Consider the following 72,089-nt stretch of genomic DNA (forward strand, 5'->3'; position numbering starts at 1 on the left):
ATGCATGGAATTAGTGCATTCAATGAGAATCAATTGCACCACACTGCAGGAAATCCACTGACTCAATCGGGATGTTTTGGGCCATGCTGCATAAAATCCACTGCATTCAACGGGATGCATTGGGCCTCGCTGAATGGACTCCAGTGCATACAATCGGGATCCATTGCGCCAAAATGCAAGGAATCCTCTGCATTCAATGGCGCTGCATGGAATCCACTGCATTCAATCGGGATGCATTTTACCACGCTGCATGGATTACACTGCATTCAATCACAATGCATGGACTCCACCGCATAAAATCGGGATCCATTGCGCCACAATGCATGGAATCCTCTGCATTCAATGACGCTGCATGGAATCCACTGCATTCAAAAGGGATGGTTTGGGCCATGCTGCATAAAATCCACTGCATTCCATCGGGATGCATTGGGCCTCTCTGCATGGACTCCACAGCATTACATCTGGCTGCATGGACTCCACTGCATTATATCTCGCTGCATGGAATCCTCTGCATTCAATGACGCTGCATGGAATCCACTGCATTCAATCGGGATGCATTTTACCAGGCTGCATGGTATCCACTGCATTCAATCAGGATGCATTGGGCCTCACTGCATGGACTCCACTGCATTCAATCGGGATCCATTGCACCACAATGAATGGAATCCTCTGCATTCAATGACGCTACATGTAATCCACTGCTACCAATCGGGATGCATTTTACCAGGCTTCATGGAATGCACTGCATTCAATCACGCTGCATGGAATCCACTGCTTTCAATCGGAATTCATTTTACCACGCTGCATGGATTACACTGCATTCAATCACAATGCATGGAATCCACTGCATTCAATGAAGCTGCATGGAATCCACTGCATTCAATCGGGATGCTTTGGGCCAGGCTGAATAAAATCCACTGCATTCACTCGGGATGCATGGGCCTCGCTGCATGGACTCCACTGCATTAAATCTCGCTGCATGGAATCCTCTGCATTCAATAACGCTACATGGAATCCACTGCGCTCAATCAGGATGCATTTTACAACGCTGCATGTATTACAATGCATTCAATCACAATGCATGGAATCCACTGCATTCAATGACGCTACATGGAATCCACTGCGCTCAATCAGGATGCATTTTACAACGCTGCATGTATTACAATGCATTCAATCACAATGCATGGAATCCACTGCATTCAATCGGGATGCTTTCAGCCATGCTGCATAAAATCCACTACATTCAATTGGGATGCATTGGGTCTCACTGCATGGACTCCACCACATAAAATCGGGATCCATTGCGCAACAATGCATGGAATCCTCTGCATTCAATGACGCTGCATTGAATCCACTGCATTCAATCGGGATGCTTTGGGCCATTCTGCATAAACTACACTGCAATCAATAGGGTTCCCTTTCTTCATGCTGCATGGAATCCACTGCATTTAATCACGCTGCATGGAATCCACTGCATTCAATCAGGATGAATTTTTCCAGGGTGCATGGAATCCACTGCATTCAATAATGCTGCAGGAAACCACTGCATTCTATCATGCTGCATGGAATCCACTGCATTAAATAGGGTTCCATTTCTTCACCCTGCATGGAATCCACTGCATTCAATCACGCTGCATGTAAACCACTGCATTCAATCTGGATGCATTTAACCAGGCTGCATGGAATCCATGCATTCATCACGCTGCATGGACTCCACTGCATACAATCGGGATCCATTGCGCCACAAGGCATGGAATACTCTGCATTCAATCGGGATGCTTTGGGCCATGCTGCATAAAATCTACTGCATTCAATCATGCTGCATGAAATCCACTGCATTGAATGACGCTGCATAAAATCCACTGCATTCAATAGGGTTCCATTTCTTCACACTTCATGGAATACTGCATTCAATCACGCTTCATGGAATCCACTGCATTCAATCGGGATGAATTTTACAACCCTGAATGGAGTACACTGTATTCAATCACAATGCATGGAATCCACTGCATTCCATCGGGATGCTTTGGGCCATGCCTCATAAAATCCACTGAATTCAATCGGGATGCCTTGGGCCTCGCTGCATGGACTCCACTGCATACAATCAGGATCCATTGCGCCACAATGCATGGAATCCTCGCATTCATTGACGCTGCATGTAATCCAATGTATTCAATTGGGATGCTTTGGGCCATGCTGCATAAAATCCACTACATTCAATCATGCTTCATGGAATCCACTGCACTCAATCATGCTGCATAAAATCCACTGCATACAATAGGGTTCCATAACTTCACACTGTATGGAATACACTTCATTCCATCACGCTGCATGGAATCCACTGCATTTAATCGGGATGCATTTTACCACGCTGCATGGATTACACTGCATTCAATCATGCTGCAGGGAATCCACTGTATTCAATCGGGATGTTTTGAGCCATGCTGCTTAAAATCCACTGCATTCAATCAGGATGCATTTGGCCTCGCTGCATGGACTCCACTGCATAAAATCTGGATCCATTGCGCAACAATGCATGGAATCCTCTGCATTCAATGACGCTGCATGGAATCCACTGCATTCAATCGGGATGTTTTGGGCCATGCTGCATATAATCCACTGCATTCAATCGGGATGCCTTGGGCCTCACTGCATGGACTCCACTGCATGCAATCGGGATCCATTGCGCCACAATGCATGGAATCCTCTGCATTCAATGACGCTGCATGGAATCCACTGCATTCAATCGGGATGCTTTGGGCCATGCTGTATAAAATCCACTGCATCAATCATGCTGCATGGAATCCACTGCATTCAATCATGCTGCATAATATTCACTGCATTCAATAGTGTACCTTTTCTTCACACTGCATGAAATACACTGCATTCAATCACGCTGTATGGAATAAACTGCATTCAATCGGGATGCATTTAACCACGCTGCATGGATTACACTGCATTCAATGACGCTGCATGGAATCCACTGCATTCAATCGGGATGCTTTGGGGCATGCTTCATGAAATCCACTGCATTCAATCATGCTGCATGGAATCCACTGCATTCAATAGGGTTCCATTTCTTCACGCTGAATGGAATACAGTGCATGCAATCACGCTGCATTGACTCCACTTGATAAAATCGGGATCCATTGCGCCACAATGCATGGAATCCTCTGAATTCAATGACGCTGCATGGAATCCACTGCAATCAATCGGGATGCTTTGGGCCATGGTGCATAAAATCCACTGCATGCAATCATGCTGCATGGAATCCACTGCATTCAATAGGGTTCCATTGCTTCACGCTGCATGGAATCCACTGCATTCAATCACGCTGCATGGAATCCACTGCATTCAATCGGGATGCATTTTACCACGCTGCATGGAGTACACTGCATTCAATCACAATGCATGTAATCCACTGCATTCAATCTGGATGCATTGGGCCATGCTGCATAAAATCCACTGCATTCAATCGTGCTGCATAAAATCCACTGCATTCAATTGGGTTCCATTTCGTAACACTACATGGAATACACTGCATTCAATCACGCTGTATGGAATAAACTGCATTCAATCGGGATGCATTTAACCACGCTGCATGGATTACACTTCATTCAATCACAATGCATGGAATCCACTGCATTCTATCAGGATGCTTTGGGCCATGCTGCATAAAATCCACTGCATTCAATAGGGTTCCATTTCTTCACGCTGCATGGAATCCACTGCATTCAATAGGGTTCCATTCCTTCACGCTGCATGGAATCCACCTCATTCAATCGGGATGCATTTTACCACGCTGCATGGATTACACTGCATTCAATCGCAATGCATAGAATCCACTGCATTCAATCGGGGTGCATTTTACACCGCTGAATGAAATCCACTGCATTTAATCACGCTGCATGTAATCCATGGAATTTAATCGGGATTCATTTTACTAAGCTGTATGGAATCGACTGTATTTAATCACGCTGCATGGAATCAACTGCATTCAATCGGGATTCATTTTACAAGGCTGCATGGAGTTCACTGCATTCAATCACAATGCATGGAATCCACTGCATTCAATCGGGATAATTTGGGCCATGCTGCATAAAATCCACTGCATTCAATCATGCTGCATGGAATCCACTGCATTCGACCATGCTGAATAAAATCCCATGCATTAAATATAGTTCAATTTCTTCACGCTGCATGGAATCCACTGCATTCAATCAGAATCCATTTTACAACGCTGCATGTATTACACTGTTTCAATCACGCTGCATGGAATCCACTGCATTCAATCGGGATGCTTTCGGCCATGCTACATAAAATACACTGCATTCAATCATGCTGCATAATATCCGCTCCATAGTATCCCCTGCATTCATTCATGCTGTAAAAAAACCACTGCATTCAATAAGGTTCCATTTCTTCACGATGCATGTTATACACTGCATTCAATCATGCTGCATTTAATTCACTGCATTCAATCGGGATGCATTTTACCACGCTGCATGGATTAAACCGCATTCAATCACAATGCATGGAATCCACTGCATTCAATCGGGGTGATTTTGGCCATGCTGCATAAAATCCACTGCATTAGTTCGGGATGCATTGGGCCTCACTGCATGGACTCCACTGCATACAATCGGGATCCATTGCGCCAAAATGCATTGAATCTTCTGCATTCAATGACGCTGCATGGAATCCACTGCATTCAATCGGGATGCTTTGGGCCATGCTGCATAAAATCCACTGCATTCAATCATGCTGCATGGAATCCACTGCATTCAATCATGCTGCATAAAATTCACTGCATTCAATAGGGTTTCATTTTTTCATGCTGCATGGAATCCACTGCATTCAATCATGCTGCATGGAATCCAATGCATTCCATCGGGATGCATTTTACCAGGCTGCATGGAATTCACTGCATTCAATCAACATGCACGGAATCCACTGCATTCAATCGGGATGCATTTTACTAGGCTGCATGGAATCCTCTGCATTCAATGATGCTGCATGGAATCCACTGCATTCAATCGGGATGTATTTTAACACGCTGCGTGGTATCCACCGCAATGAATAACGCTGCATGGAATCCAATGCATTCAATCGGGATGAATTTTAAAAGGCCGCATGGAATCCAGTGCATTCAATCAGGAACCATTGCGCCTTGATGCATGGAATTAGTGCATTCAATGAGAATCAATTGCACCACACTGCAGGAAATCCACTGACTCAATCGGGATGTTTTGGGCCATGCTGCATAAAATCCACTGCATTCAACGGGATGCATTGGGCCTCGCTGAATGGACTCCACTGCATACAATCGGGATCCATTGCGCCAAAATGCAAGGAATCCTCTGCATTCAATGGCGCTGCATGGAATCCACTGCATTCCATCGGGATGCATTTTACCACGCTGCATGGATTACACTGCATTCAATCACAATGCATGGACTCCACCGCATAAAATCGGGATCCATTGCGCCACAATGCATGGAATCCTCTGCATTCAATGACGCTGCATGGAATCCACTGCATTCAAAAGGGATGGTTTGGGCCATGCTGCATAAAATCCACTGCATTCAATCGGGATGCATTGGGCCTCTCTGCATGGACTCCACAGCATTACATCTGGCTGCATGGACTCCACTGCATTATATCTCGCTGCATGGAATCCTCTGCATTCAATGACGCTGCATGGAATCCACTGCATTCAATCGGGATGCATTTTACCAGGCTGCATGGTATCCACTGCATTCAATCAGGATGCATTGGGCCTCACTGCATGGACTCCACTGCATTCAATCGGGATCCATTGCACCACAATGAATGGAATCCTCTGCATTCAATGACGCTACATGTAATCCACTGCTACCAATCGGGATGCATTTTACCAGGCTTCATGGAATGCACTGCATTCAATCACGCTGCATGGAATCCACTGCTTTCAATCGGAATTCATTTTACCACGCTGCATGGATTACACTGCATTCAATCACAATGCATGGAATCCACTGCATTCAATGAAGCTGCATGGAATCCACTGCATTCAATCGGGATGCTTTGGGCCAGGCTGAATAAAATCCACTGCATTCACTCGGGATGCATGGGCCTCGCTGCATGGACTCCACTGCATTAAATCTCGCTGCATGGAATCCTCTGCATTCAATAACGCTACATGGAATCCACTGCGCTCAATCAGGATGCATTTTACAACGCTGCATGTATTACAATGCATTCAATCACAATGCATGGAATCCACTGCATTCAATGACGCTACATGGAATCCACTGCGCTCAATCAGGATGCATTTTACAACGCTGCATGTATTACAATGCATTCAATCACAATGCATGGAATCCACTGCATTCAATCGGGATGCTTTCAGCCATGCTGCATAAAATCCACTACATTCAATTGGGATGCATTTGGTCTCACTGCATGGACTCCACCACATAAAATCGGGATCCATTGCGCAACAATGCATGGAATCCTCTGCATTCAATGACGCTGCATTGAATCCACTGCATTCAATCGGGATGCTTTGGGCCATTCTGCATAAACTACACTGCAATCAATAGGGTTCCCTTTCTTCATGCTGCATGGAATACACTGATATCAATCACGCTGCATGGAATCCACTGCATTCAAACAGGATGCATTTTTCCAGGGTGCATGGAATCCACTGCATTCAATAATGCTGCAGGAAACCACTGCATTCTATCATGCTGCATGGAATCCACTGCATTAAATAGGGTTCCATTTCTTCACCCTGCATGGAATCCACTGCATTCAATCACGCTGCATGTAAACCACTGCATTCAATCTGGATGCATTTAACCAGGCTGCATGGAATCCATGCATTCATCACGCTGCATGGACTCCACTGCATACAATCGGGATCCATTGCGCCACAAGGCATGGAATACTCTGCATTCAATCGGGATGCTTTGGGCCATGCTGCATAAAATCTACTGCATTCAATCATGCTGCATGAAATCCACTGCATTGAATGACGCTGCATAAAATCCACTGCATTCAATAGGGTTCCATTTCTTCACACTTCATGGAATACTGCATTCAATCACGCTTCATGGAATCCACTGCATTCAATCGGGATGAATTTTACAACCCTGAATGGAGTACACTGCATTCAATCACAATGCATGGAATCCACTGCATTCCATCGGGATGCTTTGGGCCATGCCTCATAAAATCCACTGAATTCAATCGGGATGCCTTGGGCCTCGCTGCATGGACTCCACTGCATACAATCAGGATCCATTGCGCCACAATGCATGGAATCCTCGCATTCATTGACGCTGCATGTAATCCAATGTATTCAATCGGGATGCTTTGGGCCATGCTGCATAAAATCCACTACATTCAATCATGCTTCATGGAATCCACTGCACTCAATCATGCTGCATAAAATCCACTGCATACAATAGGGTTCCATAACTTCACACTGTATGGAATACACTTCATTCCATCACGCTGCATGGAATCCACTGCATTTAATCGGGATGCATTTTACCACGCTGCATGGATTACACTGCATTCAATCATGCTGCAGGGAATCCACTGTATTCAATCGGGATGTTTTGAGCCATGCTGCTTAAAATCCACTGCATTCAATCAGGATGCATTTGGCCTCGCTGCATGGACTCCACTGCATAAAATCTGGATCCATTGCGCAACAATGCATGGAATCCTCTGCATTCAATGACGCTGCATGGAATCCACTGCATTCAATCGGGATGTTTTGGGCCATGCTGCATATAATCCACTGCATTCAATCGGGATGCCTTGGGCCTCACTGCATGGACTCCACTGCATGCAATCGGGATCCATTGCGCCACAATGCATGGAATCCTCTGCATTCAATGACGCTGCATGGAATCCACTGCATTCAATCGGGATGCTTTGGGCCATGCTGTATAAAATCCACTGCATCAATCATGCTGCATGGAATCCACTGCATTCAATCATGCTGCATAATATTCACTGCATTCAATAGTGTACCTTTTCTTCACACTGCATGAAATACACTGCATTCAATCACGCTGTATGGAATAAACTGCATTCAATCGGGATGCATTTAACCACGCTGCATGGATTACACTGCATTCAATGACGCTGCATGGAATCCACTGCATTCAATCGGGATGCTTTGGGGCATGCTTCATGAAATCCACTGCATTCAATCATGCTGCATGGAATCCACTGCATTCAATACGGTTCCATTTCTTCACGCTGAATGGAATACAGTGCATGCAATCACGCTGCATTGACTCCACTTGATAAAATCGGGATCCATTGCGCCACAATGCATGGAATCCTCTGAATTCAATGACGCTGCATGGAATCCACTGCAATCAATCGGGATGCTTTGGGCCATGGTGCATAAAATCCACTGCATGCAATCATGCTGCATGGAATCCACTGCATTCAATAGGGTTCCATTGCTTCACGCTGCATGGAATCCACTGCATTCAATCACGCTGCATGGAATCCACTGCATTCAATCGGGATGCATTTTACCACGCTGCATGGAGTACACTGCATTCAATCACAATGCATGTAATCCACTGCATTCAATCTGGATGCATTGGGCCATGCTGCATAAAATCCACTGCATTCAATCGTGCTGCATAAAATCCACTGCATTCAATTGGGTTCCATTTCGTAACACTACATGGAATACACTGCATTCAATCACGCTGTATGGAATAAACTGCATTCAATCGGGATGCATTTAACCACGCTGCATGGATTACACTTCATTCAATCACAATGCATGGAATCCACTGCATTCTATCAGGATGCTTTGGGCCATGCTGCATAAAATCCACTGCATTCAATAGGGTTCCATTTCTTCACGCTGCATGGAATCCACTGCATTCAATAGGGTTCCATTCCTTCACGCTGCATGGAATCCACCTCATTCAATCGGGATGCATTTTACCATGCTGCATGGATTACACTGCATTCAATCGCAATGCATAGAATCCACTGCATTCAATCGGGGTGCATTTTACACCGCTGAATGAAATCCACTGCATTTAATCACGCTGCATGTAATCCATGGAATTTAATCGGGATTCATTTTACTAAGCTGTATGGAATCGACTGTATTTAATCACGCTGCATGGAATCAACTGCATTCAATCGGGATTCATTTTACAAGGCTGCATGGAGTTCACTGCATTCAATCACAATGCATGGAATCCACTGCATTCAATCGGGATAATTTGGGCCATGCTGCATAAAATCCACTGCATTCAATCATGCTGCATGGAATCCACTGCATTCGACCATGCTGAATAAAATCCCATGCATTAAATATAGTTCAATTTCTTCACGCTGCATGGAATCCACTGCATTCAATCAGAATCCATTTTACAACGCTGCATGTATTACACTGTTTCAATCACGCTGCATGGAATCCACTGCATTCAATCGGGATGCTTTCGGCCATGCTACATAAAATACACTGCATTCAATCATGCTGCATAATATCCGCTCCATAGTATCCCCTGCATTCATTCATGCTGTAAAAAAACCACTGCATTCAATAAGGTTCCATTTCTTCACGATGCATGTTATACACTGCATTCAATCATGCTGCATTTAATTCACTGCATTCAATCGGGATGCATTTTACCACGCTGCATGGATTAAACCGCATTCAATCACAATGCATGGAATCCACTGCATTCAATCGGGGTGATTTTGGCCATGCTGCATAAAATCCACTGCATTAGTTCGGGATGCATTGGGCCTCACTGCATGGACTCCACTGCATACAATCGGGATCCATTGCGCCAAAATGCATTGAATCTTCTGCATTCAATGACGCTGCATGGAATCCACTGCATTCAATCGGGATGCTTTGGGCCATGCTGCATAAAATCCACTGCATTCAATCATGCTGCATGGAATCCACTGCATTCAATCATGCTGCATAAAATTCACTGCATTCAATAGGGTTTCATTTTTTCATGCTGCATGGAATCCACTGCATTCAATCATGCTGCATGGAATCCAATGCATTCCATCGGGATGCATTTTACCAGGCTGCATGGAATTCACTGCATTCAATCAACATGCACGGAATCCACTTCATTCAATCGGGATGCATTTTACTAGGCTGCATGGAATCCTCTGCATTCAATGATGCTGCATGGAATCCACTGCATTCAATCGGGATGTATTTTAACACGCTGCGTGGTATCCACCGCAATGAATAACGCTGCATGGAATCCAATGCATTCAATCGGGATGAATTTTAAAAGGCCGCATGGAATCCAGTGCATTCAATCAGGAACCATTGCGCCTTGATGCATGGAATTAGTGCATTCAATGAGAATCAATTGCACCACACTGCAGGAAATCCACTGACTCAATCGGGATGTTTTGGGCCATGCTGCATAAAATCCACTGCATTCAACGGGATGCATTGGGCCTCGCTGAATGGACTCCACTGCATACAATCGGGATCCATTGCGCCAAAATGCAAGGAATCCTCTGCATTCAATGGCGCTGCATGGAATCCACTGCATTCCATCGGGATGCATTTTACCACGCTGCATGGATTACACTGCATTCAATCACAATGCATGGACTCCACCGCATAAAATCGGGATCCATTGCGCCACAATGCATGGAATCCTCTGCATTCAATGACGCTGCATGGAATCCACTGCATTCAAAAGGGATGGTTTGGGCCATGCTGCATAAAATCCACTGCATTCAATCGGGATGCATTGGGCCTCTCTGCATGGACTCCACAGCATTACATCTGGCTGCATGGACTCCACTGCATTATATCTCGCTGCATGGAATCCTCTGCATTCAATGACGCTGCATGGAATCCACTGCATTCAATCGGGATGCATTTTACCAGGCTGCATGGTATCCACTGCATTCAATCAGGATGCATTGGGCCTCACTGCATGGACTCCACTGCATTCAATCGGGATCCATTGCACCACAATGAATGGAATCCTCTGCATTCAATGACGCTACATGTAATCCACTGCTACCAATCGGGATGCATTTTACCAGGCTTCATGGAATGCACTGCATTCAATCACGCTGCAGGGAATCCACTGCTTTCAATCGGAATTCATTTTACCACGCTGCATGGATTACACTGCATTCAATCACAATGCATGGAATCCACTGCATTCAATGAAGCTGCATGGAATCCACTGCATTCAATCGGGATGCTTTGGGCCAGGCTGAATAAAATCCACTGCATTCACTCGGGATGCATGGGCCTCGCTGCATGGACTCCACTGCATTAAATCTCGCTGCATGGAATCCTCTGCATTCAATAACGCTACATGGAATCCACTGCGCTCAATCAGGATGCATTTTACAACGCTGCATGTATTACAATGCATTCAATCACAATGCATGGAATCCACTGCATTCAATGACGCTACATGGAATCCACTGCGCTCAATCAGGATGCATTTTACAACGCTGCATGTATTACAATGCATTCAATCACAATGCATGGAATCCACTGCATTCAATCGGGATGCTTTCAGCCATGCTGCATAAAATCCACTACATTCAATTGGGATGCATTTGGTCTCACTGCATGGACTCCACCACATAAAATCGGGATCCATTGTGCAACAATGCATGGAATCCTCTGCATTCAATGACGCTGCATTGAATCCACTGCATTCAATCGGGATGCTTTGGGCCATTCTGCATAAACTACACTGCAATCAATAGGGTTCCCTTTCTTCATGCTGCATGGAATACACTGATATCAATCACGCTGCATGGAATCCACTGCATTCAAACAGGATGCATTTTTCCAGGGTGCATGGAATCCACTGCATTCAATAATGCTGCAGGAAACCACTGCATTCTATCATGCTGCATGGAATCCACTGCATTAAATAGGGTTCCATTTCTTCACCCTGCATGGAATCCACTGCATTCAATCACGCTGCATGTAAACCACTGCATTCAATCGGGATGCATTTAACCAGGCTGCATGGAATCCATGCATTCATCACGCTGCATGGACTCCACTGCATACAATCGGGATCCATTGCGCCACAAGGCATGGAATACTCTGCATTCAATCGGGATGCTTTGGGCCATGCTGCATAAAATCTACTGCATTCAATCATGCTGCATGAAATCCACTGCATTGAATGACGCTGCATAAAATCCACTGCATTCAATAGGGTTCCATTTCTTCACACTTCATGGAATACTGCATTCAATCACGCTTCATGGAATCCACTGCATTCAATCGGGATGAATTTTACAACCCTGAATTGAGTACACTGCATTCAATCACAATGCATGGAATCCACTGCATTCCATCGGGATGCTTTGGGCCATGCCTCATAAAATCCACTGAATTCAATCGGGATGCCTTGGGCCTCGCTGCATGGACTCCACTGCATACAATCAGGATCCATTGCGCCACAATGCATGGAATCCTCGCATTCATTGACGCTGCATGTAATCCAATGTATTCAATCGGGATGCTTTGGGCCATGCTGCATAAAATCCACTACATTCAATCATGCTTCATGGAATCCACTGCACTCAATCATGCTGCATAAAATCCACTGCATACAATAGGGTTCCATAACTTCACACTGTATGGAATACACTTCATTCCATCACGCTGCATGGAATCCACTGCATTTAATCGGGATGCATTTTACCACGCTGCATGGATTACACTGCATTCAATCATGCTGCAGGGAATCCACTGTATTCAATCGGGATGTTTTGAGCCATGCTGCTTAAAATCCACTGCATTCAATCAGGATGCATTTGGCCTCGCTGCATGGACTCCACTGCATAAAATCTGGATCCATTGCGCAACAATGCATGGAATCCTCTGCATTCAATGACGCTGCATGGAATCCACTGCATTCAATCGGGATGTTTTGGGCCATGCTGCATATAATCCACTGCATTCAATCGGGATGCCTTGGGCCTCACTGCATGGACTCCACTGCATGCAATCGGGATCCATTGCGCCACAATGCATGGAATCCTCTGCATTCAATGACGCTGCATGGAATCCACTGCATTCAATCGGGATGCTTTGGGCCATGCTGTATAAAATCCACTGCATCAATCATGCTGCATGGAATCCACTGCATTCAATCATGCTGCATAATATTCACTGCATTCAATAGTGTACCTTTTCTTCACACTGCATGAAATACACTGCATTCAATCACGCTGTATGGAATAAACTGCATTCAATCGGGATGCATTTAACCACGCTGCATGGATTACACTGCATTCAATGACGCTGCATGGAATCCACTGCATTCAATCGGGATGCTTTGGGGCATGCTTCATGAAATCCACTGCATTCAATCATGCTGCATGGAATCCACTGCATTCAATAGGGTTCCATTTCTTCACGCTGAATGGAATACAGTGCATGCAATCACGCTGCATTGACTCCACTTGATAAAATCGGGATCCATTGCGCCACAATGCATGGAATCCTCTGAATTCAATGACGCTGCATGGAATCCACTGCAATCAATCGGGATGCTTTGGGCCATGGTGCATAAAATCCACTGCATGCAATCATGCTGCATGGAATCCACTGCATTCAATAGGGTTCCATTGCTTCACGCTGCATGGAATCCACTGCATTCAATCACGCTGCATGGAATCCACTGCATTCAATCGGGATGCATTTTACCACGCTGCATGGAGTACACTGCATTCAATCACAATGCATGTAATCCACTGCATTCAATCTGGATGCATTGGGCCATGCTGCATAAAATCCACTGCATTCAATCGTGCTGCATAAAATCCACTGCATTCAATTGGGTTCCATTTCGTAACACTACATGGAATACACTGCATTCAATCACGCTGTATGGAATAAACTGCATTCAATCGGGATGCATTTAACCACGCTGCATGGATTACACTTCATTCAATCACAATGCATGGAATCCACTGCATTCTATCAGGATGCTTTGGGCCATGCTGCATAAAATCCACTGCATTCAATAGGGTTCCATTTCTTCACGCTGCATGGAATCCACTGCATTCAATAGGGTTCCATTCCTTCACGCTGCATGGAATCCACCTCATTCAATAGGGATGCATTTTACCATGCTGCATGGATTACACTGCATTCAATCGCAATGCATAGAATCCACTGCATTCAATCGGGGTGCATTTTACACCGCTGAATGAAATCCACTGCATTTAATCACGCTGCATGTAATCCATGGAATTTAATCGGGATTCATTTTACTAAGCTGTATGGAATCGACTGTATTTAATCACGCTGCATGGAATCAACTGCATTCAATCGGGATTCATTTTACAAGGCTGCATGGAGTTCACTGCATTCAATCACAATGCATGGAATCCACTGCATTCAATCGGGATAATTTGGGCCATGCTGCATAAAATCCACTGCATTCAATCATGCTGCATGGAATCCACTGCATTCGACCATGCTGAATAAAATCCCATGCATTAAATATAGTTCAATTTCTTCACGCTGCATGGAATCCACTGCATTCAATCAGAATCCATTTTACAACGCTGCATGTATTACACTGTTTCAATCACGCTGCATGGAATCCACTGCATTCAATCGGGATGCTTTCGGCCATGCTACATAAAATACACTGCATTCAATCATGCTGCATAATATCCGCTCCATAGTATCACCTGCATTCATTCATGCTGTAAAAAAACCACTGCATTCAATAAGGTTCCATTTCTTCACGATGCATGTTATACACTGCATTCAATCATGCTGCATTTAATTCACTGCATTCAATCGGGATGCATTTTACCACGCTGCATGGATTAAACCGCATTCAATCACAATGCATGGAATCCACTGCATTCAATCATGCTGCATAAAATTCACTGCATTCAATAGGGTTTCAGTTTTTCATGCTGCATGGAATCCACTGCATTCAATCATGCTGCATGGAATCCAATGCATTCCATCGGGATGCATTTTACCAGGCTGCATGGAATTCACTGCATTCAATCAACATGCACGGAATCCACTGCATTCAATCGGGATGCATTTTACTAGGCTGCATGGAATCCTCTGCATTCAATGATGCTGCATGGAATCCACTGCATTCAATCGGGATGTATTTTAACACGCTGCGTGGTATCCACCGCAATGAATAACGCTGCATGGAATCCAATGCATTCAATCGGGATGAATTTTAAAAGGCCGCATGGAATCCAGTGCATTCAATCAGGAACCATTGCGCCTTGATGCATGGAATTAGTGCATTCAATGAGAATCAATTGCACCACACTGCAGGAAATCCACTGACTCAATCGGGATGTTTTGGGCCATGCTGCATAAAATCCACTGCATTCAACGGGATGCATTGGGCCTCGCTGAATGGACTCCAGTGCATACAATCGGGATCCATTGCGCCAAAATGCAAGGAATCCTCTGCATTCAATGGCGCTGCCTGGAATCCACTGCATTCAATCGGGATGCATTTTACCACGCTGCATGGATTACACTGCATTCAATCACAATGCATGGACTCCACCGCATAAAATCGGGATCCATTGCGCCACAATGCATGGAATCCTCTGCATTCAATGACGCTGCATGGAATCCACTGCATTCAAAAGGGATGGTTTGGGCCATGCTGCATAAAATCCACTGCATTCAATCGGGATGCATTGGGCCTCTCTGCATGGACTCCACAGCATTACATCTGGCTGCATGGACTCCACTGCATTATATCTCGCTGCATGGAATCCTCTGCATTCAATGACGCTGCATGGAATCCACTGCATTCAATCGGGATGCATTTTACCAGGCTGCATGGAATCCACTGCATTCAATCGGGATGCATTGGGCCTCACTGCATGGACTCCACTGCATTCAATCGGGATCCATTGCACCACAATGAATGGAATCCTCTGCATTCAATGACGCTACATGTAATCCACTGCTACCAATCGGGATGCATTTTACCAGGCTTCATGGAATGCACTGCATTCAATCACGCTGCATGGAATCCACTGCTTTCAATCGGAATTCATTTTACCACGCTGCATGGATTACACTGCATTCAATCACAATGCATGGAATCCACTGCATTCAATGAAGCTGCATGGAATCCACTGCATTCAATCGGGATGCTTTGGGCCAGGCTGAATAAAATCCACTGCATTCACTCGGGATGCATGGGCCTCGCTGCATGGACTCCACTGCATTAAATCTCGCTGCATGGAATCCTCTGCATTCAATGACGCTACATGGAATCCACTGCGCTCAATCAGGATGCATTTTACAACGCTGCATGTATTACAATGCATTCAATCACAATGCATGGAATCCACTGCATTCAATCGGGATGCTTTCAGCCATGCTGCATAAAATCCACTACATTCAATTGGGATGCATTGGGTCTCACTGCATGGACTCCACCGCATAAAATCGGGATCCATTGCACAACAATGCATGGAATCCTCTGCATTCAATGACGCTGCATTGAATCCACTGCATTCAATCGGGATGCTTTGGGCCATTCTGCATAAACTCCACTGCATTCAATAGGGTTCCCTTTCTTCATGCTGCATGGAATACACTGATATCAATCACGCTGCATGGAATCCACTGCATTCAAACAGGAGGCATTTTACCAAGCTGCATGGAATCCACTGCATTTAATCACGCTGCATGGAATCCACTGCATTCAATCAGGATGCATTTTTCCAGGGTGCATGGAATCCACTGCATTCAATAATGCTGCAGGAAACCACTGCATTCTATCATGCTGCATGGAATCCACTGCATTAAATAGGGTTCCATTACTTCACCCTGCATGGAATCCACTGCATTCAATCACGCTGCATGTAAACCACTGCATTCAATCTGGATGCATTTAACCAGGCTGCATGGAATCCATGCATTCATCACGCTGCATGGACTCCACTGCATACAATCGGGATCCATTGCGCCACAAGGCATGGAATACTCTGCATTCAATCGGGATGCTTTGGGCCATGCTGCATAAAATCTACTGCATTCAATCATGCTGCATGAAATCCACTGCATTGAATGACGCTGCATAAAATCCACTGCATTCAATAGGGTTCCATTTCTTCACACTTCATGGAATACTGCATTCAATCACGCTTCATGGAATCCACTGCATTCAATCGGGATGAATTTTACAACCCTGAATGGAGTACACTGCATTCAATCACAATGCATGGAATCCACTGCATTCCATCGGGATGCTTTGGGCCATGCCTCATAAAATCCACTGAATTCAATCGGGATGCCTTGGGCCTCGCTGCATGGACTCCACTGCATACAATCAGGATCCATTGCGCCACAATGCATGGAATCCTCGCATTCATTGACGCTGCATGTAATCCAATGTATTCAATCGGGATGCTTTGGGCCATGCTGCATAAAATGAACTACATTCAATCATGCTTCATGGAATCCACTGCACTCAATCATGCTGCATAAAATCCACTGCATACAATAGGGTTCCATAACTTCACACTGTATGGAATACACTTCATTCCATCACGCTGCATGGAATCCACTGCATTTAATCGGGATGCATTTTACCATGCTGCATGGATTACACTGCATTCAATCATGCTGCAGGGAATCCACTGTATTCAATCGGGATGTTTTGAGCCATGCTGCTTAAAATCCACTGCATTCAATCAGGATGCATTTGGCCTCGCTGCATGGACTCCACTGCATAAAATCTGGATCCATTGCGCAACAATGCATGGAATCCTCTGCATTCAATGACGCTGCATGGAATCCACTGCATTCAATCGGGATGTTTTGGGCCATGCTGCATATAATCCACTGCATTCAATCGGGATGCCTTGGGCCTCACTGCATGGACTCCACTGCATACAATCGGGATCCATTGCGCCACAATGCATGGAATCCTCTGCATTCAATGACGCTGCATGGAATCCACTGCATTCAATCGGGATGCTTTGGGCCATGCTGTATAAAATCCACTGCATCAATCATGCTGCATGGAATCCACTGCATTCAATCATGCTGCATAATATTCACTGCATTCAATAGTGTACCTTTTCTTCACACTGCATGAAATACACTGCATTCAATCACGCTGTATGGAATAAACTGCATTCAATCGGGATGCATTTAACCACGCTGCATGGATTACACTGCATTCAATGACGCTGCATGGAATCCACTGCATTCAATCGGGATGCTTTGGGGCATGCTTCATGAAATCCACTGCATTCAATCATGCTGCATGGAATCCACTGCATTCAATAGGGTTCCATTTCTTCACGCTGAATGGAATACAGTGCATGCAATCACGCTGCATTGACTCCACTTGATAAAATCGGGATCCATTGCGCCACAATGCATGGAATCCTCTGAATTCAATGACGCTGCATGGAATCCACTGCAATCAATCGGGATGCTTTGGGCCATGGTGCATAAAATCCACTGCATGCAATCATGCTGCATGGAATCCACTGCATTCAATAGGGTTCCATTGCTTCACGCTGCATGGAATCCACTGCATTCAATCACGCTGCATGGAATCCACTGCATTCAATCGGGATGCATTTTACCACGCTGCATGGAGTACACTGCATTCAATCACAATGCATGTAATCCACTGCATTCAATCTGGATGCATTGGGCCATGCTGCATAAAATCCACTGCATTCAATCGTGCTGCATAAAATCCACTGCATTCAATTGGGTTCCATTTCGTAACACTACATGGAATACACTGCATTCAATCACGCTGTATGGAATAAACTGCATTCAATCGGGATGCATTTAACCACGCTGCATGGATTACACTTCATTCAATCACAATGCATGGAATCCACTGCATTCTATCAGGATGCTTTGGGCCATGCTGCATAAAATCCACTGCATTCAATAGGGTTCCATTTCTTCACGCTGCATGGAATCCACTGCATTCAATAGGGTTCCATTCCTTCACGCTGCATGGAATCCACCTCATTCAATAGGGATGCATTTTACCACGCTGCATGGATTACACTGCATTCAATCGCAATGCATAGAATCCACTGCATTCAATCGGGGTGCATTTTACACCGCTGAATGAAATCCACTGCATTTAATCACGCTGCATGTAATCCATGGAATTTAATCGGGATTCATTTTACTAAGCTGTATGGAATCGACTGTATTTAATCACGCTGCATGGAATCAACTGCATTCAATCGGGATTCATTTTACAAGGCTGCATGGAGTTCACTGCATTCAATCACAATGCATGGAATCCACTGCATTCAATCGGGATAATTTGGGCCATGCTGCATAAAATCCACTGCATTCAATCATGCTGCATGGAATCCACTGCATTCGACCATGCTGAATAAAATCCCATGCATTAAATATAGTTCAATTTCTTCACGCTGCATGGAATCCACTGCATTCAATCAGAATCCATTTTACAACGCTGCATGTATTACACTGTTTCAATCACGCTGCATGGAATCCACTGCATTCAATCGGGATGCTTTCGGCCATGCTACATAAAATACACTGCATTCAATCATGCTGCATAATATCCGCTCCATAGTATCCCCTGCATTCATTCATGCTGTAAAAAAACCACTGCATTCAATAAGGTTCCATTTCTTCACGATGCATGTTATACACTGCATTCAATCATGCTGCATTTAATTCACTGCATTCAATCGGGATGCATTTTACCACCCTGCATGGATTAAACCGCATTCAATGACAATGCATGGAATCCACTGCATTCAATCGGGGTGATTTTGGCCATGCTGCATAAAATCCACTGCATTAGTTCGGGATGCATTGGGCCTCACTGCATGGACTCCACTGCATACAATCGGGATCCATTGCGCCAAAATGCATTGAATCTTCTGCATTCAATGACGCTGCATGGAATCCACTGCATTCAATAGGGTTCCATTTCTTCACGCTGAATGGAATACAGTGCATGCAATCACGCTGCATTGACTCCACTTGATAAAATCGGGATCCATTGCGCCACAATGCATGGAATCCTCTGAATTCAATGACGCTGCATGGAATCCACTGCAATCAATCGGGATGCTTTGGGCCATGGTGCATAAAATCCACTGCATGCAATCATGCTGCATGGAATCCACTGCATTCAATAGGGTTCCATTGCTTCACGCTGCATGGAATCCACTGCATTCAATCACGCTGCATGGAATCCACTGCATTCAATCGGGATGCATTTTACCACGCTGCATGGAGTACACTGCATTCAATCACAATGCATGTAATCCACTGCATTCAATCTGGATGCATTGGGCCATGCTGCATAAAATCCACTGCATTCAATCGTGCTGCATAAAATCCACTGCATTCAATTGGGTTCCATTTCGTAACACTACATGGAATACACTGCATTCAATCACGCTGTATGGAATAAACTGCATTCAATCGGGATGCATTTAACCACGCTGCATGGATTACACTTCATTCAATCACAATGCATGGAATCCACTGCATTCTATCAGGATGCTTTGGGCCATGCTGCATAAAATCCACTGCATTCAATAGGGTTCCATTTCTTCACGCTGCATGGAATCCACTGCATTCAATAGGGTTCCATTCCTTCACGCTGCATGGAATCCACCTCATTCAATAGGGATGCATTTTACCACGCTGCATGGATTACACTGCATTCAATCGCAATGCATAGAATCCACTGCATTCAATCGGGGTGCATTTTACACCGCTGAATGAAATCCACTGCATTTAATCACGCTGCATGTAATCCATGGAATTTAATCGGGATTCATTTTACTAAGCTGTATGGAATCGACTGTATTTAATCACGCTGCATGGAATCAACTGCATTCAATCGGGATTCATTTTACAAGGCTGCATGGAGTTCACTGCATTCAATCACAATGCATGGAATCCACTGCATTCAATCGGGATAATTTGGGCCATGCTGCATAAAATCCACTGCATTCAATCATGCTGCATGGAATCCACTGCATTCGACCATGCTGAATAAAATCCCATGCATTAAATATAGTTCAATTTCTTCACGCTGCATGGAATCCACTGCATTCAATCAGAATCCATTTTACAACGCTGCATGTATTACACTGTTTCAATCACGCTGCATGGAATCCACTGCATTCAATCGGGATGCTTTCGGCCATGCTACATAAAATACACTGCATTCAATCATGCTGCATAATATCCGCTCCATAGTATCCCCTGCATTCATTCATGCTGTAAAAAAACCACTGCATTCAATAAGGTTCCATTTCTTCACGATGCATGTTATACACTGCATTCAATCATGCTGCATTTAATTCACTGCATTCAATCGGGATGCATTTTACCACGCTGCATGGATTAAACCGCATTCAATGACAATGCATGGAATCCACTGCATTCAATCGGGGTGATTTTGGCCATGCTGCATAAAATCCACTGCATTAGTTCGGGATGCATTGGGCCTCACTGCATGGACTCCACTGCATACAATCGGGATCCATTGCGCCAAAATGCATTGAATCTTCTGCATTCAATGACGCTGCATGGAATCCACTGCATTCAATCGGGATGCTTTGGGCCATGCTGCATAAAATCCACTGCATTCAATCATGCTGCATGGAATCCACTGCATTCAATCATGCTGCATAAAATTCACTGCATTCAATAGGGTTTCATTTTTTCATGCTGCATGGAATCCACTGCATTCAATCATGCTGCATGGAATCCAATGCATTCCATCGGGATGCATTTTACCAGGCTGCATGGAATTCACTGCATTCAATCAACATGCACGGAATCCACTGCATTCAATCGGGATGCATTTTACTAGGCTGCATGGAATCCTCTGCATTCAATGATGCTGCATGGAATCCACTGCATTCAATCGGGATGTATTTTAACACGCTGCGTGGTATCCACCGCAATGAATAACGCTGCATGGAATCCAATGCATTCAATCGGGATGAATTTTAAAAGGCCGCATGGAATCCAGTGCATTCAATCAGGAACCATTGCGCCTTGATGCATGGAATTAGTGCATTCAATGAGAATCAATTGCACCACACTGCATGAAATCCACTGACTCAATCGGGATGTTTTGGGCCATGCTGCATAAAATCCACTGCATTCAACGGGATGCATTGGGCCTCGCTGAATGGACTCCAGTGCATACAATCGGGATCCATTGCGCCAAAATGCAAGGAATCCTCTGCATTCAATGGCGCTGCATGGAATCCACTGCATTCAATCGGGATGCATTTTACCACGCTGCATGGATTACACTGCATTCAATCACAATGCATGGACTCCACCGCATAAAATCGGGATCCATTGCGCCACAATGCATGGAATCCTCTGCATTCAATGACGCTGCATGGAATCCACTGCATTCAAAAGGGATGGTTTGGGCCATGCTGCATAAAATCCACTGCATTCAATCGGGATGCATTGGGCCTCTCTGCATGGACTCCACAGCATTACATCTGGCTGCATGGACTCCACTGCATTATATCTCGCTGCATGGAATCCTCTGCATTCAATGACGCTGCATGGAATCCACTGCATTCAATCGGGATGCATTTTACCAGGCTGCATGGAATCCACTGCATTCAATCGGGATGCATTGGGCCTCACTGCATGGACTCCACTGCATTCAATCGGGATCCATTGCACCACAATGAATGGAATCCTCTGCATTCAATGACGCTACATGTAATCCACTGCTACCAATCGGGATGCATTTTACCAGGCTTCATGGAATGCACTGCATTCAATCACGCTGCATGGAATCCACTGCTTTCAATCGGAATTCATTTTACCACGCTGCATGGATTACACTGCATTCAATCACAATGCATGGAATCCACTGCATTCAATGAAGCTGCATGGAATCCACTGCATTCAATCGGGATGCTTTGGGCCAGGCTGAATAAAATCCACTGCATTCACTCGGGATGCATGGGCCTCGCTGCATGGACTCCACTGCATTAAATCTCGCTGCATGGAATCCTCTGCATTCAATGACGCTACATGGAATCCACTGCGCTCAATCAGGATGCATTTTACAACGCTGCATGTATTACAATGCATTCAATCACAATGCATGGAATCCACTGCATTCAATCGGGATGCTTTCAGCCATGCTGCATAAAATCCACTACATTCAATTGGGATGCATTGGGTCTCACTGCATGGACTCCACCGCATAAAATCGGGATCCATTGCACAACAATGCATGGAATCCTCTGCATTCAATGACGCTGCATTGAATCCACTGCATTCAATCGGGATGCTTTGGGCCATTCTGCATAAACTCCACTGCATTCAATAGGGTTCCCTTTCTTCATGCTGCATGGAATACACTGATATCAATCACGCTGCATGGAATCCACTGCATTCAAACAGGAGGCATTTTACCAAGCTGCATGGAATCCACTGCATTTAATCACGCTGCATGGAATCCACTGCATTCAATCAGGATGCATTTTTCCAGGGTGCATGGAATCCACTGCATTCAATAATGCTGCAGGAAACCACTGCATTCTATCATGCTGCATGGAATCCACTGCATTAAATAGGGTTCCATTACTTCACCCTGCATGGAATCCACTGCATTCAATCACGCTGCATGTAAACCACTGCATTCAATCTGGATGCATTTAACCAGGCTGCATGGAATCCATGCATTCATCACGCTGCATGGACTCCACTGCATACAATCGGGATCCATTGCGCCACAAGGCATGGAATACTCTGCATTCAATCGGGATGCTTTGGGCCATGCTGCATAAAATCTACTGCATTCAATCATGCTGCATGAAATCCACTGCATTGAATGACGCTGCATAAAATCCACTGCATTCAATAGGGTTCCATTTCTTCACACTTCATGGAATACTGCATTCAATCACGCTTCATGGAATCCACTGCATTCAATCGGGATGAATTTTACAACCCTGAATGGAGTACACTGCATTCAATCACAATGCATGGAATCCACTGCATTCCATCGGGATGCTTTGGGCCATGCCTCATAAAATCCACTGAATTCAATCGGGATGCCTTGGGCCTCGCTGCATGGACTCCACTGCATACAATCAGGATCCATTGCGCCACAATGCATGGAATCCTCGCATTCATTGACGCTGCATGTAATCCAATGTATTCAATCGGGATGCTTTGGGCCATGCTGCATAAAATGAACTACATTCAATCATGCTTCATGGAATCCACTGCACTCAATCATGCTGCATAAAATCCACTGCATACAATAGGGTTCCATAACTTCACACTGTATGGAATACACTTCATTCCATCACGCTGCATGGAATCCACTGCATTTAATCGGGATGCATTTTACCACGCTGCATGGATTACACTGCATTCAATCATGCTGCAGGGAATCCACTGTATTCAATCGGGATGTTTTGAGCCATGCTGCTTAAAATCCACTGCATTCAATCAGGATGCATTTGGCCTCGCTGCATGGACTCCACTGCATAAAATCTGGATCCATTGCACAACAATGCATGGAATCCTCTGCATTCAATGACGCTGCATGGAATCCACTGCATTCAATCGGGATGTTTTGGGCCATGCTGCATATAATCCACTGCATTCAATCGGGATGCCTTGGGCCTCACTGCATGGACTCCACTGCATACAATCGGGATCCATTGCGCCACAATGCATGGAATCCTCTGCATTCAATGACGCTGCATGGAATCCACTGCATTCAATCGGGATGCTTTGGGCCATGCTGTATAAAATCCACTGCATCAATCATGCTGCATGGAATCCACTGCATTCAATCATGCTGCATAATATTCACTGCATTCAATAGTGTACCTTTTCTTCACACTGCATGAAATACACTGCATTCAATCACGCTGTATGGAATAAACTGCATTCAATCGGGATGCATTTAACCATGCTGCATGGATTACACTGCATTCAATGACGCTGCATGGAATCCACTGCATTCAATCGGGATGCTTTGGGGCATGCTTCATGAAATCCACTGCATTCAATCATGCTGCATGGAATCCACTGCATTCAATAGGGTTCCATTTCTTCACGCTGAATGGAATACAGTGCATGCAATCACGCTGCATTGACTCCACTTGATAAAATCGGGATCCATTGCGCCACAATGCATGGAATCCTCTGAATTCAATGACGCTGCATGGAATCCACTGCAATCAATCGGGATGCTTTGGGCCATGGTGCATAAAATCCACTGCATGCAATCATGCTGCATGGAATCCACTGCATTCAATAGGGTTCCATTGCTTCACGCTGCATGGAATCCACTGCATTCAATCACGCTGCATGGAATCCACTGCATTCAATCGGGATGCATTTTACCACGCTGCATGGAGTACACTGCATTCAATCACAATGCATGTAATCCACTGCATTCAATCTGGATGCATTGGGCCATGCTGCATAAAATCCACTGCATTCAATCGTGCTGCATAAAATCCACTGCATTCAATTGGGTTCCATTTCGTAACACTACATGGAATACACTGCATTCAATCACGCTGTATGGAATAAACTGCATTCAATCGGGATGCATTTAACCACGCTGCATGGATTACACTTCATTCAATCACAATGCATGGAATCCACTGCATTCTATCAGGATGCTTTGGGCCATGCTGCATAAAATCCACTGCATTCAATAGGGTTCCATTTCTTCACGCTGCATGGAATCCACTGCATTCAATAGGGTTCCATTCCTTCACGCTGCATGGAATCCACCTCATTCAATAGGGATGCATTTTACCACGCTGCATGGATTACACTGCATTCAATCGCAATGCATAGAATCCACTGCATTCAATCGGGGTGCATTTTACACCGCTGAATGAAATCCACTGCATTTAATCACGCTGCATGTAATCCATGGAATTTAATCGGGATTCATTTTACTAAGCTGTATGGAATCGACTGTATTTAATCACGCTGCATGGAATCAACTGCATTCAATCGGGATTCATTTTACAAGGCTGCATGGAGTTCACTGCATTCAATCACAATGCATGGAATCCACTGCATTCAATCGGGATAATTTGGGCCATGCTGCATAAAATCCACTGCATTCAATCATGCTGCATGGAATCCACTGCATTCGACCATGCTGAATAAAATCCCATGCATTAAATATAGTTCAATTTCTTCACGCTGCATGGAATCCACTGCATTCAATCAGAATCCATTTTACAACGCTGCATGTATTACACTGTTTCAATCACGCTGCATGGAATCCACTGCATTCAATCGGGATGCTTTCGGCCATGCTACATAAAATACACTGCATTCAATCATGCTGCATAATATCCGCTCCATAGTATCCCCTGCATTCATTCATGCTGTAAAAAAACCACTGCATTCAATAAGGTTCCATTTCTTCACGATGCATGTTATACACTGCATTCAATCATGCTGCATTTAATTCACTGCATTCAATCGGGATGCATTTTACCACCCTGCATGGATTAAACCGCATTCAATGACAATGCATGGAATCCACTGCATTCAATCGGGGTGATTTTGGCCATGCTGCATAAAATCCACTGCATTAGTTCGGGATGCATTGGGCCTCACTGCATGGACTCCACTGCATACAATCGGGATCCATTGCGCCAAAATGCATTGAATCTTCTGCATTCAATGACGCTGCATGGAATCCACTGCATTCAATCGGGATGCTTTGGGCCATGCTGCATAAAATCCACTGCATTCAATCATGCTGCATGGAATCCACTGCATTCAATCATGCTGCATAAAATTCACTGCATTCAATAGGGTTTCATTTTTTCATGCTGCATGGAATCCACTGCATTCAATCATGCTGCATGGAATCCAATGCATTCCATCGGGATGCATTTTACCAGGCTGCATGGAATTCACTGCATTCAATCAACATGCACGGAATCCACTTCATTCAATCGGGATGCATTTTACTAGGCTGCATGGAATCCTCTGCATTCAATGATGCTGCATGGAATCCACTGCATTCAATCGGGATGTATTTTAACACGCTGCGTGGTATCCACCGCAATGAATAACGCTGCATGGAATCCAATGCATTCAATCGGGATGAATTTTAAAAGGCCGCATGGAATCCAGTGCATTCAATCAGGAACCATTGCGCCTTGATGCATGGAATTAGTGCATTCAATGAGAATCAATTGCACCACACTGCATGAAATCCACTGACTCAATCGGGATGTTTTGGGCCATGCTGCATAAAATCCACTGCATTCAACGGGATGCATTGGGCCTCGCTGAATGGACTCCACTGCATACAATCGGGATCCATTGCGCCAAAATGCAAGGAATCCTCTGCATTCAATGACGCTGCATGGAATCCACTGCATTCAATCGGGATGCATTTTACCACGCTGCATGGATTACACTGCATTCAATCACAATGCATGGACTCCACCGCATAAAATCGGGATCCATTGCGCCACAATGCATGGAATCCTCTGCATTCAATGACGCTGCATGGAATCCACTGCATTCAAAAGGGATGGTTTGGGCCATGCTGCATAAAATCCACTGCATTCAATCGGGATGCATTGGGCCTCTCTGCATGGACTCCACAGCATTACATCTGGCTGCATGGACTCCACTACATTATATCTCGCTGCATGGAATCCTCTGCATTCAATGACGCTGCATGGAATCCACTGCATTCAATCGGGATGCATTGGGCCTCTCTGCATGGACTCCACAGCATTACATCTGGCTGCATGGACTCCACTGCATTATATCTCGCTGCATGGAATCCTCTGCATTCAATGACGCTGCATGGAATCCACTGCATTCAATCGGGATGCATTTTACCAGGCTGCATGGAATCCACTGCATTCAATCGGGATGCATTGGGCCTCACTGCATGGACTCCACTGCATTCAATCGGGATCCATTGCACCACAATGAATGGAATCCTCTGCATTCAATGACGCTACATGTAATCCACTGCTACCAATCGGGATGCATTTTACCAGGCTTCATGGAATGCACTGCATTCAATCACGCTGCATGGAATCCACTGCTTTCAATCGGAATTCATTTTACCACGCTGCATGGATTACACTGCATTCAATCACAATGCATGGAATCCACTGCATTCAATGAAGCTGCATGGAATCCACTGCATTCAATCGGGATGCTTTGGGCCAGGCTGAATAAAATCCACTGCATTCACTCGGGATGCATGGGCCTCGCTGCATGGACTCCACTGCATTAAATCTCGCTGCATGGAATCCTCTGCATTCAATGACGCTACATGGAATCCACTGCGCTCAATCAGGATGCATTTTACAACGCTGCATGTATTACAATGCATTCAATCACAATGCATGGAATCCACTGCATTCAATCGGGATGCTTTCAGCCATGCTGCATAAAATCCACTACATTCAATTGGGATGCATTGGGTCTCACTGCATGGACTCCACCGCATAAAATCGGGATCCATTGCGCAACAATGCATGGAATCCTCTGCATTCAATGACGCTGCATTGAATCCACTGCATTCAATCGGGATGCTTTGGGCCATTCTGCATAAACTCCACTGCATTCAATAGGGTTCCCTTTCTTCATGCTGCATGGAATACACTGATATCAATCACGCTGCATGGAATCCACTGCATTCAAACAGGAGGCATTTTACCAAGCTGCATGGAATCCACTGCATTTAATCACGCTGCATGGAATCCACTGCATTCAATCAGGATGCATTTTTCCAGGGTGCATGGAATCCACTGCATTCAATCATGCTGCATGGAATCCACTGCATTAAATAGGGTTCCATTTCTTCACCCTGCATGGAATCCACTGCATTCAATCACGCTGCATGTAAACCACTGCATTCAATCTGGATGCATTTAACCAGGCTGCATGGAATCAATGCATTCATCACGCTGCATGGACTCCACTGCATACAATCGGGATCCATTGCGCCACAAGGCATGGAATACTCTGCATTCAATCGGGATGCTTTGGGCCATGCTGCATAAAATCTACTGCATTCAATCATGCTGCATGAAATCCACTGCATTGAATGACGCTGCATAAAATCCACTGCATTCAATAGGGTTCCATTTCTTCACACTTCATGGAATACTGCATTCAATCACGCTTCATGGAATCCACTGCATTCAATCGGGATGAATTTTACAACCCTGAATGGAGTACACTGCATTCAATCACAATGCATGGAATCCACTGCATTCCATCGGGATGCTTTGGGCCATGCCTCATAAAATCCACTGAATTCAATCGGGATGCCTTGGGCCTCGCTGCATGGACTCCACTGCATACAATCAGGATCCATTGCGCCACAATGCATGGAATCCTCGCATTCATTGACGCTGCATGTAATCCAATGTATTCAATCGGGATGCTTTGGGCCATGCTGCATAAAATCCACTACATTCAATCATGCTTCATGGAATCCACTGCACTCAATCATGCTGCATAAAATCCACTGCATACAATAGGGTTCCATAACTTCACACTGTATGGAATACACTTCATTCCATCACGCTGCATGGAATCCACTGCATTTAATCGGGATGCATTTTACCACGCTGCATGGATTACACTGCATTCAATCATGCTGCAGGGAATCCACTGTATTCAATCGGGATGTTTTGAGCCATGCTGCTTAAAATCCACTGCATTCAATCAGGATGCATTAGGCCTCGCTGCATGGACTCCACTGCATAAAATCTGGATCCATTGCGCAACAATGCATGGAATCCTCTGCATTCAATGACGCTGCATGGAATCCAGTGCATTCAATCGGGATGTTTTGGGCCATGCTGCATATAATCCACTGCATTCAATCGGGATGCCTTGGGCCTCACTGCATGGACTCCACTGCATACAATCGGGATCCATTGCGCCACAATGCATGGAATCCTCTGCATTCAATGACGCTGCATGGAATCCACTGCATTCAATCGGGATGCTTTGGGCCATGCTGTATAAAATCCACTGCATCAATCATGCTGCATGGAATCCACTGCATTCAATCATGCTGCATAATATTCACTGCATTCAATAGTGTACCTTTTCTTCACACTGCATGAAATACACTGCATTCAATCACGCTGTATGGAATAAACTGCATTCAATCGGGATGCATTTAACCACGCTGCATGGATTACACTGCATTCAATGACGCTGCATGGAATCCACTGCATTCAATCGGGATGCTTTGGGGCATGCTTCATGAAATCCACTGCATTCAATCATGCTGCATGGAATCCACTGCATTCAATAGGGTTCCATTGCTTCACGCTGCATGGAATCCACTGCATTCAATCGGGATTCATTTTACCACGCTGCATGGAGTACACTGCATTCAATCACAATGCATGTAATCCACTGCATTCAATCTGGATGCATTGGGCCATGCTGCATAAAATCCACTGCATTCAATCGTGCTGCATAAAATCCACTGCATTCAATTGGGTTCCATTTCGTAACACTACATGGAATACACTGCATTCAATCACGCTGTATGGAATAAACTGCATTCAATCGGGATTCATTTAACCACGCTGCATGGATTACACTTCATTCAATCACAATGCATGGAATCCACTGCATTCTATCAGGATGCTTTGGGCCATGCTGCATAAAATCCACTGCATTCAATAGGGTTCCATTTCTTCACGCTGCATGGAATCCACTGCATTCAATAGGGTTCCATTCCTTCACGCTGCATGGAATCCACCTCATTCAATCGGGATGCATTTTACCACGCTGCATGGATTACACTGCATTCAATCGCAATGCATAGAATCCACTGCATTCAATCGGGGTGCATTTTACACCGCTGAATGAAATCCACTGCATTTAATCACGCTGCATGTAATCCATGGAATTTAATCGGGATTCATTTTACTAAGCTGTATGGAATCGACTGTATTTAATCACGCTGCATGGAATCAACTGCATTCAATCGGGATTCATTTTACAAGGCTGCATGGAGTTCACTGCATTCAATCACAATGCATGGAATCCACTGCATTCAATCGGGATAATTTGGGCCATGCTGCATAAAATCCACTGCATTCAATCACGCTGCATGGAATCCACTGCATTCAATCGGGATTCATTTTACCACGCTGCATGGAGTACACTGCATTCAATCACAATGCATGTAATCCACTGCATTCAATCTGGATGCATTGGGCCATGCTGCATAAAATCCACTGCATTCAATCGTGCTGCATAAAATCCACTGCATTCAATTGGGTTCCATTTCGTAACACTACATGGAATACACTGCATTCAATCACGCTGTATGGAATAAACTGCATTCAATCGGGATGCATTTAACCACGCTGCATGGATTACACTTCATTCAATCACAATGCATGGAATCCACTGCATTCTATCAGGATGCTTTGGGCCATGCTGCATAAAATCCACTGCATTCAATAGGGTTCCATTTCTTCACGCTGCATGGAATCCACTGCATTCAATAGGGTTCCATTCCTTCACGCTGCATGGAATCCACCTCATTCAATCGGGATGCATTTTACCACGCTGCATGGATTACACTGCATTCAATCGCAATGCATAGAATCCACTGCATTCAATCGGGGTGCATTTTACACCGCTGAATGAAATCCACTGCATTTAATCACGCTGCATGTAATCCATGGAATTTAATCGGGATTCATTTTACTAAGCTGTATGGAATCGACTGTATTTAATCACGCTGCATGGAATCAACTGCATTCAATCGGGATTCATTTTACAAGGCTGCATGGAGTTCACTGCATTCAATCACAATGCATGGAATCCACTGCATTCAATCGGGATAATTTGGGCCATGCTGCATAAAATCCACTGCATTCAATCATGCTGCATGGAATCCACTGCATTCGACCATGCTGAATAAAATCCCATGCATTAAATATAGTTCAATTTCTTCACGCTGCATGGAATCCACTGCATTCAATCAGAATCCATTTTACAACGCTGCATGTATTACACTGTTTCAATCACGCTGCATGGAATCCACTGCATTCAATCGGGATGCTTTCGGCCATGCTACATAAAATACACTGCATTCAATCATGCTGCATAATATCCGCTCCATAGTATCCCCTGCATTCATTCATGCTGTAAAAAAACCACTGCATTCAATAAGGTTCCATTTCTTCACGATGCATGTTATACACTGCATTCAATCATGCTGCATTTAATTCACTGCATTCAATCGGGATGCATTTTACCACGCTGCATGGATTAAACCGCATTCAATGACAATGCATGGAATCCACTGCATTCAATCGGGGTGATTTTGGCCATGCTGCATAAAATCCACTGCATTAGTTCGGGATGCATTGGGCCTCACTGCATGGACTCCACTGCATACAATCGGGATCCATTGCGCCAAAATGCATTGAATCTTCTGCATTCAATGACGCTGCATGGAATCCACTGCATTCAATCGGGATGCTTTGGGCCATGCTGCATAAAATCCACTGCATTCAATCATGCTGCATGGAATCCACTGCATTCAATCATGCTGCATAAAATTCACTGCATTCAATAGGGTTTCATTTTTTCATGCTGCATGGAATCCACTGCATTCAATCATGCTGCATGGAATCCAATGCATTCCATCGGGATGCATTTTACCAGGCTGCATGGAATTCACTGCATTCAATCAACATGCACGGAATCCACTGCATTCAATCGGGATGCATTTTACTAGGCTGCATGGAATCCTCTGCATTCAATGATGCTGCATGGAATCCACTGCATTCAATCGGGATGTATTTTAACACGCTGCGTGGTATCCACCGCAATGAATAACGCGGCATGGAATCCAATGCATTCAATCGGGATGAATTTTAAAAGGCCGCATGGAATCCAGTGCATTCAATCAGGAACCATTGCGCCTTGATGCATGGAATTAGTGCATTCAATGAGAATCAATTGCACCACACTGCATGAAATCCACTGACTCAATCGGGATGTTTTGGGCCATGCTGCATAAAATCCACTGCATTCAATAGGGTTTCATTTTTTCATGCTGCATGGAATCCACTGCATTCAATCATGCTGCATGGAATCCAATGCATTCCATCGGGATGCATTTTACCAGGCTGCATGGAATTCACTGCATTCAATCAACATGCACGGAATCCACTGCATTCAATCGGGATGCATTTTACTAGGCTGCATGGAATCCTCTGCATTCAATGATGCTGCATGGAATCCACTGCATTCAATCGGGATGTATTTTAACACGCTGCGTGGTATCCACCGCAATGAATAACGCTGCATGGAATCCAATGCATTCAATCGGGATGAATTTTAAAAGGCCGCATGGAATCCAGTGCATTCAATCAGGAACCATTGCGCCTTGATGCATGGAATTAGTGCATTCAATGAGAATCAATTGCACCACACTGCAGGAAATCCACTGACTCAATCGGGATGTTTTGGGCCATGCTGCATAAAATCCACTGCATTCAACGGGATGCATTGGGCCTCGCTGAATGGACTCCACTGCATACAATCGGGATCCATTGTGCCAAAATGCAAGGAATCCTCTGCATTCAATGGCGCTGCATGGAATCCACTGCATTCAATCGGGATGCATTTTACCACGCTGCATGGATTACACTGCATTCAATCACAATGCATGGACTCCACCGCATAAAATCGGGATCCATTGCGCCACAATGCATGGAATCCTCTGCATTCAATGACGCTGCATGGAATCCACTGCATTCAAAAGGGATGGTTTGGGCCATGCTGCATAAAATCCACTGCATTCAATCGGGATGCATTGGGCCTCTCTGCATGGACTCCACAGCATTACATCTGGCTGCATGGACTCCACTGCATTATATCTCGCTGCATGGAATCCTCTGCATTCAATGACGCTGCATGGAATCCACTGCATTCAATCGGGATGCATTTTACCAGGCTGCATGGAATCCACTGCATTCAATCGGGATGCATTTGGCCTCACTGCATGGACTCCACTGCATTCAATCGGGATCCATTGCACCACAATGAATGGAATCCTCTGCATTCAATGACGCTACATGTAATCCACTGCTACCAATCGGGATGCATTTTACCAGGCTTCATGGAATGCACTGCATTCAATCACGCTGCATGGAATCCACTGCTTTCAATCGGGATTCATTTTACCATGCTGCATGGATTACACTGCATTCAATCACAATGCATGGAATCCACTGCATTCAATGAAGCTGCATGGAATCCACTGCATTCAATCGGGATGCTTTGGGCCAGGCTGAATAAAATCCACTGCATTCACTCGGGATGCATGGGCCTCGCTGCATGGACTCCACTGCATTAAATCTCGCTGCATGGAATCCTCTGCATTCAATGACGCTACATGGAATCCACTGCGCTCAATCAGGATGCATTTTACAACGCTGCATGTATTACAATGCATTCAATCACAATGCATGGAATCCACTGCATTCAATCGGGATGCTTTCAGCCATGCTGCATAAAATCCACTACATTCAATTGGGATGCATTGGGTCTCACTGCATGGACTCCACCGCATAAAATCGGGATCCATTGCACAACAATGCATGGAATCCTCTGCATTCAATGACGCTGCATTAACTCCACTGCATTCAATAGGGTTCCCTTTCTTCATGCTGCATGGAATACACTGATATCAATCACGCTGCATGGAATCCACTGCATTCAAACAGGAGGCATTTTACCAAGCTGCATGGAATCCACTGCATTTAATCACGCTGCATGGAATCCACTGCATTCAATCAGGATGCATTTTTCCAGGGTGCATGGAATCCACTGCATTCAATAATGCTGCAGGAAACCACTGCATTCTATCATGCTGCATGGAATCCACTGCATTAAATAGGGTTCCATTTCTTCACCCTGCATGGAATCCACTGCATTCAATCACGCTGCATGTAAACCACTGCATTCAATCGGGATGCATTTAACCAGGCTGCATGGAATCCATGCATTCATCACGCTGCATGGACTCCACTGCATACAATCGGGATCCATTGCGCCACAAGGCATGGAATACTCTGCATTCAATCGGGATGCTTTGGGCCATGCTGCATAAAATCTACTGCATTCAATCATGCTGCATGAAATCCACTGCATTGAATGACGCTGCATAAAATCCACTGCATTCAATAGGGTTCCATTTCTTCACACTTCATGGAATACTGCATTCAATCACGCTTCATGGAATCCACTGCATTCAATCGGGATGAATTTTACAACCCTGAATGGAGTACACTGCATTCAATCACAATGCATGGAATCCACTGCATTCCATCGGGATGCTTTGGGCCATGCCTCATAAAATCCACTGAATTCAATCGGGATGCCTTGGGCCTCGCTGCATGGACTCCACTGCATACAATCAGGATCCATTGCGCCACAATGCATGGAATCCTCGCATTCATTGACGCTGCATGTAATCCAATGTATTCAATCGGGATGCTTTGGGCCATGCTGCATAAAATCCACTACATTCAATCATGCTTCATGGAATCCACTGCACTCAATCATGCTGCATAAAATCCACTGCATACAATAGGGTTCCATAACTTCACACTGTATGGAATACACTTCATTCCATCACGCTGCATGGAATCCACTGCATTTAATCGGGATGCATTTTACCACGCTGCATGGATTACACTGCATTCAATCATGCTGCAGGGAATCCACTGTATTCAATCGGGATGTTTTGAGCCATGCTGCTTAAAATCCACTGCATTCAATCAGGATGCATTTGGCCTCGCTGCATGGACTCCACTGCATAAAATCTGGATCCATTGCGCAACAATGCATGGAATCCTCTGCATTCAATGACGCTGCATGGAATCCACTGCATTCAATCGGGATGTTTTGGGCCATGCTGCATATAATCCACTGCATTCAATCGGGATGCCTTGGGCCTCACTGCATGGACTCCACTGCATGCAATCGGGATCCATTGCGCCACAATGCATGGAATCCTCTGCATTCAATGACGCTGCATGGAATCCACTGCATTCAATCGGGATGCTTTGGGCCATGCTGTATAAAATCCACTGCATCAATCATGCTGCATGGAATCCACTGCATTCAATCATGCTGCATAATATTCACTGCATTCAATAGTGTACCTTTTCTTCACACTGCATGAAATACACTGCATTCAATCACGCTGTATGGAATAAACTGCATTCAATCGGGATGCATTTAACCACGCTGCATGGATTACACTGCATTCAATGACGCTGCATGGAATCCACTGCATTCAATCGGGATGCTTTGGGGCATGCTTCATGAAATCCACTGCATTCAATCATGCTGCATGGAATCCACTGCATTCAATAGGGTTCCATTTCTTCACGCTGAATGGAATACAGTGCATGCAATCACGCTGCATTGACTCCACTTGATAAAATCGGGATCCATTGCGCCACAATGCATGGAATCCTCTGAATTCAATGACGCTGCATGGAATCCACTGCAATCAATCGGGATGCTTTGGGCCATGGTGCATAAAATCCACTGCATGCAATCATGCTGCATGGAATCCACTGCATTCAATAGGGTTCCATTGCTTCACACTGCATGGAATCCACTGCATTCAATCACGCTGCATGGAATCCACTGCATTCAATCGGGATGCATTTTACCACGCTGCATGGAGTACACTGCATTCAATCACAATGCATGTAATCCACTGCATTCAATCTGGATGCATTGGGCCATGCTGCATAAATCCACTGCATTCAATCGTGCTGCATAAAATCCACTGCATTCAATTGGGTTCCATTTCGTAACACTACATGGAATACACTGCATTCAATCACGCTGTATGGAATAAACTGCATTCAATCGGGATGCATTTAACCACGCTGCATGGATTACACTTCATTCAATCACAATGCATGGAATCCACTGCATTCTATCAGGATGCTTTGGGCCATGCTGCATAAAATCCACTGCATTCAATAGGGTTCCATTTCTTCACGCTGCATGGAATCCACTGCATTCAATAGGGTTCCATTCCTTCACGCTGCATGGAATCCACCTCATTCAATCGGGATGCATTTTACCACGCTGCATGGATTACACTGCATTCAATCGCAATGCATAGAATCCACTGCATTCAATCGGGGTGCATTTTACACCGCTGAATGAAATCCACTGCATTTAATCACGCTGCATGTAATCCATGGAATTTAATCGGGATTCATTTTACTAAGCTGTATGGAATCGACTGTATTTAATCACGCTGCATGGAATCAACTGCATTCAATCGGGATTCATTTTACAAGGCTGCATGGAGTTCACTGCATTCAATCACAATGCATGGAATCCACTGCATTCAATCGGGATAATTTGGGCCATGCTGCATAAAATCCACTGCATTCAATCATGCTGCATGGAATCCACTGCATTCGACCATGCTGAATAAAATCCCATGCATTAAATATAGTTCAATTTCTTCACGCTGCATGGAATCCACTGCATTCAATCAGAATCCATTTTACAACGCTGCATGTATTACACTGTTTCAATCACGCTGCATGGAATCCACTGCATTCAATCGGGATGCTTTCGGCCATGCTACATAAAATACACTGCATTCAATCATGCTGCATAATATCCGCTCCATAGTATCCCCTGCATTCATTCATGCTGTAAAAAAACCACTGCATTCAATAAGGTTCCATTTCTTCACGATGCATGTTATACACTGCATTCAATCATGCTGCATTTAATTCACTGCATTCAATCGGGATGCATTTTACCACGCTGCATGGATTAAACCGCATTCAATCACAATGCATGGAATCCACTGCATTCAATCGGGGTGATTTTGGCCATGCTGCATAAAATCCACTGCATTAGTTCGGGATGCATTGGGCCTCACTGCATGGACTCCACTGCATACAATCGGGATCCATTGCGCCAAAATGCATTGAATCTTCTGCATTCAATGACGCTGCATGGAATCCACTGCATTCAATCGGGATGCTTTGGGCCATGCTGCATAAAATCCACTGCATTCAATCATGCTGCATGGAATCCACTGCATTCAATCATGCTGCATAATATTCACTGCATTCAATAGGGTTTCATTTTTTCATGCTGCATGGAATCCACTGCATTCAATCATGCTGCATGGAATCCAATGCATTCCATCGGGATGCATTTTACCAGGCTGCATGGAATTCACTGCATTCAATCAACATGCACGGAATCCACTGCATTCAATCGGGATGCATTTTACTAGGCTGCATGGAATCCTCTGCATTCAATGATGCTGCATGGAATCCACTGCATTCAATCGGGATGTATTTTAACACGCTGCGTGGTATCCACCGCAATGAATAACGCTGCATGGAATCCAATGCATTCAATCGGGATGAATTTTAAAAGGCCGCATGGAATCCAGTGCATTCAATCAGGAACCATTGCGCCTTGATGCATGGAATTAGTGCATTCAATGAGAATCAATTGCACCACACTGCATGAACTCCACTGACTCAATCGGGATGTTTTGGGCCATGCTGCATAAAATCCACTGCATTCAATAGGGTTTCATTTTTTCATGCTGCATGGAATCCACTGCATTCAATCATGCTGCATGGAATCCAATGCATTCCATCGGGATGCATTTTACCAGGCTGCATGGAATTCACTGCATTCAATCAACATGCACGGAATCCACTGCATTCAATCGGGATGCATTTTACTAGGCTGCATGGAATCCTCTGCATTCAATGATGCTGCATGGAATCCACTGCATTCAATCGGGATGTATTTTAACACGCTGCGTGGTATCCACCGCAATGAATAACGCTGCATGGAATCCAATGCATTCAATCGGGATGAATTTTAAAAGGCCGCATGGAATCCAGTGCATTCAATCAGGAACCATTGCGCCTTGATGCATGGAATTAGTGCATTCAATGAGAATCAATTGCACCACACTGCATGAAATCCACTGACTCAATCGGGATGTTTTGGGCCATGCTGCATAAAATCCACTGCATTCAACGGGATGCATTGGGCCTCGCTGAATGGACTCCACTGCATACAATCGGGATCCATTGTGCCAAAATGCAAGGAATCCTCTGCATTCAATGGCGCTGCATGGAATCCACTGCATTCAATCGGGATGCATTTTACCACGCTGCATGGATTACACTGCATTCAATCACAATGCATGGACTCCACCGCATAAAATCGGGATCCATTGCGCCACAATGCATGGAATCCTCTGCATTCAATGACGCTGCATGGAATCCACTGCATTCAAAAGGGATGGTTTGGGCCATGCTGCATAAAATCCACTGCATTCAATCGGGATGCATTGGGCCTCTCTGCATGGACTCCACAGCATTACATCTGGCTGCATGGACTCCACTGCATTATATCTCGCTGCATGGAATCCTCTGCATTCAATGACGCTGCATGGAATCCACTGCATTCAATCGGGATGCATTTTACCAGGCTGCATGGAATCCACTGCATTCAATCGGGATGCATTTGGCCTCACTGCATGGACTCCACTGCATTCAATCGGGATCCATTGCACCACAATGAATGGAATCCTCTGCATTCAATGACGCTACATGTAATCCACTGCTACCAATCGGGATGCATTTTACCAGGCTTCATGGAATGCACTGCATTCAATCACGCTGCATGGAATCCACTGCTTTCAATCGGGATTCATTTTACCATGCTGCATGGATTACACTGCATTCAATCACAATGCATGGAATCCACTGCATTCAATGAAGCTGCATGGAATCCACTGCATTCAATCGGGATGCTTTGGGCCAGGCTGAATAAAATCCACTGCATTCACTCGGGATGCATGGGCCTCGCTGCATGGACTCCACTGCATTAAATCTCGCTGCATGGAATCCTCTGCATTCAATGACGCTACATGGAATCCACTGCGCTCAATCAGGATGCATTTTACAACGCTGCATGTATTACAATGCATTCAATCACAATGCATGGAATCCACTGCATTCAATCGGGATGCTTTCAGCCATGCTGCATAAAATCCACTACATTCAATTGGGATGCATTGGGTCTCACTGCATGGACTCCACCGCATAAAATCGGGATCCATTGCACAACAATGCATGGAATCCTCTGCATTCAATGACGCTGCATTAACTCCACTGCATTCAATAGGGTTCCCTTTCTTCATGCTGCATGGAATACACTGATATCAATCACGCTGCATGGAATCCACTGCATTCAAACAGGAGGCATTTTACCAAGCTGCATGGAATCCACTGCATTTAATCACGCTGCATGGAATCCACTGCATTCAATCAGGATGAATTTTTCCAGGGTGCATGGAATCCACTGCATTCAATAATGCTGCAGGAAACCACTGCATTCTATCATGCTGCATGGAATCCACTGCATTAAATAGGGTTCCATTTCTTCACCCTGCATGGAATCCACTGCATTCAATCACGCTGCATGTAAACCACTGCATTCAATCGGGATGCATTTAACCAGGCTGCATGGAATCCATGCATTCATCACGCTGCATGGACTCCACTGCATACAATCGGGATCCATTGCGCCACAAGGCATGGAATACTCTGCATTCAATCGGGATGCTTTGGGCCATGCTGCATAAAATCTACTGCATTCAATCATGCTGCATGAAATCCACTGCATTGAATGACGCTGCATAAAATCCACTGCATTCAATAGGGTTCCATTTCTTCACACTTCATGGAATACTGCATTCAATCACGCTTCATGGAATCCACTGCATTCAATCGGGATGAATTTTACAACCCTGAATGGAGTACACTGCATTCAATCACAATGCATGGAATCCACTGCATTCCATCGGGATGCTTTGGGCCATGCCTCATAAAATCCACTGAATTCAATCGGGATGCCTTGGGCCTCGCTGCATGGACTCCACTGCATACAATCAGGATCCATTGCGCCACAATGCATGGAATCCTCGCATTCATTGACGCTGCATGTAATCCAATGTATTCAATCGGGATGCTTTGGGCCATGCTGCATAAAATCCACTACATTCAATCATGCTTCATGGAATCCACTGCACTCAATCATGCTGCATAAAATCCACTGCATACAATAGGGTTCCATAACTTCACACTGTATGGAATACACTTCATTCCATCACGCTGCATGGAATCCACTGCATTTAATCGGGATGCATTTTACCACGCTGCATGGATTACACTGCATTCAATCATGCTGCAGGGAATCCACTGTATTCAATCGGGATGTTTTGAGCCATGCTGCTTAAAATCCACTGCATTCAATCAGGATGCATTTGGCCTCGCTGCATGGACTCCACTGCATAAAATCTGGATCCATTGCGCAACAATGCATGGAATCCTCTGCATTCAATGACGCTGCATGGAATCCACTGCATTCAATCGGGATGTTTTGGGCCATGCTGCATATAATCCACTGCATTCAATCGGGATGCCTTGGGCCTCACTGCATGGACTCCACTGCATACAATCGGGATCCATTGCGCCACAATGCATGGAATCCTCTGCATTCAATGACGCTGCATGGAATCCACTGCATTCAATCGGGATGCTTTGGGCCATGCTGTATAAAATCCACTGCATCAATCATGCTGCATGGAATCCACTGCATTCAATCATGCTGCATAATATTCACTGCATTCAATAGTGTACCTTTTCTTCACACTGCATGAAATACACTGCATTCAATCACGCTGTATGGAATAAACTGCATTCAATCGGGATGCATTTAACCATGCTGCATGGATTACACTGCATTCAATGACGCTGCATGGAATCCACTGCATTCAATCGGGATGCTTTGGGGCATGCTTCATGAAATCCACTGCATTCAATCATGCTGCATGGAATCCACTGCATTCAATAGGGTTCCATTTCTTCACGCTGAATGGAATACAGTGCATGCAATCACGCTGCATTGACTCCACTTGATAAAATCGGGATCCATTGCGCCACAATGCATGGAATCCTCTGAATTCAATGACGCTGCATGGAATCCACTGCAATCAATCGGGATGCTTTGGGCCATGGTGCATAAAATCCACTGCATTCAATCATGCTGCATGGAATCCACTGCATTCAATCACGCTGCATGGAATCCACTGCATTCAATCGGGATGCATTTTACCACGCTGCATGGAGTACACTGCATTCAATCACAATGCATGTAATCCACTGCATTCAATCTGGATGCATTGGGCCATGCTGCATAAAATCCACTGCATTCAATCGTGCTGCATAAAATCCACTGCATTCAATTGGGTTCCATTTCGTAACACTACATGGAATACACTGCATTCAATCACGCTGTATGGAATAAACTGCATTCAATCGGGATGCATTTAACCACGCTGCATGGATTACACTTCATTCAATCACAATGCATGGAATCCACTGCATTCTATCAGGATGCTTTGGGCCATGCTGCATAAAATCCACTGCATTCAATAGGGTTCCATTTCTTCACGCTGCATGGAATCCACTGCATTCAATAGGGTTCCATTCCTTCACGCTGCATGGAATCCACCTCATTCAATAGGGATGCATTTTACCATGCTGCATGGATTACACTGCATTCAATCGCAATGCATAGAATCCACTGCATTCAATCGGGGTGCATTTTACACCGCTGAATGAAATCCACTGCATTTAATCACGCTGCATGTAATCCATGGAATTTAATCGGGATTCATTTTACTAAGCTGTATGGAATCGACTGTATTTAATCACGCTGCATGGAATCAACTGCATTCAATCGGGATTCATTTTACAAGGCTGCATGGAGTTCACTGCATTCAATCACAATGCATGGAATCCACTGCATTCAATCGGGATAATTTGGGCCATGCTGCATAAAATCCACTGCATTCAATCATGCTGCATGGAATCCACTGCATTCGACCATGCTGAATAAAATCCCATGCATTAAATATAGTTCAATTTCTTCACGCTGCATGGAATCCACTGCATTCAATCAGAATCCATTTTACAACGCTGCATGTATTACACTGTTTCAATCACGCTGCATGGAATCCACTGCATTCAATCGGGATGCTTTCGGCCATGCTACATAAAATACACTGCATTCAATCATGCTGCATAATATCCGCTCCATAGTATCCCCTGCATTCATTCATGCTGTAAAAAAACCACTGCATTCAATAAGGTTCCATTTCTTCACGATGCATGTTATACACTGCATTCAATCATGCTGCATTTAATTCACTGCATTCAATCGGGATGCATTTTACCACGCTGCATGGATTAAACCGCATTCAATCACAATGCATGGAATCCACTGCATTCAATCGGGGTGATTTTGGCCATGCTGCATAAAATCCACTGCATTAGTTCGGGATGCATTGGGCCTCACTGCATGGACTCCACTGCATACAATCGGGATCCATTGCGCCAAAATGCATTGAATCTTCTGCATTCAATGACGCTGCATGGAATCCACTGCATTCAATCGGGATGCTTTGGGCCATGCTGCATAAAATCCACTGCATTCAATCATGCTGCATGGAATCCACTGCATTCAATCATGCTGCATAAAATTCACTGCATTCAATAGGGTTTCATTTTTTCATGCTGCATGGAATCCACTGCATTCAATCATGCTGCATGGAATCCAATGCATTCCATCGGGATGCATTTTACCAGGCTGCATGGAATTCACTGCATTCAATCAACATGCACGGAATCCACTGCATTCAATCGGGATGCATTTTACTAGGCTGCATGGAATCCTCTGCATTCAATGATGCTGCATGGAATCCACTGCATTCAATCGGGATGTATTTTAACACGCTGCGTGGTATCCACCGCAATGAATAACGCTGCATGGAATCCAATGCATTCAATCGGGATGAATTTTAAAAGGCCGCATGGAATCCAGTGCATTCAATCAGGAACCATTGCGCCTTGATGCATGGAATTAGTGCATTCAATGAGAATCAATTGCACCACACTGCATGAAATCCACTGACTCAATCGGGATGTTTTGGGCCATGCTGCATAAAATCCACTGCATTCAACGGGATGCATTGGGCCTCGCTGAATGGACTCCAGTGCATACAATCGGGATCCATTGCGCCAAAATGCAAGGAATCCTCTGCATTCAATGGCGCTGCATGGAATCCACTGCATTCAATCGGGATGCATTTTACCACGCTGCATGGATTACACTGCATTCAATCACAATGCATGGACTCCACCGCATAAAATCGGGATCCATTGCGCCACAATGCATGGAATCCTCTGCATTCAATGACGCTGCATGGAATCCACTGCATTCAAAAGGGATGGTTTGGGCCATGCTGCATAAAATCCACTGCATTCCATCGGGATGCATTGGGCCTCTCTGCATGGACTCCACAGCATTACATCTGGCTGCATGGACTCCACTGCATTATATCTCGCTGCATGGAATCCTCTGCATTCAATGACGCTGCATGGAATCCACTGCATTCAATCGGGATGCATTTTACCAGGCTGCATGGAATCCACTGCATTCAATCGGGATGCATTGGGCCTCACTGCATGGACTCCACTGCATTCAATCGGGATCCATTGCACCACAATGAATGGAATCCTCTGCATTCAATGACGCTACATGTAATCCATTGCTACCAATCGGGATGCATTTTACCAGGCTTCATGGAATGCACTGCATTCAATCACGCTGCATGGAATCCACTGCTTTCAATCGGGATTCATTTTACCATGCTGCATGGATTACACTGCATTCAATCACAATGCATGGAATCCACTGCATTCAATGAAGCTGCATGGAATCCACTGCATTCAATCGGGATGCTTTGGGCCAGGCTGAATAAAATCCACTGCATTCACTCGGGATGCATGGGCCTCGCTGCATGGACTCCACTGCATTAAATCTCGCTGCATGGAATCCTCTGCATTCAATGACGCTACATGGAATCCACTGCGCTCAATCAGGATGCATTTTACAACGCTGCATGTATTACAATGCATTCAATCACAATGCATGGAATCCACTGCATTCAATCGGGATGCTTTCAGCCATGCTGCATAAAATCCACTACATTCAATTGGGATGCATTGGGTCTCACTGCATGGACTCCACCGCATAAAATCGGGATCCATTGCGCAACAATGCATGGAATCCTCTGCATTCAATGACGCTGCATTGAATCCACTGCATTCAATCGGGATGCTTTGGGCCATTCTGCATAAACTCCACTGCATTCAATAGGGTTCCCTTTCTTCATGCTGCATGGAATACACTGATATCAATCACGCTGCATGGAATCCACTGCATTCAAACAGGAGGCATTTTACCAAGCTGCATGGAATCCACTGCATTTAATCACGCTGCATGGAATCCACTGCATTCAATCAGGATGCATTTTTCCAGGGTGCATGGAATCCACTGCATTCAATAATGCTGCAGGAAACCACTGCATTCTATCATGCTGCATGGAATCCACTGCATTAAATAGGGTTCCATTTCTTCACCCTGCATGGAATCCTCTGCATTCAATCACGCTGCATGTAAACCACTGCATTCAATCGGGATGCATTTAACCAGGCTGCATGGAATCCATGCATTCATCACGCTGCATGGACTCCACTGCATACAATCGGGATCCATTGCGCCACAAGGCATGGAATACTCTGCATTCAATCGGGATGCTTTGGGCCATGCTGCATAAAATCTACTGCATTCAATCATGCTGCATGAAATCCACTGCATTGAATGACGCTGCATAAAATCCACTGCATTCAATAGGGTTCCATTTCTTCACACTTCATGGAATACTGCATTCAATCACGCTTCATGGAATCCACTGCATTCAATCGGGATGAATTTTACAACCCTGAATGGAGTACACTGCATTCAATCACAATGCATGGAATCCACTGCATTCCATCGGGATGCTTTGGGCCATGCCTCATAAAATCCACTGAATTCAATCGGGATGCCTTGGGCCTCGCTGCATGGACTCCACTGCATACAATCAGGATCCATTGCGCCACAATGCATGGAATCCTCGCATTCATTGACGCTGCATGTAATCCAATGTATTCAATCGGGATGCTTTGGGCCATGCTGCATAAAATCCACTACATTCAATCATGCTTCATGGAATCCACTGCACTCAATCATGCTGCATAAAATCCACTGCATACAATAGGGTTCCATAACTTCACACTGTATGGAATACACTTCATTCCATCACGCTGCATGGAATCCACTGCATTTAATCGGGATGCATTTTACCATGCTGCATGGATTACACTGCATTCAATCATGCTGCAGGGAATCCACTGTATTCAATCGGGATGTTTTGAGCCATGCTGCTTAAAATCCACTGCATTCAATCAGGATGCATTTGGCCTCGCTGCATGGACTCCACTGCATAAAATCTGGATCCATTGCGCAACAATGCATGGAATCCTCTGCATTCAATGACGCTGCATGGAATCCACTGCATTCAATCGGGATGTTTTGGGCCATGCTGCATATAATCCACTGCATTCAATCGGGATGCCTTGGGCCTCACTGCATGGACTCCACTGCATGCAATCGGGATCCATTGCGCCACAATGCATGGAATCCTCTGCATTCAATGATGCTGCATGGAATCCACTGCATTCAATCGGGATGCTTTGGGCCATGCTGTATAAAATCCACTGCATCAATCATGCTGCATGGAATCCACTGCATTCAATCATGCTGCATAATATTCACTGCATTCAATAGTGTACCTTTTCTTCACACTGCATGAAATACACTGCATTCAATCACGCTGTATGGAATAAACTGCATTCAATCGGGATGCATTTAACCACGCTGCATGGATTACACTGCATTCAATGACGCTGCATGGAATCCACTGCATTCAATCGGGATGCTTTGGGGCATGCTTCATGAAATCCACTGCATTCAATCATGCTGCACGGAATCCACTGCATTCAATAGGGTTCCATTTCTTCACGCTGAATGGAATACAGTGCATGCAATCACGCTGCATTGACTCCACTTGATAAAATCGGGATCCATTGCGCCACAATGCATGGAATCCTCTGAATTCAATGACGCTGCATGGAATCCACTGCAATCAATCGGGATGCTTTGGGCCATGGTGAATAAAATCCACTGCATGCAATCATGCTGCATGGAATCCACTGCATTCAATAGGGTTCCATTGCTTCACGCTGCATGGAATCCACTGCATTCAATCACGCTGCATGGAATCCACTGCATTCAATCGGGATTCATTGGGCCATGCTGCATAAAATCCACTGCATTCAATTGTGCTGCATAAAATCCACTGCATTCAATTGGGTTCCATTTCGTAACACTACATGGAATACACTGCATTCAATCACGCTGTATGGAATAAACTGCATTCAATCGGGATGCATTTAACCACGCTGCATGGATTACACTTCATTCAATCACAATGCATGGAATCCACTGCATTCTATCAGGATGCTTTGGGCCATGCTGCATAAAATCCACTGCATTCAATAGGGTTCCATTTCTTCACGCTGCATGGAATCCACTGCATTCAATAAGGTTCCATTCCTTCACGCTGCATGGAATCCACCTCATTCAATCGGGATGCATTTTACCACGCTGCATGGATTACACTGCATTCAATCGCAATGCATAGAATCCACTGCATTCAATCGGGGTGCATTTTACACCGCTGAATGAAATCCACTGCATTTAATCACGCTGCATGTAATGCATGGAATTTAATCGGGATTCATTTTACTAAGCTGTATGGAATCGACTGTATTTAATCACGCTGCATGGAATCAACTGCATTCAATCGGGATTCATTTTACAAGGCTGCATGGAGTTCACTGCATTCAATCACAATGCATGGAATCCACTGCATTCAATCGGGATAATTTGGGCCATGCTGCATAAAATCCACTGCATTCAATCATGCTGCATGGAATCCACTGCATTCGACCATGCTGAATAAAATCCCATGCATTAAATATAGTTCAATTTCTTCACGCTGCATGGAATCCACTGCATTCAATCAGAATCCATTTTACATGTATTACACTGTTTCAATCACGCTGCATGGAATCCACTGCATTCAATCGGGATGCTTTCGGCCATGCTACATAAAATACACTGCATTCAATCATGCTGCATAATATCCGCTCCATAGTATCCCCTGCATTCATTCATGCTGTAAAAAAACCACTGCATTCAATAAGGTTCCATTTCTTCACGATGCATGTTATACACTGCATTCAATCATGCTGCATTTAATTCACTGCATTCAATCGGGATGCATTTTACCACGCTGCATGGATTAAACCGCATTCAATCACAATGCATGGAATCCACTGCATTCAATCGGGGTGATTTTGGCCATGCTGCATAAAATCCACTGCATTAGTTCGGGATGCATTGGGCCTCACTGCATGGACTCCACTGCATACAATCGGGATCCATTGCGCCAAAATGCATTGAATCTTCTGCATTCAATGACGCTGCATGGAATCCACTGCATTCAATCGGGATGCTTTGGGCCATGCTGCATAAAATCCACTGCATTCAATCATGCTGCATGGAATCCACTGCATTCAATCGGGATGCATTTTACCACGCTGCAAGGATTACACTTCATTCAATCACAATGCATGGAATCCAATGCATTCAATCGGGATGCTTTGGGCCATGCTGCATATAATCCACTGCATTTAATCGGGAGGCATTGGGCCACGCTGCATGGACCCCACTGCATAAAATCGGGATCCATTGCGCCAAAATGCGAGGAATCATCTGCATTTAATGACGCTGCATCGAATCCACTGCATTCGATCGGGATCCATTTTACCACGCAGCGTGGATTACACTGCTTTCAATCACAATGCATGGAATTCACTGTATTCAATCGGGATGCTTTGGGCCATACTGCATAAAATCCACTGCATTCAATCTTGCTGCAAGGAATCCAATGCATTCAATCATGCTGCATAAAATCCATGCATTCAAGAGGGTTCCAATTCTTCACACTGCATGGAATCCACTGCATTCAATCACATTGCATGGAATCCACTGCATTCAATCGGGATGCATTTTACAACGCTGCATATATGACACTGCATTGAATCGCAATGCATAGAATACACTGCATTCAATCGGGAAGCATTTTACACCACTGCATGGAATCCACTGCATTTAATCACGCTGCATGTAATCCATCGAATTTAATCGGGATTCATTTTACTAAGCTGTATGTCATTGACTGCATTTGATCACGCTGCATGGAATCCACTGCATTCAATTGGGATTCATTTTACAAGGCTGCATGGAGTTCACTGCATTCAATCACAATACATGGAATCCACTGCATTCAATCGGGATGCTTTGGGCCATGCTGCATAAAATCCACTGCATTCAATTGGGTTCCATGTCTTCACTCTGCATGGAATACACTGCATTCAATCACGCTGCATGGAATCCCCTGCATTCAATCGGGATGCATTCTACCTTGCTGCATGGAGTTCACTGCATCCAATCACAATGCATGGAATCCACTGCATTCAATCGGGTGCTTGGGGCCATGCTGCATAAAATCCACTGCATTCAATCATGCTGCATTGAATCCACTGCATTCAATCGGGATGCATTTTACCACGCTGCATGGATTACACTTCATTCAATCACAATGCATGGAATCCACTGCATTCTATCGGGATGCATTGGGCCATGCTGCATATAATCCACTTCATTTAATCGGGATGCTTTGGGCCATGCTGCATAAAATCCACTGCATTCAATCATGCTGCATGGAATCCACTGCATTCAATCGGGATGCAATTTACCACGCTGAATGGAGTACACTGCATTAAATCATGCTGCATGGAATCCCCTGCATTCAATCGGGATGCTTTGGGCCATGATGCAAAAAAATCCACTGCATTCAATCGGGATGCATTGGGCCTCGCTTCATGGACTCCAGTGCATACAGTCGGGATCCATTGCACCACAATGCATGGAATCCTCTGCATTCAATGACGCTGCATGGAATCCACTGCATTCAATCGGGATGCTTTGGGCCATGCCTCATAAAATCCACTTCATTCAAGGACGCTGCATGGAATCGACTGCATTCAATCATGCTGCATATAATCCACTGCTTACAATAGAGTTCAATTTCTTCACGCTGCATGGAATCCACTGCATTCAATCACGCTGCATGGAATCCACTGCATTCAATCGGGATGCATGTTACCACGCTGCATGGAGTAAACTACATTCAATCAAAATGCATGGAATCCACTGCATTCAATCGGGATGCTTTGGGCCATGCTGCATACAATCCACTGCATTCAATCGGGATGCATTGGGCCTCACTGCATGGACTCCACTGCATATAATCGGGATCCATTACACCACAATGCATGGAATCATCTGCATTCAATGACGCTGCATGGAATCCACTGCATTCAATCGGGATGCATTTTACCAGGCTGCATGGAATCCATGCATTCATCACGCTGCATGGACTCCACTGCATACAATCGGGATCCATTGCACGACAATGCATGGAATCCTCTGCATTCAATCAGGATGCTTTGGGCCATGCTGCATAAAATCCACTGCATTCAATCATGCTCCATTAAATCCACTGCATTCAATCAGGCTGCATAAAATACACTGCATTCAATAGGGTTCCATTACTTCACACTTCATGGAATACACTGCATTCAATCACGCTGCATGGAATCACCTGCATTCAATCGGGATGCATTCTACATTGCTGCATGGAGTTCACTGCATTCAATCACAATGCATGGAATCCACTGCATTCAATCGGGATGCTTTGGGCCATGCCTCATAAAATCCACTGCATTCAACGACGCTGCTTGGAATCCACCGAATTTAATTGGGATACATTATACTAAGCTGTATCGAATCCACTGCATTCAATCAGGATGCATTTTACCATATTGCATGGAGTTCACTGCATTCAATCATGCTACACGTAATCCACTGCATTCAATCAGGATGCTTTGGGCCATTCTTCATAAAATCCACTGCATTAAATCATGCTGCACGTAATCCACTGCATTCAATCGGGATGCATTTTACCAGGCTGCATGGACTCCACTGCATTCAATCGGGATCCATTGCACCACAATGAATGGAATCCTCTGCATTCAATGACGCTACATGTAATCCACTGCTACCAATCGGGATGCCTTTTACCAGGCTTCATGGAATGCACTGCATTCAATCACGCTGCATGGAATCCACTGCTTTCAATCGGTATTCATTTTACCACGCTGCATGGATTACACTGCATTCAATCACAATGCATGGAATCCACTGCATTCAATGAAGCTGCATGGAATCCACTGCATTCAATCGGGATGCTTTGGGCCAGGCTGAATAAAATCCACTGCATTCACTCGGGATGCATGGGCCTCGCTGCATGGACTCCACTGCATTAAATCTCGCTGCATGGAATCCTCTGCATTCAATGACGCTACATGGAATCCACTGCGCTCAATCAGGATGCATTTTACAACGCTGCATGTATTACAATGCATTCAATCACAATGCATGGAATCCACTGCATTCAATCGGGATGCTTTCAGCCATGCTGCATAAAATCCACTACATTCAATTGGGATGCATTGGGTCTCACTGCATGGACTCCACCGCATAAAATCGGGATCCATTGCGCAACAATGCATGGAATCCTCTGCATTCAATGACGCTGCATTGAATCCACTGCATTCAATCGGGATGCTTTGGGCCATTCTGCATTAACTCCACTGCATTCAATAGGGTTCCCTTTCTTCATGCTGCATGGAATACACTGATATCAATCACGCTGCATGGAATCCACTGCATTCAATCAGGAGGCATTTTACCAAGCTGCATGGAATCCACTGCATTTAATCACGCTGCATGGAATCCACTGCATTCAATCAGGATGCATTTTTCCAGGGTGCATGGAATCCACTGCATTCAATAATGCTGCAGGAAACCACTGCATTCTATCATGCTGCATGGAATCCACTGCATTAAATAGGGTTCCATTTCTTCACCCTGCATGGAATCCACTGCATTCAATCACGCTGCATGTAAACCACTGCATTCAATCGGGATGCATTTAACCAGGCTGCATGGAATCCATGCATTCATCACGCTGCATGGACTCCACTGCATACAATCGGGATCCATTGCGCCACAAGGCATGGAATACTCTGCATTCAATCGGGATGCTTTGGGCCATGCTGCATAAAATCTACTGCATTCAATCATGCTGCATGAAATCCACTGCATTGAATGACGCTGCATAAAATCCACTGCATTCAATAGGGTTCCATTTCTTCACACTTCATGGAATACTGCATTCAATCACGCTTCATGGAATCCACTGCATTCAATCGGGATGAATTTTACAACCCTGAATGGAGTACACTGCATTCAATCACAATGCATGGAATCCACTGCATTCCATCGGGATGCTTTGGGCCATGCCTCATAAAATCCACTGAATTCAATCGGGATGCCTTGGGCCTCGCTGCATGGACTCCACTGCATACAATCAGGATCCATTGCGCCACAATGCATGGAATCCTCGCATTCATTGACGCTGCATGTAATCCAATGTATTCAATCGGGATGCTTTGGGCCATGCTGCATAAAATCCACTACATTCAATCATGCTTCATGGAATCCACTGCACTCAATCATGCTGCATAAAATCCACTGCATACAATAGGGTTCCATAACTTCACACTGTATGGAATACACTTCATTCCATCACGCTGCATGGAATCCACTGCATTTAATCGGGATGCATTTTACCACGCTGCATGGATTACACTGCATTCAATCATGCTGCAGGGAATCCACTGTATTCAATCGGGATGCTTTGAGCCATGCTGCTTAAAATCCACTGCATTCAATCAGGATGCATTTGGCCTCGCTGCATGGACTCCACTGCATAAAATCTGGATCCATTGCGCAACAATGCATGGAATCCTCTGCATTCAATGACGCTGCATGGAATCCACTGCATTCAATCGGGATGTTTTGGGCCATGCTGCATATAATCCACTGCATTCAATCGGGATGCCTTGGGCCTCACTGCATGGACTCCACTGCATACAATCGGGATCCATTGCACCACAATGCATGGAATCCTCTGCATTCAATGACGCTGCATGGAATCCACTGCATTCAATCGGGATGCTTTGGGCCATGCTGTATAAAATCCACTGCATCAATCATGCTGCATGGAATCCACTGCATTCAATCATGCTGCATAATATTCACTGCATTCAATAGTGTACCTTTTCTTCACACTGCATGAAATACACTGCATTCAATCACGCTGTATGGAATAAACTGCATTCAATCGGGATGCATTTAACCACGCTGCATGGATTACACTGCATTCAATGACGCTGCATGGAATCCACTGCATTCAATCGGGATGCTTTGGGGCATGCTTCATGAAATCCACTGCATTCAATCATGCTGCACGGAATCCACTGCATTCAATAGGGTTCCATTTCTTCACGCTGAATGGAATACAGTGCATGCAATCACGCTGCATTGACTCCACTTGATAAAATCGGGATCCATTGCGCCACAATGCATGGAATCCTCTGAATTCAATGACGCTGCATGGAATCCACTGCAATCAATCGGGATGCTTTGGACCATGGTGCATAAAATCCACTGCATGCAATCATGCTGCATGGAATCCACTGCATTCAATAGGGTTCCATTGCTTCACGCTGCATGGAATCCACTGCATTCAATCACGCTGCATGGAATCCACTGCATTCAATCGGGATGCATTGGGCCATGCTGCATAAAATCCACTGCATTCAATCGTGCTGCATAAAATCCACTGCATTCAATTGGGTTCCATTTCGTAACACTACATGGAATACACTGCATTCAATCACGCTGTATGGAATAAACTGCATTCAATCGGGATGCATTTAACCACGCTGCATGGATTACACTTCATTCAATCACAATGCATGGAATCCACTGCATTCTATCAGGATGCTTTGGGCCATGCTGCATAAAATCCACTGCATTCAATAGGGTTCCATTTCTTCACGCTGCATGGAATCCACTGCATTCAATAGGGTTCCATTCCTTCACGCTGCATGGAATCCACCTCATTCAATAGGGATGCATTTTACCACGCTGCATGGATTACACTGCATTCAATCGCTATGCATAGAATCCACTGCATTCAATCGGGGTGCATTTTACACCGCTGAATGAAATCCACTGCATTTAATCACGCTGCATGTAATGCATGGAATTTAATCGGGATTCATTTTACTAAGCTGTATGGAATCGACTGTATTTAATCACGCTGCATGGAATCAACTGCATTCAATCGGGATTCATTTTACAAGGCTGCATGGAGTTCACTGCATTCAATCACAATGCATGGAATCCACTGCATTCAATCGGGATAATTTGGGCCATGCTGCATAAAATCCACTGCATTCAATCATGCTGCATGGAATCCACTGCATTCGACCATGCTGAATAAAATCCCATGCATTAAATATAGTTCAATTTCTTCACGCTGCATGGAATCCACTGCATTCAATCAGAATCCATTTTACATGTATTACACTGTTTCAATCACGCTGCATGGAATCCACTGCATTCAATCGGGATGCTTTCGGCCATGCTACATAAAATACACTGCATTCAATCATGCTGCATAATATCCGCTCCATAGTATCCCCTGCATTCATTCATGCTGTAAAAAAACCACTGCATTCAATAAGGTTCCATTTCTTCACGATGCATGTTATACACTGCATTCAATCATGCTGCATTTAATTCACTGCATTCAATCGGGATGCATTTTACCACGCTGCATGGATTAAACCGCATTCAATCACAATGCATGGAATCCACTGCATTCAATCGGGGTGATTTTGGCCATGCTGCATAAAATCCACTGCATTAGTTCGGGATGCATTGGGCCTCACTGCATGGACTCCACTGCATACAATCGGGATCCATTGCGCCAAAATGCATTGAATCTTCTGCATTCAATGATGCTGCATGGAATCCACTGCATTCAATCGGGATGCTTTGGGCCATGCTGCATAAAATCCACTGCATTCAATCATGCTGCATGGAATCCACTGCATTCAATCGGGATGCATTTTACCACGCTGCAAGGATTACACTTCATTCAATCACAATGCATGGAATCCAATGCATTCAATCGGGATGCTTTGGGCCATGCTGCATATAATCCACTGCATTTAATCGGGAGGCATTGGGCCACGCTGCATGGACCCCACTGCATAAAATCGGGATCCATTGCGCCAAAATGCGAGGAATCATCTGCATTTAATGACGCTGCATCGAATCCACTGCATTCGATCGGGATCCATTTTACCACGCAGCGTGGATTACACTGCTTTCAATCACAATGCATGGAATTCACTGTATTCAATCGGGATGCTTTGGGCCATGCTGCATACAATCCACTGCATTCAATCGGGATGCATTGGGCCTCACTGCATGGACTCCACTGCATATAATCGGGATCCATTACACCACAATGCATGGAATCATCTGCATTCAATGACGCTGCATGGAATCCACTGCATTCAATCGGGATGCATTTTACCAGGCTGCATGGAATCCATGCATTCATCACGCTGCATGGACTCCACTGCATACAATCGGGATCCATTGCGCGACAATGCATGGAATCCTCTGCATTCAATCAGGATGCTTTGGGCCATGCTGCATAAAATCCACTGCATTCAATCATGCTCCATTAAATCCACTGCATTCAATCAGGCTGCATAAAATACACTGCATTCAATAGGGTTCCATTACTTCACACTTCATGGAATACACTGCATTCAATCACGCTGCATGGAATCACCTGCATTCAATCGGGATGCATTCTACATTGCTGCATGGAGTTCACTGCATTCAATCACAATGCATGGAATCCACTGCATTCAATCGGGATGCTTTGGGCCATGCCTCATAAAATCCACTGCATTCAACGACGCTGCTTGGAATCCACCGAATTTAATTGGGATACATTATACTAAGCTGTATCGAATCCACTGCATTCAATCAGGATGCATTTTACCATATTGCATGGAGTTCACTGCATTCAATCATGCTACACGTAATCCACTGCATTCAATCAGGATGCTTTGGGCCATGCTTCATAAAATCCACTGCATTAAATCATGCTGCACGTAATCCACTGCATTCAATCGGGATGCATTTTACCAGGCTGCATGGAATCCACTGCATTCAATCGGGATGCATTGGGCCTCACTGCATGGACTCCACTGCATTCAATCGGGATCCATTGCACCACAATGAATGGAATCCTCTGCATTCAATGACGCTACATGTAATCCACTGCTACCAATCGGGATGCCTTTTACCAGGCTTCATGGAATGCACTGCATTCAATCACGCTGCATGGAATCCACTGCTTTCAATCGGTATTCATTTTACCACGCTGCATGGATTACACTGCATTCAATCACAATGCATGGAATCCACTGCATTCAATGAAGCTGCATGGAATCCACTGCATTCAATCGGGATGCTTTGGGCCAGGCTGAATAAAATCCACTGCATTCACTCGGGATGCATGGGCCTCGCTGCATGGACTCCACTGCATTAAATCTCGCTGCATGGAATCCTCTGCATTCAATGACGCTACATGGAATCCACTGCGCTCAATCAGGATGCATTTTACAACGCTGCATGTATTACAATGCATTCAATCACAATGCATGGAATCCACTGCATTCAATCGGGATGCTTTCAGCCATGCTGCATAAAATCCACTACATTCAATTGGGATGCATTGGGTCTCACTGCATGGACTCCACCGCATAAAATCGGGATCCATTGCGCAACAATGCATGGAATCCTCTGCATTCAATGACGCTGCATTGAATCCACTGCATTCAATCGGGATGCTTTGGGCCATTCTGCATTAACTCCACTGCATTCAATAGGGTTCCCTTTCTTCATGCTGCATGGAATACACTGATATCAATCACGCTGCATGGAATCCACTGCATTCAATCAGGAGGCATTTTACCAAGCTGCATGGAATCCACTGCATTTAATCACGCTGCATGGAATCCACTGCATTCAATCAGGATGCATTTTTCCAGGGTGCATGGAATCCACTGCATTCAATAATGCTGCAGGAAACCACTGCATTCTATCATGCTGCATGGAATCCACTGCATTAAATAGGGTTCCATTTCTTCACCCTGCATGGAATCCACTGCATTCAATCACGCTGCATGTAAACCACTGCATTCAATCGGGATGCATTTAACCAGGCTGCATGGAATCCATGCATTCATCACGCTGCATGGACTCCACTGCATACAATCGGGATCCATTGCGCCACAAGGCATGGAATACTCTGCATTCAATCGGGATGCTTTGGGCCATGCTGCATAAAATCTACTGCATTCAATCATGCTGCATGAAATCCACTGCATTGAATGACGCTGCATAAAATCCACTGCATTCAATAGGGTTCCATTTCTTCACACTTCATGGAATACTGCATTCAATCACGCTTCATGGAATCCACTGCATTCAATCGGGATGAATTTTACAACCCTGAATGGAGTACACTGCATTCAATCACAATGCATGGAATCCACTGCATTCCATCGGGATGCTTTGGGCCATGCCTCATAAAATCCACTGAATTCAATCGGGATGCCTTGGGCCTCGCTGCATGGACTCCACTGCATACAATCAGGATCCATTGCGCCACAATGCATGGAATCCTCGCATTCATTGACGCTGCATGTAATCCAATGTATTCAATCGGGATGCTTTGGGCCATGCTGCATAAAATCCACTACATTCAATCATGCTTCATGGAATCCACTGCACTCAATCATGCTGCATAAAATCCACTGCATACAATAGGGTTCCATAACTTCACACTGTATGGAATACACTTCATTCCATCACGCTGCATGGAATCCACTGCATTTAATCGGGATGCATTTTACCACGCTGCATGGATTACACTGCATTCAATCATGCTGCAGGGAATCCACTGTATTCAATCGGGATGTTTTGAGCCATGCTGCTTAAAATCCACTGCATTCAATCAGGATGCATTTGGCCTCGCTGCATGGACTCCACTGCATAAAATCTGGATCCATTGCGCAACAATGCATGGAATCCTCTGCATTCAATGACGCTGCATGGAATCCACTGCATTCAATCGGGATGTTTTGGGCCATGCTGCATATAATCCACTGCATTCAATCGGGATGCCTTGGGCCTCACTGCATGGACTCCACTGCATACAATCGGGATCCATTGCACCACAATGCATGGAATCCTCTGCATTCAATGACGCTGCATGGAATCCACTGCATTCAATCGGGATGCTTTGGGCCATGCTGTATAAAATCCACTGCATCAATCATGCTGCATGGAATCCACTGCATTCAATCATGCTGCATAATATTCACTGCATTCAATAGTGTACCTTTTCTTCACACTGCATGAAATACACTGCATTCAATCACGCTGTATGGAATAAACTGCATTCAATCGGGATGCATTTAACCACGCTGCATGGATTACACTGCATTCAATGACGCTGCATGGAATCCACTGCATTCAATCGGGATGCTTTGGGGCATGCTTCATGAAATCCACTGCATTCAATCATGCTGCACGGAATCCACTGCATTCAATAGGGTTCCATTTCTTCACGCTGAATGGAATACAGTGCATGCAATCACGCTGCATTGACTCCACTTGATAAAATCGGGATCCATTGCGCCACAATGCATGGAATCCTCTGAATTCAATGACGCTGCATGGAATCCACTGCAATCAATCGGGATGCTTTGGACCATGGTGCATAAAATCCACTGCATGCAATCATGCTGCATGGAATCCACTGCATTCAATAGGGTTCCATTGCTTCACGCTGCATGGAATCCACTGCATTCAATCACGCTGCATGGAATCCACTGCATTCAATCGGGATTCATTGGGCCATGCTGCATAAAATCCACTGCATTCAATCGTGCTGCATAAAATCCACTGCATTCAATTGGGTTCCATTTCGTAACACTACATGGAATACACTGCATTCAATCACGCTGTATGGAATAAACTGCATTCAATCGGGATGCATTTAACCACGCTGCATGGATTACACTTCATTCAATCACAATGCATGGAATCCACTGCATTCTATCAGGATGCTTTGGGCCATGCTGCATAAAATCCACTGCATTCAATAGGGTTCCATTTCTTCACGCTGCATGGAATCCACTGCATTCAATAGGGTTCCATTCCTTCACGCTGCATGGAATCCACCTCATTCAATAAGGATGCATTTTACCACGCTGCATGGATTACACTGCATTCAATCGCTATGCATAGAATCCACTGCATTCAATCGGGGTGCATTTTACACCGCTGAATGAAATCCACTGCATTTAATCACGCTGCATGTAATGCATGGAATTTAATCGGGATTCATTTTACTAAGCTGTATGGAATCGACTGTATTTAATCACGCTGCATGGAATCAACTGCATTCAATCGGGATTCATTTTACAAGGCTGCATGGAGTTCACTGCATTCAATCACAATGCATGGAATCCACTGCATTCAATCGGGATAATTTGGGCCATGCTGCATAAAATCCACTGCATTCAATCATGCTGCATGGAATCCACTGCATTCGACCATGCTGAATAAAATCCCATGCATTAAATATAGTTCAATTTCTTCACGCTGCATGGAATCCACTGCATTCAATCAGAATCCATTTTACATGTATTACACTGTTTCAATCACGCTGCATGGAATCCACTGCATTCAATCGGGATGCTTTCGGCCATGCTACATAAAATACACTGCATTCAATCATGCTGCATAATATCCGCTCCATAGTATCCCCTGCATTCATTCATGCTGTAAAAAAACCACTGCATTCAATAAGGTTCCATTTCTTCACGATGCATGTTATACACTGCATTCAATCATGCTGCATTTAATTCACTGCATTCAATCGGGATGCATTTTACCACGCTGCATGGATTAAACCGCATTCAATCACAATGCATGGAATCCACTGCATTCAATCGGGGTGATTTTGGCCATGCTGCATAAAATCCACTGCATTAGTTCGGGATGCATTGGGCCTCACTGCATGGACTCCACTGCATACAATCGGGATCCATTGCGCCAAAATGCATTGAATCTTCTGCATTCAATGATGCTGCATGGAATCCACTGCATTCAATCGGGATGCTTTGGGCCATGCTGCATAAAATCCACTGCATTCAATCATGCTGCATGGAATCCACTGCATTCAATCGGGATGCATTTTACCACGCTGCAAGGATTACACTTCATTCAATCACAATGCATGGAATCCAATGCATTCAATCGGGATGCTTTGGGCCATGCTGCATATAATCCACTGCATTTAATCGGGAGGCATTGGGCCACGCTGCATGGACCCCACTGCATAAAATCGGGATCCATTGCGCCAAAATGCGAGGAATCATCTGCATTTAATGACGCTGCATCGAATCCACTGCATTCGATCGGGATCCATTTTACCACGCAGCGTGGATTACACTGCTTTCAATCACAATGCATGGAATTCACTGTATTCAATCGGGATGCTTTGGGCCATACTGCATAAAATCCACTGCATTCAATCTTGCTGCAAGGAATCCAATGCATTCAATCATGCTGCATAAAATCCATGCATTCAAGAGGGTTCCATTTCTTCACACTGCATGGAATCCACTGCATTCAATCACATTGCATGGAATCCACTGCATTCAATCGGGATGCATTTTACAACGCTGCATATATGACACTGCATTGAATCGCAATGCATAGAATACACTGCATTCAATCGGGAAGCATTTTACACCACTGCATGGAATCCACTGCATTTAATCACGCTGCATGTAATCCATCGAATTTAATCGGGATTCATTTTACTAAGCTGTATGTCATTGACTGCATTTGATCACGCTGCATGGAATCCACTGCATTCAATTGGGATTCATTTTACAAGGCTGCATGGAGTTCACTGCATTCAATCACAATACATGGAATCCACTGCATTCAATCGGGATGCTTTGGGCCATGCTGCATAAAATCCACTGCATTCAATTGGGTTCCATGTCTTCACTCTGCATGGAATACACTGCATTCAATCACGCTGCATGGAATCCCCTGCATTCAATCGGGATGCATTCTACCTTGCTGCATGGAGTTCACTGCATCCAATCACAATGCATGGAATCCACTGCATTCAATCGGGTGCTTTGGGCCATGCTGCATAAAATCCACTGCATTCAATCATGCTCCATTAAATCCACTGCATTCAATCAGGCTGCATAAAATACACTGCATTCAATAGGGTTCCATTACTTCAAATTTCATGGAATACAGTGCATTCAATCACGCTTCATGGAATCCACTGCATTCAATCGGGATTAATTTTACCACGCTGCATGGAGTTCACTGCATTCAATCGGCATGCTTTGGGCCATGCTGCATAAAATCCACTGCATTCAATCATGCTGCATGGAATCCACTGCATTAAATCATGCTGCATAAAATTAACTGCATTCAATAGGGTTTCCTTTTTTCATGCTGCATGGAATCCCCTGCATTCAATCATGCTGCATGGAATCCAATGCATTCCATTGGGATGCATTTTACCAGGCTGCATGGAATCCACTGCATTCAAACACGCTGCATGGAATCCACTGCATTCAATCACGCTGCATGGAATCCACTGCATTCAATCAGGATGCATTTTACCAGGCTGCCTGGAATCCATGCATTGATCACACTGCACGGTCTCCACTGCATACAATTGGGATCCATTGCGCCACAATGCATGGAATCCTCTGCATTCAATGATGCTCCATGGAATCCACTGCATTCAATCAGGATGCTTTGGGCCATGCTGCATAAAATCCAACTGCATTCAATCATGCTGCATGGAATCCACTGCATTCAATTATGCTGCATAATATCCATTGCATTCAAAATGTTCCATTTCTTCACGCTGCATGGAATCCACTGCATTCAATCGGGATGCATTTTACCTCGCTGCATGGAGTACACTGCATTCAATCTCAATGCATGGAATCCACTGCATTCAATCGGGATGCTTTGGGCCATGCTGCAAAAAATCCACTGCAATCAATCAGGATGCATTGGGCCTCGCTGCATGGACTCCACTGCATACAATCGGGATCCATTGCACCACGATGCATGGAATCCTCTGCATTCAATGATGCTGCATGGAATCCACTGCATTCAATCGGGATGCATTTTACCACACTGCATGGAGTACACTGCATTCAATCACAATGGATGGAATCCAATGCATTCAATCGGGATGCTTTGGGCCATGCTGCAGAAAATCCACTGCATTCAATCGGGATGCACTGGGCCTCGCTGCATGGACTCCACTGCATTCAATTTGTATCCATTGCGCTGCAATGCATGGAATCCTCTGCATTCAATGACGCTGCATGGAATCCACTGCATTCAATCGGGATGCTTTGGGGCATGCTTCATGAAATCCACTGCATTCAATCATGCTGCATGGAATCCACTGCACTCCATCATGCTGCATAAAATCCACTGCATTCAATAGGGTTGCATTTCTTCACACTGCTGGGAATACAATGCATTCAATCGGGATGCATTTTAACACTCTGCATGGATTACACTGCTGCATAATGGATTACACTGCTGCAAACATGCTGCATATAATCCACTGCATTCAATCGGGATGATTTGGGCCATGCTGCATAAAATCCACTGCATTCCATCGGGATGCATTGGGCCTCGCTGCATGGACTCCACTGCATACAATCCGGATCCATTGCGCCACAAGGCATGGAATCTTCTGCATTCATTGATGCTGCATGGAATCCACTGCATTCAATTGGGATGCTTTGGGCCATGCTGCATATCATCCAGTGCATTCAATTGGGATGCATTTGGCCTCGCTCCATTGACTCCACTGCATACAATAAGGATCACTTGCAACACAATGCATGGAATCCTCTGCATTCAATGATGCTCCATTGAATCCAGTGCACTCAATCAGGATGCTTTGGGCCATGCTGCATAAAATCCACTGCATTCAATAGGGTTCCAACACTTCACGCTGCATGGAATCCACTGCATTCAATCAGGATGCTTTGGGCCATGCTTAATAAATTCCACTGCATTCAACGACGCTGCATGGAATCCACCGAATTTAATTGGGATACATTATACTAAGCTGTATCTAATCCACTGCATTCAATCAGGATGCATTTTACCACATTGCATGGGCTTCACTGCATTCAATCATGCTGCACGTAATCCACTGCATTCAATCAGGATGCTTTGGGCCATGCTCCATAAAATCCACTGCATTCAATCATGCTGCACGTAATCCACTGCATTCAATCGGGATGCATTTTACCAGGCTGCATGGAATCCACTGCATTCAATCACGCTGCATGGAATCCACTGCATTCAATCGGGATGCATTTTACCAGGCTGCATGGAATCCACTGCATTCAATCACGCTGCATGGAATCCACTGCATTCAATCACGCTGCATGGAATCCACTGCATTCAATCGGGATGCTTTGGGCCATGCTGCAAAAAATCCACTGCAATCAATCAGGATGCATTGGGCCTCGCTGCATGGACTCCACTGCATACAATCGCAATCCATTGTGCCACAATGTATGGAATCCTCGTATTCATTGACGCTTCATGGAATACACTGTATTCATTCGGGATGATTTGGGCCATTCTGCAAAAAATCCACTGCAATCAATCAGGTTGCATTGGGCCTCGCTGCATGGACTCCACTGCATACAATCGCGATCCATTGCGCCACAATGCATGGAATCCTCTGCATTCAATGATGCTGCATGGAATCCACTGCATTCCATCGGGATGCATTTTACCACACTGCATGGAGTACACTGCATTCAATCACAATGGATGGAATCCAATGCATTCAATCGGGATGCTTTGGGCCATGCTGCAGAAAATCCACTGCATTCAATGACGCTGCATGGAATAGACTGCATTCAATCATGCTGCATATAATCCACTGCTTACAATAGGGTTCAATTTCTTCACGCTGCATGGAATCCACTACATTCAATCACGCTGCATGGAATCCACTGCATTCCATCGGGATGCATGTTCCCACGCTGCATGGAGTACACTGCATTCAATCAAAATGCATGGAATCCACTGCATTCAATCGGGATGCTTTGGGCCATGCTGCATACAATCCACTGCATTGAATCGGGATGCATTGGGCCTCACTGCATGGACTCCACTGCATATAATCGGGATCCATTACACCACAATGCATGGAATCATCTGCATTCAATGACGCTGCATGGAATCCACTGCATTCAATCAGGATGCATTTTACCAGGCTGCATGGAATCCATGCATTCATCACACTGCATGGACTCCACTGCATACAATCGGGATCCATTGCACCACAATGCATGTAATCCTCTGCATTCAATGACGCTGCATGGAATCCACTGCATTCAATCGGGATGCTTTGCGCCATGCCTCATAAAATCCACTTCATTCAATGACGCTGCATGGAATCGACTGCATTCAATCATGCTGCATATAATCCACTGCTTACAATAGGGTTCAATTTCTTCACGCTGCATGGAATCCACTACATTCAATCACGCTGCATGGAATCCACTGCATTCAATCGGGATGCATGTTACCACGCTGCATGGAGTAAACTACATTCAATCAAAATGCATGGAATCCACTGCATTCAATCGGGATGCTTTGGGCCATGCTGCATACAATCCACTGCATTCAATCGGGATGCATTGGGCCTCACTGCATGGACTCCACTGCATATAATCGGGATCCATTACACCACAATGCATGGAATCATCTGCATTCAATGACGCTGCATGGAATCCACTGCATTCAATCGGGATGCATTTTACCAGGCTGCATGGAATCCATGCATTCATCACACTGCATGGACTCCACTGCATACAATCGGGATCCATTGCGCCACAATGCATGGAATCCTCTGCATTCAATCAGGATGCTTTGGGCCATGCTGCATAAAATCCACTGCATTCAATCATGCTCCATTAAATCCACTGCATTCAATCAGGCTGCATAAAATACACTGCATTCAATAGGGTTCCATTACTTCACACTTCATGGAATACAGTGCATTCAATCACGCTTCATGGAATCCACTGCATTCAATCGGGATTCATTTTACCACGCTGCATGGAGTTCACTGCATTCAATCACAATGTATGGAATCCACTGCATTCAATCGGGATGCTTTGGGCCATGCCTCATAAAATCCACTGCATTCAATCGGGATGCCTTGGGCCTCGCTGCATGGACTCCATTGCATACAATCAGGATCCATTGCGCCACAATGTATGGAATCCTCGTATTCATTGACGCTTCATGGAATACACTGTATTCAATCGGGATGATTTGGGCCATGCTGCATAAAATCCACTGCATTCAATCATGCTTCATGGAATCCACTGCACTCAATCATGCTGCATAAAATCCACTGCCTACAATAATGTTCCATAACTTCACACTGTATGGAATACACTTCATTCCATCACGCTGCATGTAATCCACTGCATTTAATCGGGATGCATTTTACCACGCTGAATGGAGTACACTGCATTCAATCACAATGCATGGAATCCACTGCATTGAATCGGGATGCTTTGGGCCATGCTGCAGAAAATCCACTGCATTCAATCGGGATGCATTGGGACTCGCTGCATAGACTCCACTGCATATAATCTGGATCCATTGCACCACAATGCATGGAATTCTCTGCATTCAATGTCGCTGCATGGAATCCACTGCATTCAATCGGGATGCTTTGGGCCATGCTGCATAAAATCCACTGCATTCAATCATGCTGCATGGAATCCACTGCATTCAATAGGGATGCTTTGGGCCATGCTGCATACAATCCACTGCATTCAATCCGGATGCATTGGGCCTCACTGCATGGACTCCACTGCATATAATCGGGATCCATTACACCACAATGCATGGAATCATCTGCATTCAATGACGCTGCATGGAATCCACTGCATTCAATCGGGATGCATTTTACCAGGCTGCATGGAATCCATGCATTCATCACACTGCATGGACTCCACTGCATACAATCGGGATCCATTGCGCCACAATGCATGGAATCCTCTGCATTCAATCAGGATGCTTTGGGCCATGCTGCATAAAATCCACTGCATTCAATCATGCTCCATTAAATCCACTGCATTCAATCAGGCTGCATAAAATACACTGCATTCAATAGGGTTCCATTACTTCACACTTCATGGAATACAGTGCATTCAATCACGCTTCATGGAATCCACTGCATTCAATCGGGATTCATTTTACCACGCTGCATGGAGTTCACTGCATTCAATCACAATGTATGGAATCCACTGCATTCAATCGGGATGCTTTGGGCCATGCCTCATAAAATCCACTGCATTCAATCGGGATGCCTTGGGCCTCGCTGCATGGACTCCATTGCATACAATCAGGATCCATTGCACCACAATGTATGGAATCCTCGTATTCATTGACGCTTCATGGAATACACTGTATTCAATCGGGATGATTTGGGCCATGCTGCATAAAATCCACTGCATTCAATCATGCTTCATGGAATCCACTGCACTCAATCATGCTGCATAAAATCCACTGCCTACAATAATGTTCCATAACTTCACACTGTATGGAATACACTTCATTCCATCACGCTGCATGTAATCCACTGCATTTAATCGGGATGCATTTTACCACACTGCATGGATTACACTGCATTCAATCATGCTGCAGGGAATCCACTGCATTCAATCGGGATGTTTTGGGCCATGCTGCATATAATCCACTGCATTCAATCGGGATGCATTGGGCCTCACTGCATGGACTACACTGCATACAATCGGGATCCATTGCGCCACAATGCATGGAATCCTCTGCATTCAATGACGCTGCATGGAATCCACTGCATTCAATCGGAATGCTTTGGGCCATGCTGTATAAAATCCACTGCATCAATCATGCTGCATGGAATCTACTGCATTCAATCATGCTGCATAATATTCACTGCATTCAATAGTGTACCTCTTCTTCACACTGCATGGAATCCACTGCATTCCATCGGGAAGCTTTGGGCCATGCTGCATAAAATCCACTGCATTCAATCATGCTCCATTAAATCCACTGCATTCAATCATGCTGCATGGAATCCACTGCATTCCATAGGGTTCAATTTCTTCACACTGAATGGAATACAGTGCATGCAATCACGCTCCATGGACTCCACTGCATACACTCTGGATCCATTGAGCCACAATGAATGGAATCCTCTGTATTCAATGACGCTGCATGGAATCCACTGCGGTGAATCAGGATGCTTTGGACCATGCCGCATATAATCTACTGCATTCAATTGGGAAGCATTTGGCCTCGCTGCATTGACTCCACTTGATAAAATCGGGATCCATTGCGCCACAATGCATGGAATCCTCTGAATTCAATGACGCTGCATGGAATCCACTGCAATCAATCGGGATGCTTTGGGCCAGGCTGCATAAAATCCACTGCATGCAATCAGGCTGCATGGAATCCACTGCATTCAATAGGGTTCCATTTCTTCACGCTGCATGGAATCCACTGCATTCAATCACGCTGCATGGAATCCACTGCATTCACTCGGGATGCATTTTACCACGCTGAATGGAGTACACTGCATTCAATCACAATGCATGGAATCCACTGCATTGAATCGGGATGCTTTGGGCCATGCTGCAGAAAATCCACTGCATTCAATCGGGATGCATTGGGACTCGCTGCATAGACTCCACTGCATATAATCTGGATCCATTGCACCACAATGCATGGAATTCTCTGCATTCAATGTCGCTGCATGGAATCCACTGCATTCAATCGGGATGCTTTGGGCCATGCTGCATAAAATCCACTGCATTCAATCATGCTGCAAGGATTCCACTGCATTCAATCATGCTGCATAAAATCCAATGCATTCAATAGGGTTCCATTTCTTCACACTGCATGGACTTCACTGCATTCAATCACTCTGCATGAAATTCACTGCATTAGATCTGGATGCATTTTACCACGCTGCATGGATTACACTGCATTCAATGACGCTGCATGGAATCCACTGCATTCAATCGGGATGCTTTGGGCCATGCTGCATAAAATCCACTGCATTCAATCGGGGTGCATTGGGCCTCGCTGCATGGACTTCACTGCATTCAACTTGTATCCATTGCCCCACAATGCATGGAATCCTCTGCATTCAACGACACTGCATGGAATCCACTGCATTCAATCATGCTGCCTAAAATCCACTGCATTCAATAGGGTTCCATTTCTTCACGCTGCATGAATTCACTGCATTCAAACACGCTGCATGGAATCCACTGCATTCAATCGGGATGCTTTGGGCCATGCTGCATAAAATCCACTGCATTCAATCGGGATGCATTGGGCCTCGCTGCATGGACTCCACTGCATACAATCGGGATCCATTGCGCCACAATGCATGGAATCCTCTGCATTCAATCACGCTGCATGGAATCCACTGCATTCAATCGGGATGCTTTGGGCCATGCTGCATAAAATCCACTGCATTCAATCATGCTGCATGGAATCCACTGCATTCAATCATGCTGCATAATATTCACTGCATTCAATAGGGTTTCATTTTTTCAGGCTGCATGGAATCCACTGCATTCAATCATGATGCATGGAATCCAATGCATTCCATTGGGATGCATTTTACCAGGCTGCATTGAATTCACTGCATTCAATCAACATGCACGGAATCCACTGCATTAAATCTCGCTGCATGGAATCCTCTGCATTCAATAACGCTACATGGAATCCACTGTGCTCAATCAGGATGCATTTTACAACGCTGCATGTATTACAATGCATTCAATCACAATGCATGGAATCCACTGCATTCAATCGGGATGCTTTCAGCCACGCTGCATAAAATCCACTACATTCAATTGGGATGCATTGGGTCTCACTGCATGGACTCCACCACATAAAATCGGGATCCATTGTGCAACAATGCATGGAATCCTCTGCATTCAATGACGCTGCATTGAATCCACTGCATTCAATCGGGATGCTTTGGGCCATTCTGCATAAACTCCACTGCATTCAATAGGGTTCCCTTTCTTCATGCTGCATGGAATACACTGATATCAATCACGCTGCATGGAATCCACTGCATTCAAGCAGGAGGCATTTTACCAAGCTGCATGGAATCCACTGCATTTAATCACGCTGCATGGAATCCACTGCATTCAATCAGGATGCATTTTTCCAGAGTGCATGGAATCCACTGCATTCAATAATGCTGCAGGAAACCACTGCATTCTATCATGCTGCATGGAATCCACTGCATTAAATAGGGTTCCATTACTTCACCCTGCATTGAATCCACTGCATTCAATCGGGATGCTTTGGGCCATTCTGCATAAACTCCACTGCATTCAATAGGGTTCCCTTTCTTCATGCTGCATGGAATACACTGATATCAATCACGCTGCATGGAATCCACTGCATTCAAGCAGGAGGCATTTTACCAAGCTGCATGGAATCCACTGCATTTAATCACGCTGCATGGAATCCACTGCATTCAATCAGGATGCATTTTTCCAGGGTGCATGGAATACACTGCATTCAATAATGCTGCAGGAAACCACTGCATTCTATCATGCTGCATGGAATCCACTGCATTAAATAGGGTTCCATTTCTTCACCCTGCATGGAATCATCTGCATTCAATGACGCTGCATGGAATCCACTGCATTCAATCGGGATGCCTTTTAGCAGGCTGCATGGAATCCATGCATTCATCACGCTGCATGGACTCCACTGCATACAATCGGGATCCATTGTGCCACAATGCATGGAATCCTCTGCATTCAATCAGGATGCTTTGGGCCATGCTGCATAAAATCCACTGCATTCAATCATGCTCCATTAAATCCACTGCATTCAATCTGGCTGCATAAAATACACTGCATTCAATAGGGTTCCATTACTTCACACTTCATGGAATACAGTGCATTCAATCACGCTTCATGGAATCCACTGCATTCAATCGGGATTCATTTTACCACGCTGCATGGAGTTCACTGCATTCAATCACAATGCATGGAATCCACTGCATTCAATCGGGATGCTTTGGGCCATGCCTCATAAAATCCACTGCATTCAACGACGCTGCTTGGAATCCACCGAATTTAATTGGGATACATTATACTAAGCTGTATCGAATCCACTGCATTCATCAGGATGCATTTTACCATATTGCATGGAGTTCACTGCATTCAATCATGCTACACGTAATCCACTGCATTCAATCAGGATGCTTTGGGCCATGCTTCATAAAATCCACTGCATTCAATCATGCTGCACGTAATCCACTGCATTCAATCGGGATGCATTTTACCAGGCTGCATGGAATCCACTGCATTCAATCACGCTGCATGGAATCCACTGCATTCAATCGGGATGCATTTTACCAGGCTGCATGGAAGCCACTGCATTCAATCACGCTGCATGGAATCCACTGCATTCAATCACGCTGCATGGAATCCACTGCATTCAATCAGGATGCATTTTACCAGGCTGCATGGAATCCATGCATTCATCACACTGCACGGACTCCACTGCATACAATTGGGATCCATTGCGCCACAATGCATGGAATCCTCTGCATTCAATGATGCTCCATGGAATCCACTGCATTCAATCAGGATGCTTTGGGCCATGCTGCATAAAATCCACTGCATTCAATCATGCTGCATGGAATCCACTGCATTCAATTATGCTGCATAATATCCATTGCATTCAAAATGTTCCATTTCTTCACGCTGCATGGAATCCACTGCATTCAATCGGGATGCATTTTACCTCGCTGCATGGAGTACACTGCATTCAATCTCAATGCATGGAATCCACTGCATTCAATCGGGATGCTTTGGGCCATGCTGCAAGAAATCCACTGCAATCAATCAGGATGCATTGGGCCTCGCTGCATGGACTCCAGTGCATACAATCGGGATCCATTTCACCACGATGCATGGAATCCTCTGCATTCAATGATGCTGCATGGAATCCACTGCATTCAATCGGGATGCATTTTACCACACTGCATGGAGTACACTGCATTCAATCACAATGGATGGAATCCAATGCATTCAATCGGGATGCTTTGGGCCATGCTGCAGAAAATCCACTGCATTCAATCGGGATGCACTGGGCCTCGCTGCATGGACTCCACTGCATTCAATTTGTATCCATTGCGCTGCAATGCATGGAATCCTCTGCATTCAATGACGCTGCATGGAATCCACTGCATTCAATCGGGATGCTTTGGGGCATGCTTCATGAAATCCACTGCATTCAATCATGCTGCATGGAATCCACTGCACTCCATCATGCTGCATAAAATCCACTGCATTCAATAGGGTTGCATTTCTTCACACTGCAGGGAATACAATGCATTCAATCGGGATGCATTTTAACACTCTGCATGGATTACACTGCTGCATAATGTATTACACTGCTGCAAACATGCTGCATATAATCCACTGCATTCAATCGGGATGATTTGGGCCATGCTGCATAAAATCCACTGCATTCCATCGGGATGCATTGGGCCTCGCTGCATGGACTCCACTGCATACAATCCGGATCCATTGCGCCACAAGGA

Source organism: Sus scrofa, chromosome 18 (assembly GCF_054392235.1).
Source record: "Sus scrofa isolate SSC_HxYL_T2T_F1_AM1 chromosome 18, Sscrofa_HxYL_maternal_Yorkshire_Landrace_v2.0, whole genome shotgun sequence".
In the NCBI taxonomy this organism is placed as follows: Eukaryota; Metazoa; Chordata; class Mammalia; order Artiodactyla; family Suidae; genus Sus; species Sus scrofa.